General features: G+C 41.9%; 1 protein-coding gene across 1 annotated transcript; it reads right to left on the bottom strand.

Moving 5' to 3' along the window:
- Positions 1-45,582: 45,582 nt before the first annotated feature.
- INHBA (inhibin subunit beta A) lies at positions 45,583-57,470 on the bottom strand. Its single transcript, XM_079931896.1, has 2 exons — positions 56,762-57,470; positions 45,583-47,639 (listed from the first exon to the last, which is right to left on the bottom strand). The coding sequence occupies exons 1-2, from the start codon at positions 57,147-57,149 to the stop codon at positions 46,750-46,752; spliced, it is 1,278 nt and encodes a 425-aa protein (XP_079788022.1). The 5' UTR covers positions 57,150-57,470; the 3' UTR covers positions 45,583-46,749.
- Positions 57,471-72,089: the final 14,619 nt, after the last annotated feature.

Below are 72,089 nucleotides of genomic sequence, written 5' to 3'. Positions count from 1 at the left end.
GAGTTTATCTGTTACAACCTGTAGACTTAAAAAATACTTAAAGAAGAATCTTTGCACAAAATGTAACGTCATGTATCTCAAGGTGGTTAATAGTAATCAGTCTTGTTGCCTAACACCCTGGGTAAGGCTGGGTAATATTAAGACATTAATTTTAATGTAATTGAAATAATATTAAAGTTAAGAGCAATATTCCTCTGGTGGAGGCAACTGATGACAATATTTATGTTAGGTAATTCACAAAGCCACAACCTATAGATTAAACTATCATTTTAGACAAATTGATGTTGCATATTAAGTGGAAAATGAAATAATACAATACTGCTGCTCATTAGAAATCATGTGTGTATACAGTGGGTTAAAAGTTGAAATAAAGAATGAAATTTTAGGACTTCCCTGGTGGCGCAGTGGTTAAGAATCCTCCTGCCAATGAAGGGGACACGGGTTCGAGCCCTGGTCCGGGAAGATCCCACATGCCGCAGAGCAACTAAGCCCGTGTGCCACAACTACTGAGCTTGTGCTCTAGAGCCTGTGAGTCACAACTACTGAGGTCCGCGTGCCTAGAGCCCGTGCTCCACAACAAGAAAAGCCACCGCAATGAGAAGCCCGCGCACCACAACGAAGAGCAGCCCCTGCTCTTCGCAACTAGAGAAAGCCGGTGCCCAGCAACAAAGTCCCAACGCAGCCAACAATAAATAAATTAATTTTTAAAAAAATTATTTTAAAAAAATGAAATTTTAGCTTTTCCCATGACCATGCCTGGCTAGATATATATTTGTACTCAACCAAGTTCCTGGATGCTGTTTTTTGTTTTCTTTTTCTTTTGTCATGGAAGGAACATTGTCAATTACAACTGACATTTTTTGTAGCCTTGGAGTATCATGCCTATTGAACCAAACCGCACACCCAGTGCCATGCTACTGGGGACAGCCAGGCAATAGGAAAAGTCGATGCTCATATGGCTGGACACATAATCAGTCACTTTTTAATTTATCCTAGGAGCACACTATTTATGTAACGTTGAGTGACCCTTTTTCAGGCTCTTAGCCACCCTTTGAACCTTTGCCCATGTATATTATCAACCTTTGGTTGATATGCTGAAATATTTGGATGCAGAGTTTATAGCAGAGACTAAAGCTGGGGGTGTCAAAACACGACAAGAAAGGCTTTTTCTTGTTTGATTTCTGGCAGGGATCAGAGTGGAAGTGATGGAAGGCTTGGGAAAGAGCCCAATCCTGTCAGTGATTCTAGCCAACTTGGCCGACTCCATAGGTTTAGAGGGTTCATATGAGCTTTGTGTCCATAAACCTTTGAATACTTGCAGAGGAACTAATCTTACTGTCTGAACTTTTCTGAGGTTCAACACATCTAACTGCTCTGGAGCCAAACTCCTAGCTCCAATCAGACTCTCTACCACCACCCTCACCCCCCTTCCCCCCACAAAGGCACTGAACTCTAATCAACTGTGCCAAACCTAAACTCACATAAAACGGCAAGAAAGTTGACCGAGTATAAGTCTGGACCTCACCTGCATGGCGATTGTTAATTACCTGCTCTGCTTTGCCGCATACGTACCTTAAAAAATATCTGGCGGCATTGTCTGTTTTTGTTTTGTCTTCATGTTTTTACAGGTAGTAGAGCTAGGCAAACTAAAAATGGCCTCTATGCCACATATCCTTTAAATACAGAAATTTCTACTCTTCCCCTAGAAGATTTAGGCTGATTTTTATTATTATTTCTAGCAGATGAGGTTATCAATTCATATTTTATAAGTGAAGTACATGGGTATAAAATTACTTGTGATCGACATACACCCTACATAGGAAAATAACTTGTGATCTACACATACTCCACATACTCAAAAATTTCATGATTCAATTTTTGATAACTGTATTATAATTTGTCCTAGGCGAACGCTTAGTAAAAACAAGGTTTTCCAAAGAAACCATGCTATCTGGCAGCGTGTCGTGCTGAGAAAAGAAGGAGATGGTCTCGGAAGGAAGATGAGCTTTTTTTTTCTAAATTTACTGTTTTACATTACGCGGATCTCAGATATTGATCTTAGGGCTTTGCAGAGGTCTGTGCAAGTCTCCACTTAGATCTAAGTTATCTCCAATGCACACATTTCCTTGAGAGCGTTCTTATTGAAACCACATTTCCATCTTTTACGTCCCTGGCATTACTGTGCCCACGAAGCTGGCTCAGGATCAGAAATATGTCTCACACATTCCTGCCACATTTCCTGAGTGAATTCAGGGTTCCAGTTGCAGCTGCAGTTCCTCTAAATTGCAGACACATTCAAGAAAGACCATGTCCGATGGTCGGAGAATAACCACCAATAATGTCCTCTTATCCTGGCAGGTACTTCCTTAAGGCATGTCTTATATGCCCAATACTGCCGAAGAGTCCTCTGGATTTGTGTATCTTCCAGCTTTGGTCAGCAGGGTGGTTGGCCTTCATTTCCTAACACATCCCAAATGTAGAAGTAGGTCACCGGAAGTGGCCCCTCCTGGCTAAAAGCACAAAGCATTTACTAGAGAAGAAAAGTAGGCAGGGTAGGCAGATTACTGGTGCTTCCTCATCTCCCATATCCAGGATCTCTGGCCAATGTCTAGCACTGAACATCAATCATATTTCAAACACAGTATCAATAATGTGAAGAGTTTATTGGAACTTCCAGCAGATAGGTAATAAGCTTCAAATACTTAAGACAAACCGAGCCAAAGAATAAGATAAACACTGTATTTATTTCTGCAAAGCTAGTTTTTTGGTTTTTTTTTTTAACCACTCTATCACTGATTCAACAAGAGGAAGCCTCCATTTTACTCCAATCATTTAGCATTAGTGTTTGTTTCCTTCTGTTTCTGCTGTGAGATAGCTTTCTAATGTGCTTATGGATTTCAACCATATTTGGGACCACATCCATGGAGCTCACACACTTTAATTTTAATTTGAAATTAGATTTACCATATGAAACAAAATTGCCAAAATAATTTTTTAAATCAGAAGAACTTCTGTACTTTTGAATGAATTTTAGTGGACTCCAGACACAGATAATTATTAGAAGGTATTTACAGCCTTTTCATAAAACTTTACATCTCTAGGGTTCCAAGAGTCACTTATAGTTACATAGTGTCTTGTGAACATTCTTATTCTGGCCACTGCACAAATAAAAGAAATAAACACACTGCCTTATAGAAGATAACACTTTAAAATTCATACTTAACTAGATAAACTCAGAATATTTACTAAAAAAAAAAAAAAGTAAAAAAAACACTGACTCATCCAAAACTTAGGAAACCTAAATTTCATTTCTATTGGTCTTTGATTTCACTGAACTGACCAATCTCAAGAGAATCGACACGTCTACATTTTATTGTGGGAAGAAGGTAATACAGAGTCTTTGCAGATTAAAGGCTTCTAGACCCAAAGGAATTCATTTCTAACGGTGCCATTTCTGAAACTGGGGCTGGCAGCTGGTACATCAGCCCAGTGGAAAGGTCAGCCATGTGTGTTCCTTGGCAGAGAGAACCATGGCTTTTCCCCTGCCCCCAGCCCATTCCATGGAACCAGCGCCAGCTCCTAGGAGCATACCAGACAATTAGTGAACAATTTCTCCATTATTCTTTCAGGAGGCACTAGCCACCAACCTAAGAAGTTTGGAGAGGAATTTTCCTTGGATATATTTTAGATCTTCCAGACTTAAATGTAGATAGACAAGAGGGTCCCAATTCATCTAGAGCATGTGTATCAAACCACAGAAGAGCATCAGTGTTGCATTCTTTTCCTACAGGCGAATGCAGGTTGGGAAGAGAGAGTCATGTGGGCAGAGACCATCTTGCCTGAGGGAGGCCTGAGGACTGACTGCCTTCCCTACTGCTGGTACTTACTCAGCAGATAACCAACTCAGGTTCTGTGATGAAGAAAAAGAATCACTACGGGGGTTTTAATCTATGGATTTGCCCAGGTGAAATGAAGAAGATAAGGCTCTCCAGAAGGAAAACGACACTGAGGTTCTCTGCAAGTAGCAAGGGTGTGTTTACCCCATCTGTACAGACTATAACGCAGGGCTCAGCTTCCAGCCAGAGCCTGGTAGGGAATCTGGCTCAACACACATGTTCATTCAATCAGACTGAGCGTTATGCATTTAGGCGTATATAGTAGAATATGCTAATGAAACCTTCCTAGACTCCCTGCTCTCAAGAAACAAGCTGTCTGTGGAGACATCATGGGCAAACTTCTATGATCTACCATTTGTAATTTCACTTCCTGTTTAAAGTAAATAGTGACTGAGAGCAAAAGAGGTCATGCAAGCTACCTGTTAATATTTTACATTTATTTGGGCTGAGATTTCTCAACCACTCCTCAGCTTATTTTATTTTGTAAGAATTTTGCTTTTGAAAGCATTAAGTAGTTAGTAATAACTAATTGGTTCTGCATCAGATTCTACATCAACCACTGGAGAAAGAGAGAGAGACAGAGATCTTTAGAAAACTCATATGAAACAGAGAGCGATCTGCTCAATCAAAATTCTATTCCCGCAGAACACTCTATGACATAAATCACAGCAAGATCCTTTTTGATCCACCTCCTAGGGAAATGGAAATAAAAACAAAAATAAACAAATGGGACCTAATGAAACTTCAAAGCTTTAGCACAGCAAAGGAAACCATAAACAAGACCAAAAGACAACCCTCAGAATGGGAGAAAATATTTGCAAATGAAGCAACTGACAAAGGATTAATTTCCAAAATTTACAAGCAGCTCATGCAGCTCAATAACAAAAAAACAAACAACCCAATCCAAAAATGGGCAGAAGACCTAAATAGACATTTCTCCAAAGAAGATATACAGACTGCCAACAAACACATGAAAGAATGCTCAACGTCATTAATCATTAGAGAAATGCAAATCAAAACTACAATGAGATATCATCTCACACCAGTCAGAATGGCCATCATCAAAAAATCTAGAAACAATAAATGCTGGAGAGGGTGTGGAGAAAAGGGAACACTCTTGCACTGCTGGTGGGAATGTGAATTGGTACAGCCACTATGGAGAACAGTATGGAGGTTCCTTAAAAAACTACAAATAGAACTACCATATGACCCAGCAATCCCACTACTGGGCATATACCCTGAGAAAACCATAATTCAAAAAGAGTCCTGTACCAAAATGTTCATTGCAGCTCTATTCATAATAGCTCGGAGATGGAAACAACCTAAGTGTCCATCATCGGATGAATCGATAAAGAAGACGTGGCACATATATACAATGGACTATTACTCAGCCATAAAAAGAAACAAAATTGAGCTATTTGTAATGAGATGGATAGACCTAGAGTCTGTCATACAGAGTGAAGTAAGTCAGAAAGAGAAAGACAAATACCGTATGCTAACACATATATATGGAATTTAAGAAAAAAAAATGTCATGAAGAACCTAGGGGTAAGACAGAAATAAAGACACAGCCTTACTAGAGAACGGACTTGAGGATATGGGGAGGGGGAAGGGTGAACTGTGACAAAGCGAGAGAGAGGCATGGACATATATACACTAACAAACGTAAGGCAGATAGCTAGTGGGAAGCAGCCGCATAGCACAGGGAGATCAGCTCGGTGCTTTGTGACTGCCTGGAGGGGTGGGATAGGGAGGGTGGGAGGGAGGGAGACGCAAGAGGGAAGAGATATGGGAACATATGTATATGTATAACTGATTCACTTTGTTATAAAGCAGAAACTAACATACCATTGTAAAGCAATTATACCCCAATAAAGATGTTAAAAAAAATTCTATTCCCACAATGAATGTCCTCCCCACCATGATGTTATGGACAAGTCGGGGCACACAGATGTGTAGACAATTCTTTTTTGGGCTCACCCCCTACGTGGACAATCTTGATGTCCACTTTATCAAAGGTCAGCTTTCATTTAGCCAGTCTGGTGGGCCAGGCAGGTGGACTTGCCATTTCAGAATGGAGGAGTGCATGGGGACTACCCTGCTTGAGAGAGAGAGGCCCCCTCCTTAGAAAAGGGGTCCAGGCGGCCAAGAGGAGGTTGAACCCAAGAGTCCAAGCAGGGAAACAAAGGGTTTTAATTCCAGTAAGACAGAGACGGAAGACGATCTTTCATGAATGAGCTAGGATATCTTCATGGTCAAGACAACGGAAAATTGGTTTTACAGTGGGAAAAAAATGAGATGAAGAGGTGATAATAGGTTATGGAGCAAGCTCTCTGATGACGTAAATTGTGGGTGGGTAGACAGCAGAAACATGTAACTATTTCTCCCAAGGGTGAGACTGAGCTAACCTTAATAGTAGACTCATTAAGATTACGTAATTTAGGGAAAAATGACACACTAAACCTGTAAAATACAGTGAAGAAAAAAAAAAAAGGAAGGAAAGAAGGGAAAGAAAGAGTGACAGCAGAACAGAAGAAAAATATGATATGAAATCATTTCCTGGGCCTAAAGCAGCGTTTCCCTGATCGTCATGGTAGATGAGTGATTTTTTTAAACAATGTTTCAAACAATTGTTTCCGTAGTCTTAAAATTCTTCCTCAGGGGACCCCAAGGGAGGTGGAGCTGGGGTAGAGGATAAGAGGAATGAGTTTCCAGGTCCAGGGCTCCACTACCTCTCAAAAAACAGTTCCCACTGGAAATATAAATGGTTCCCATAAAATATTTGGCTTCTGGGGCATGAAATAGTTTGAAAACAACCTTCTAAATGGTCATAACTTATGGTGGCCATTTAACCTTATCCTTGAGATAACAGCCATGATGGGGCTTCCTTGGCATTCCTTCAGGTCAAGTGAAAAAAAAAATTGGAAGGCTTAATTCACCTATCAATTTCTCTCTCATCCCCCATAACACCCAGTTACAAGAGTGTATTAACCCAGGCAACCAGCATGGTGTCAATTTCCTTGCCTCTCTTGGAGTGGCATAACTGTCAGTGGAAATAAGTTTAGTTATTTTAGTAACTTTGCAGGGAAAAGTATAAGAACCAATGAATCCAAACCACTGGAGTTCTACCCCTGCCTTAGTCTTCAACTTGCTTTATTAAGAGATGGTCTGTGGGTTGTTTTTATATGTCTGGTTCCTGAAAGAACCCCGCCACCATCACCAAATTCCCGTCTTTGCGTTCTCTTTGGAAGCTGTGCCCAGCCCCATAAAGCAACCACTTGTTGTCTAAATTCTAAACAAACGGAAAAATGGTCGGCAGCTTTCTATTGCACTTACATGGGAAATTTCAGGCAATGCCACAAGGGCTTAGTTACTAAGTGAGATTTAAATGAAAACATTTTTCATTGTAACTCAGACCTAAATCAGTGCAACTGAACACAGTCAAAAATATTGGTCAGAATTAATTCACATGGATGGGAGGGGGGTACTCCAAATCTCATTTCTTGAACTAGATAGGTTTCTAGTCCCTTGTAGAACATCCCTAATCCACTATGTTTAAGTGTCATTGAGACATCTCAAAATCCTACCCGTTCTGCCATTTCTAATTCTTAATAGATTTATAAGTTGTTTCTGCACTATAATTAGAGTATTATACTTCTAAATCAAAAACAGGCATCAATTTTCCTGTCCTTGTACCAGAATGTCTACCTATAACAGAATTGCTTAGAAACTCCTAGATCTTTGCTAATCACATTAGTGAATTCTTCCTTGGTACCCTATCTTATTATGGCAACAACATGTGCTTCAAATTTTGGCCACTCAAAAGTTATTTCTTACAGAAGAAGGAGTGCATTGCACATGGCTAAATGATGAGCGTATGTTAGCACACAGACACACACATGAACATACTTCGAGTCAATGTCTGTTATGGGGACCATAACCCATCTGGCCAATGAAAGTTACAGATTTGCATTTGAGGGCTGCCTGTACTAATTCACATAATTAATAAAGCTTATTCAAAATGGCAATCTCATATTGTTATATTTACTTACAGTATCTCTATCTTAACTAATAGATTCATTTGCTGTTCCTCATTTCAAGCTGTGGCTTTCTGTTCCTTGGAAGTTTTCAGTCTGAATCAATTTCAGTTTATGGTCACCATGCCTTTGTATTCTATAGCCATCATGTGCCCAGTTACAATCCTTCTTTGAAGTACTGAAGGCATCCAACCAGAAAATATTTACTTTCAAAGCAGTTTCACATGCCCGTGGACACCTGCTAAATCTGACCACCTGTTGTACAATGTTGAAATTTCAAGTGTTTTCTGCTCTTATAAAATAGGAAATGTAAAAAGGGGAGTCTACTCAGGAGTTGGTATCACTCTTAAGTGAACTATTTAGCACACTACATGCCGTTGGTCTATAATTTTACAATGAAAGGATATTTGTGTTTGGCCTAAGATGGTTTAAATACTTAGTGAAGAACAGACTCATACCACAACTGCTCGTCCTGGAACCCAATGAAGTCTGTTTCTTGATGAAATTCACATTGGCAACATCACTTTTGATAACCAACAACCACTGTGGTAACAAAAACCTCTGAGTAGAGAACAGTCCCCCATGACCAAGTGTAGTGAGTTGAATTGTGGCCTTTGAAGAGATATGTCCATGTCCTAATCCCTGAAATGTATGAACGTGACCTTATTTGGAAAAAGGATCTTTGTAAATCTAATTAATGACCTTGAGATGAGTTCATCCTGGATTATTAGGGTGGGTCCTAAGTCCAGTGACAAGTGCTCTTTTAAGAGAAAGGCAGAGGGAGAGCTAAGATAGATGACACAGACACAGAGCAAAAGGCCATGGGAAGATGGGGTCAAAGATTGGAATCATGCACCACAAACTAAGAAATGCCTGAAGCCACCAGAAGCTGCCAGAGACTGGAAGCATTCTACTCTTGAGTGTTCAGAGGGAGCGAAGCCCTGTTGACACCTTGATTTGGGACATCTGGTCTCCAGAACTGTGACAGAATACATTTCTCTTAAGTCACCAAGTTTGTGATAAATTGTTACAGCAGCCCTAGGAAACGAATATACTGTGATTTGCTATCCCTCTGAAACAGCAGATAAAAATATAGGATCATTTAAGTGTCCATAAATGTTACCTTTCATTTTAGGAGGGAAAAAGCAAAGCCTGGGTAGAGGTGTGAGGCTGGAAAGAGGAGAATTTTGTTGAATGATATAGAATTGATGGTATGATAAGCTGTCCCATTTCAAAATCAAAATGACATATTGACACCTGGAGAGGAAAGATAACTGACGTGGAAGGAAGTTTAACATAATAAGTTAGACATATTCAATCATCAGGTCAGAATAATTTTTAATAGATTTTGGGTTGCAATTTAAAAAAGAAAAAAAGCACTGCAAAGAGAAAAATCTTATAAAAATCTCCAGATATAAGACTGAATAAATAGCACACCTCCAAGAAAGTATGAGAAGGAGCTGAGGGTCTCCCAGTGTGTCTTGATTTTGTCCCCAGACAGGGTTTCCTTAGATGGACATACACTTTCCCTGTCACTTGATCCCTTTTGCCTCTCCTCACAGACTGCACTTTGTGTCGTCTACCAAAGTTGGCACAATACTCCAAAGCTCACCATGTATTTTATTGTTTGTATTGTTCCCGTTAATTTTTAGAAATACTGGGATCTTTAATTCAAGTCGTTTTATTTGGGGTTGCGTACTGTTATTTCTCACTAGTTGTGAAATAGGTCAGGTGTCTCCTTGACTGTACTAGTCTGTGAGAATTCACCACTCGAGGTATAAAAGCACCAGCTTCCCTTCAAAAGGACTGTGGGATTTCCAGGCTCTACCTGGGGCTTCCCTCTCCAAGAATGAGCTGTGGTTCCATCCTGCTGCCATTTTCATCTTGAGGAGACATCTTGCTTCAAATCAATGGTCTAGTCTTCTCATGAGAAGGTCATGGCAGGGTACCTCTTGTTGCCTGGAGCCTGGATTCCTTCAAGACGGTGTTATTATTTTCTGTGTGGTTTTGTCTAAAGTTTGAGCACAGGCTCTGCCTCAATTTCCCAGAGTAATATGAAGACTGGGCTCCAGCCTCTCAGAGACTGCTGGAATTTGGGGAATAACTGAAAGGAAGAAAGACTCAGCAAACAACTTATGACTATGACCAGGGGCTCCTGGAACAATAAGGGAGACATCACTGCCTCACTTGCAGGTTTCCATCATCTTGAAGAGGCTAGTTGCCTCCCCCCCAAGAATTTCTCTTGAACTCTGGTCTCAAAAACCAGGCTCCAAAGAATTAGGAAGGGACTTCCCTGGTGGCGCAGTGGTTGAGAATCTGCCTGCTAATGCAGGGGACACGGGTTCGAGCCCTGGTCTGGGAGGATCCCACATGCCGCGGAGCAACTAGGCCCGTGAGCCACAACTACTGAGCCTGTGCTCCACAAAAAGAGAGGCCGTGATAGTGAGAGGCCCGCGCACCGCGATGAAGAGTGGCCCCCTTTTGCCACAGCTAGAGAAAGCCCTCGCATAGAAACGAAGACCTAACACAACAAAAATAAATAAATTTAAAAACTCCTACCCCCAACATCGTCTAAAAAAAAAAAAAAAGAATTAGGAATACCTCAATCAAGTCCTCCTAGTCTTCTCTGCCCCAGCCTCTTGAGAAAGATAGCAAAAAATACATCGAAAGAAAAACAAAATTTAGTTCAAGTTAATTCTGTGGCAACTCCTCCCTCTTTCCAGGTTATCAGGCCAGAAGTCTGGAGTCTTCTCTCAACTATCCCTTTCTCTCAGAACCCATGTCCAATGCATCCATAAATCTTGTTAGTTCTACTTTCAGTATCTATCCAGAATCTGGACTCTTCTCACAAGCTCCACCATTCTCACTTGCTCCAAACACCCATTATCTTTTTCCTGGGTTAATGAAGGAGGCTCCTACCTCACCACCATTTTTATACCTTGCTTCTTCCATCCCTAACAGCATATTCTCCACTCAATAGTTTAAAGGGACTCTGTTACCATTTAGGTCTGCTCAGAACCCTCCAAGCCTCTTCCAGTAACCAGTCTTAGAGCTTGTGCCCTGGTCCCCACATGTTCAAGCTCCCCTCCACCCGCAAGTTCTGGTTGACAGCTATTTTCAGGGGCCCAAAAAAGGTAACCACACAGAGCCTCTCCTCTCCCCTCCCCTCCCCCACCCCCATAATCACTGTAATCTGAGTACCCTGAACAGGAATCCTCTGACCAAATAGCCCCAGACTACTACTCTGTCTATCATCTCTAGGATAAAGTATGCAGGACCCACGCACACCTCTAAGCTTGAGGGATGGCCAAGAGGTGGGGTCAAGGGTGTGACTGTGGACTTTCATTTGTCCTCTTTCCCTAGCCCCAGAACTGTGAGAGGCTGGCCTGCTCTTCTCATGTCACTCAGAGAAAAGCCAAAATCTTTTGTAGTCCTCCAAGGTTATACAACACCTGCCTCCCCTGCTACCTCTCCAACTTCATCTGGTCCACGCCCTTGAGTGGTTCCTGGGACACTTAGAGGGGTTTGTCTTTCTGGGCCTTTGCACTGGTGATTCCCTGTGCCTGGAATTCTCCTCCCTCCATCTCTTTTCCTGGATTACTTTTCTTCATAGCACAGATCACCTTATCATATTCCACATTATATACTACCATAATATTTTATATAACTGTATATACAGATTATGCTAATGTATAATTTTTTAAAAGGTAAAATCATAATTCTCGTACAAATATAAAATGAAAACACATCAAAGATTTTATTTAGTTCTAGTGAATGAATCAGTAAGATTTTAAAACTGGTTCACTGAGAATTCATCTTGCAGATTTATATCCTTTACTTACCAAAATTCATTTGCATTGCCATGCACAGGAAACATTTTCATTGCTACAGGTAGGCAACTTATAATTGTATCCGTTTCTACAACTTAAATTCTATCCCTACAGCGTTGTAAGATAGTCTAGTCTATCAAAGACAATCAAGGTGCACACCTTATAGGTTCATATCATCCCGAGGATCTCCTAGACAAGATTTTCCACTGAAAGGACACTCAGTGATCTCTTTTGCCCATTTTCAACTCTTGAAGATATTCAATCCTGCCAATAACTATATACTCATATTCTAGCTTAATATACTGACTAGTAAATACTATGTCTTCATATATGACTATTTCCCATGGTAGAGTATAATTTCCTTGAGGGCAAAGATTTTTAGACTTTCTTTCATGGCTGTATCTCTTGTGTCTAGAATAGCAGTGAATATATAGTAAGCATTTAATGAATTTTTTTGAGTGAGTGAATACACAACTCCACCAGTATATGTAATAACTATATAGGCATAGAGGAGTCTAAACCTACATAGAGAAAAATAATGGTTATCCCATAAAAGTAGTATTATTTATGAGGATATCATTCACATGACTCCTGCTCTCAGTTTAAATTGTTAAGTAGAATGCTTAACTGCCGATCTTCAACCTTCTTCAAGGCCACAGTCAATCCCCCATATTACCCTAGTGCTGTTTAAAAAACAAACTATACACCCAAAAGGTAAATTTAAATTTTTACTGATTGGAAGCAAGAACTGCTGGCTTGTTTTCTTTCCCATCTTCAAAATTCTTGGGATCTAGAAGTCTAGGGTGCCTTCTACATATGCGGTTTTTTTATAAACTTCAGTGGATATTTAGGAACATGAAATATTTTCCATGAAAGTACTTTTTATTTTGATTTTCAGCTATCCCCATCTTACTAAATTGTTGGCTATTCCAGAGATAGGACACATTTTTTCCCCTCTAATAGAGTATGAAAAAATAACCATTGTAGTTCTCAACACATTTGATTTCTTACCAGAAGGCCTCTTTAGTTCAGCTCCTTGGATTTCAGGTCAGACTTTCAGTGGATCTGTTTTTCCCATTCTTGGGTTGTCTCTAGGACAGCCTAGCCGTCTTTACAGATCTCATTAATAAGATTGTTTTAAAAAGAAAGCAACAAACTAACTAAGCCCTCTTCCAAAAGCTCGTCAATGCTCTAAAAACCTCAAAAATGTTAAAGACATTCTTATAAGGAATGGTCACAGCAAATTTTTCACTCAGCTAAGTGGCTTGTGCATTCATTGAATGCTAGACGCAAACAGGTCAGTCTAGATAAAATCCTACTTCATAAGGAGGAAACCCATGCTTCCTAAGATTCCACCAAAACTGAGATTCTGTATATTGATTTCAGCCCAAGAAGGATGTACTGAAGACAATGTGTGGGAGGAAAGGAAATAAACAAACAATGTTTATTGAGTGTTTATTATGCCCCTGACAGTGAGCTAGCAATTTTCAAACACTATTTCCTTTAATTTTCTCGATATTCCTGGGAAGTAGTTATCATCTCCTCAATCTACCACCATCTTTATATACTAGGAAATTGAGGCTCATGAGGTCGATGACCAGACCAAGGTCACAGAGCTGGGGAGTGACAAAGGCAGAATTCAGAACTACATGTCATGTGCTCCCAAGTCCCTTTTTTTTTCCTCACTATGGCAGGAAAGCTACAGCCCCAGTTATGTAACTCCTGCTTTAATCTGTGCATTTGTAAATTGGTAATGATGCTTAAAGTACAGCAGGAAGGAGAATGGCAGAAAAAACAGCTTTTAATCATATTCATACTTCATATCTACGTTTTCAAGGATTTTACGGTGATCCACTGTAGATGCCCAGAAATGGTACCCAGTGAACTTCCAGATGAGGGCTATGAAGGGTTCATGGGTGCCACAGTCAAAAGTTTCTTTCCTGGGAATTGCTTAATTCCTCTTGTTCAATTGAAAAGGGCTTTGCTAATAGAATTTGCGATTCTATAGAACTTAACCACTATATATACAGTATAAGGAAGGTTCTTGACTTGGCTATAAACAAAATAGCAGTATGGATTTGGGCATCTCTTTTCTGTATATATAGTATTTTGCTTCAGTCACAGGGGACTGATCGTAATACTTTTACCTGGCCTCACCGGGCAGTTGAAAGGATACAGTGAGATGGGAGATGAGAAAATGTTTTCAAAAACCTGGTAATAAATTTACTGAGTAACATCATAGTAGGAAGTGATAGAACACAAAAATCAGTGTTTTGAACTTGTCCTTCTCTTCAGTGGACGAGCTTGGTCAGTTAGTCCCCTATCTCTCTTGCTGTTCCCACCTGCAATAACAACAGTCATCATAAGTGTGCAGAGAGCCTCCTCAACTACTCCTCACAAAACCAGGGAACCTGACATCATTCCCACGTTCTAGGTGAGAGAACTAAAGGCCAGAAATCTCACATAAATGGTTCAAGATCACGTAGGTGAGACTCAATCTTGTATCACCTAGCTCTAAACTATATGCTTGTTTTCCACACCATAACATTGGAGATGATAGTGGTTTATTCCACACAGCTATGAGCAGAAATCCTCATTTAAGTGATAGGGTTTAGGCAGTGCCTCAGACTGGGAGATCACCCTCCACCACGGCCGGGCCTCGGCGCTGGAGACCTTGAAGGTCTCAGAAAAAGAATTCCTTTCTTTTGGAACAGACAGCACATCATTAAACCTCTCAGCTACTTTAGCTATTCTTTAGCTGCTTCGTTTAAATGGTTTGTCTAATTAGTTGGTTGCTTCCTACTGTCTCAAAGGAAAGAAAATGAGACATTTAGTTTTTAATCAGTACGAAGTTCAGAAAGGCCAGAATTTTAAATAAGTTCTGAACTTCACCCAACCCCTTTTGTTAAACAAGAGCCTACGTTCGCTCCTAAAGCTTATTATTTCATGGTTGCGATAGATGAATTTACAGGAAGTTCAGTGGAGAAAGAAGACTCTACATTAGACACTTAGCTGGGAATCACTTAGCACAGACTTTGACGAAAGTCTGAAAATTTGGTTTGGATGAAATCAGCCTCAAGTTCTTCTTTCCTTTATTTTAACAAATGAATCTCATGACCTGACAAGGCAAGAATGTCCTAGTCATAATGGATATGATGAAGTGTGATAAGACAAAAGAAAAGATACTATGAATTGAGAGAAAATGTTTTCCGTTCATAAAAATATAGTAAAAACAAAGGGAAATGAATGAAAAACAGCGCGGCCATTTGAAAATCTGGTTTTGTCTATAATGCCTGTGTGCATAGATCCATATTTTAAAATAAACCTGAATATTTACCCAAGCCTAAATTTAGGTCCTCTATTATTTGTTCTGCCTGTCTTTATCATGATTCAAGCTTCATATTTCATTGTGTGAAAGAAGTATGTGGCAGGCTAATGGTCTAAATACCTAAGTCTCATTTTATAAATATTTATTGCCAACTGATGTGTTCCTATCTTTGAAGTCTTTTGCATGGCTCACTGTAAGCCTATACTTTCCTCCTCTTCTTGTGAAGAATAACTACACAGCACTCTTGTTTACATGAGGATCGCTTCAACACAGAGTTGATTTTTTTTATCCACATCTTCTCACATCACTCATCTTTGCTTTGTTATATTTTCTTCCCCCTTTCACCTCACATTTCATGTAGCAAAGGCCAGAAGTAATAAACCAAACAACATGATCTGTGCTGCTGTTGAATTAAAGCAGTGGTACAGGCTAAGCTGATCATTCATAACCTGCCTGGAGTTGCTGCAGGGGACCTACCAGGTCCAGGGGAGAGAAATAAACAAAACCCAGAGAAGAAACTCAGAATAAAAGAAGCGAGCGTGGCGGATCCTGAACATCAAACCAAAACCGCTGGACATGATTCAATAGAGAGTCATTGGAGGTCTTGAAGCAAGAGAATCAAGTTAAGAAACAGAGCTTCAGGAAAATTAACCTACCTGCATTGTACGTGAAGGATTGCCATAGACTGGAGGAGAGACCAGTTAGGAGGCAACTGCAATAATATAGATGAGATGGGATGTAGAACTGGACATAAACATAGTTCCACTAAAATTGAGGCGTTAGATGATGACAGTGGAAACATATAGGAAGGTGCCGATGGGAGAGGTATCGGCACCATAGAATTGACAAAATTTGGAAATATTGGATACAGGGCAAACTTGAGTAGAAAATGCAGTAAAATTTTTAACTATAGGGAATAGGAAAATGAGGGAGGCATTAATTAAAATTGAACAAGGAAGAGAAGCATGATTAGAACAGAAGATGATGTGAATTGATCATTTTTGGACATTATAAATTTTAAGTTTTACTGGAGCCTGAAAAAAGAGACATCCACAGAAGTAATGGGTGAGAGAGGCAGGCGTGAGCTAAATATCTGGTTGGATAAGACATGGCAGATGAGGAAAAGAAAGGCATGTAGGAGTGATTTCTGGTTTCTGGCTTGGATGGCCACATGGTGATAATAACCAGGATGAGTTATTGAGAAGAAGCGTTGAGCAACCACGGGGGAGCCCATATATTCATGTTGAATTTAGGTTTCTCACGGGATATACAGGTGAAAGCATTCAGAAAGGTGAACTCACCTGCCTGGAGCTCAGTGGATGGGTCTAGTTGAGCAATCTAGATTTGGGAATAGCAACAAGAATTTAAAACACTGTTAAGGGGAGCAGAGTTCCTCTTCTGGGAAGACGAAGTAGACATACCTTTCCTTATTCCTACACTAAGTAGAGCTAAAAACCCTGTACATTATTTATAAAACAAACTTAGGAAAATTCTTAGAGGTAGAAAGAAGAAGGCAGATCTATCAGGACCTTAGAATGAGAGGAGCAGTATGTTGGGAAGTTTCCAGGGTTTTCTTTGTTCTCATACATCTCAGACTTGGGGCTGAAGAAGTTGGCCACCTGGAAACAACAACAGACACAGACAAAAGAGCGCAACAAAGCCTGCTCTTTCCAATCAAAGGAGCAGGAAAGGGGAAGCCTATCAAGTCAGAAAATTTTAGACAATGACTGGCCTACTGCATCTAGTAAAGTACCACAGAAAAAACTGTAGCCCCTCCCCAACTCACGCTAGCTAAAGCCAAGTGGAGAGCCTAGACTTTTACTTTCATGAAGTTGTAACAAGGTGCCTCAATACCTTTGACAGGGTGGGATCAGAGAAGGCCAAGTAGGGAGCTAGGGCTTTCATCCCCACCAACCAACAGCGAGCTCCATCCAGTCCTATTGTATCAGTGGACACCACATGGGTATCCTGGACATCCAACCCCACTGGGCAGTAATGAGGCACCCCTCCTCTTCCCTGATATAGGGTGGTGTCATAGGAAGCCTAGTAGAGAGTGAGGACTGTCACTGTCACCCAACAGTAATAAGGCCACCATGCAGTGGAGTCTTAGTGGAGACTACATGCAGAGATAGAGCTGTCACCCCACCCAGGAATAACAAGGATTTTCCACCTTGGGTATCAGGCTGACTGGAGAACCTGGACTCACACATCCACCTGGCAGTAACAAGGTAGCTCCCCTTCCTCTCCTGCAGAATGAGTGTCAGTGGAGGCCAGCAAAAGCAGAAGGTTTAATAACCAGAGTCTTATAAGACAATATAAAAATGTCCACATTTCAACTGAAAGCCACTCATCAAACCAAGAACCAGGAAAAGCTCAAACTCAATGAAAAAAAGGCAATCAATATATGCCAACATCAGGATGGCAGACATGTTAGAATTATCTAACAAAGATTTTAAAGAAGCTATGTCAGATAAGCATCTGACAAAATTCGATACTCATTCAGGATAAAAACTCTCTGAAAAAATAGAAGCAGGGGGGAACTTTCTTAACTTGATGAAGCATATGAAAAAAAAACCCCTATAGTTAACATTATAATTTTAATGGTGAGTGAATGCTTTCCCCTAAGATCAGTAACAAGATACAAATGTTTGCTTCTATTTGACTCTAACTCAACTAGCTTACTCTTGCCAGTGCAATAAGGAAAAAAAAGGAAATAAAAGCATACATATCATAAAGGAAGGGGGGAAAACTGTCTTTACTTACACATTACATGCCTGTATATGTAGAAAATCCCAAGGAATCTACCAAAATATTCTTAGAACTAAAATGTATGCTCATCAACATCACAGGATACAAGATAAATATTCAAAAATCAATTGTGTTTCTATGTAGTAGCAATAAATGTGTGGACAATGAAATTAAAAATACAAAACCATTTACAGTCACTCAAAAAATAAAATCTTAGATAAAATCTAACAAAACCTGCACAGGACTTGTATACTGAAAGAAATCAAAGAAGATCTAATGAATGGAGAAACATATTGTGTTCATGGACTGGAAGATTCAACAGAGTAAAGATGCCAATTGTCCACAAATTGATATACAAGCTTAATGCTATACTTAAAAAATCCAAATAAAATTTTTTGTGGATATAAATAAGATTATTCTAAAACTTATATGAGAGGCAAAGAAACTAGAATTGCTAAATCAGTTTTAAAAAAGAATAAAGTGGGAGGACTCAGTCAATTCAATTTTAAGATATACTGTGTAACTACAGTAAAGAAGACTGGGAGGTATTTGCAGAAGGAAAGACACATAGACCAATGGAACTTAACAAAGAACCCAGAACAGACCCACAAAAATATGCCCAACTGATTTTTGACAAAGATGCAAAAGTAATTCAATGGAGGATAGTTAACCTTTTCAACAAATGGTGCTGGGACACGAACACAGGCACTACTCAACCTAAGTATTGTGTGTTATACAATAATTAATTTCAAATGGATAGTGAACTTAAGTGTACAATGCAAAATTAGAAAATTTTTAGAAAAAAATATAAGAGGAAGTCTTCAGGATCTAGGGCTAAAAAATTCTTAGACTTGACACTAAAACCATGATCCATAAAAGGAAAATTTGATATCTTGGGCTTTATCAAAATTAAAAGCTTTTGTTTTGTGAAAGAACCCATTAAGAGGATGAAAAGACAAGCTACAAAGTGGGAGAAAATATCTGCAAACCATGTGTCTGGCAAAGGGCCCTCAAAACTCAAAAGTGAAAAAGCTAATACAATCAAAAGACATGAAGAGACATTTCATCAAAGCAGGTATATCCATAGCAAATAAGCACACTGAAAGGTACTCAACATCATTAGCTATCAAGAAAAAGCAAATTAAAACTACAATGAGATACCACTACCAATCTATCAGAATGGCTAAAATAAAAAAATGACAACACCAAATGCTAGCGGGGATGCAGGGAACCTGGATCACCCATATACTTCTGGTAGAAATGCAAAATGGTACAGTTTGGCAATTTCTTATAAACTTAAACAAGCAAATACCATATGACCCACAATTGCTCTCTTGGGCATTTATTTCAGGGAAATGAAGGTTTATCTAACTACAAAATGAACATTTATTGCAACTTTATTCCTAATAGCCAAAATCTAGCAACAATTCAGATGTGCTTCACTGGGTGAATGACTAAACAAATTGTGGTACATTTATGCAATGAAATAGTCCTCAGCAATAAAAAAAGGATGAACTACTGATACCCAGGAGAACCTGAATGAAACTTGAGAGAATAATACTGAGTGAACAAAAGCCAACCTCAAAGGGTTGCATCCTGTGTGATTCCATTCTTATAACATTCTTGAAATGACAAAACTACAGAAATGGAGAATGGGCTAATGGTTGCCAGAGGTTAAGGGACAGGAATGGAAGGGAAGTGGGTGGCACTATAAAAGAGCAACAGAAGGGATCTTTTTGTGAGACAATTGTTCTGTATCTTGACTGTATCCATGTCCATATCCTGATTGTGCTATTGTCCAGAGTTGTGCATACCCTTGGGAGAACATGGGTAAAAGGTACATGAGATCTCTGTACGATTTCTTAAAACAGCATGTGAATCTATGAATATCTCAAATTTAAAACTTTAATTTAAAAAATACTGTGCAGGTCAAGAAAAATGTTGTATTACCTGGACATGATCTACATGGTGATGGTTTACAAGTCTCCGGTAAGGAGCATAAAACAGAAGGCAAACATGGCCAATTGAGAAGAACCATTATTCAAGGGGCTATTGGAAGAGGAGGATCTTATGTTCATAATATTAATTATTATTATAATAATAAGGTCATGTATGATCAAACCCAAAGATGACTGAGCAAGGATTTTTCTTTAGTGCGTAGAACCAAGAAATAGCTAAAGAAAGAAAGAGACTCTTAGAAAGTAGAACTTAAGCTTATTTTGGAAGTAGAAAATGGATAATAGCTTACATTCAACAATACCCCTTAAATGCCCCCAAATTGCCAACTTGTATAGATTTTAACAAACTTGAGGAGGGGCTAAGTTTCCAGTCTGGTCAATTCAGTGATGACTGAGGAAGCTAAAAATGAGGTCAGACCATAAGAAAATAAGCCATCAATAATCCCCACCCCAAGCAGTAACCACAACTACTTGAGGATGGACTTCAAGTCAATCTTGTTTTGATCACAAGAGTCACGGGGGGAAAAAAAGAGTCTGGGAAGTCCAATTTGAAATTTGGGTTAAAATTTCAAACAGGCTGAAATCTTTCATTTAAAAAGCTATCTCTCATTTTCTGCTCCTCTCTTAGGGCTGTCTGGTGGCTTTCCTCCCCTTTACAGTTAAGCTCATTAAAACAATACTTTCACTGTATTCATGTCTTCATTTTCCATTGCCTTCTTAAGTCAGAATAATCTGATTTCTGCTTCCATTACTCCAATGAAATGGCTCTCCCCGAAGTTACAGATGACCTCCCTGTTGCTAAATCCAACAGGTATTTTTCAGTCAGTATCTTCCTGGGTCTTTTTATTATTGGGGCATTTGTCCCTTTTGAGCACTCCTTTCTTCTACGCATGATTTCTCCACCATTCTTTCCTAGCACTATTCCTGCTTCTACAGCCACGTCTTTAGACCCTTCATGTCCTCTCCTTTTCTGCTCACTCCTTGAATTTTGATGCCCTGTAGGTTCCTGTCTCTCAGTCTGTCCTTGGAATTGTGTTCAAAGCCTTGATTTAATTACTCCCACATCTACACTGAACCAAGATCTCTTTCTCTTGTGATCAGACATACGTACCCAACCATATTGGACAGATTCATAAAATGTGCTATTCGTTCATTCATTCATTCATTCAAGCGTTTATTGGGCTTTTTGTGTCAGACACTCTTCGATGTTAGGGCCAGGTGGACAGAGCTCCTGTCATCAGGAAGCTCATACTCTGGAGTGGATACAGCATTTATTGCATGTCATTTCTGCTTCTCAGTTGGGCTTATGAAAATCTTTGCACTCTCTCTTCTTCTTCAATATCTCATCGAAGTGTCTCTCTGTTACCTATCCTGCCAGGTCCTCCCAGAGAGGACCATCCCCACCAGGTACAGCTGTCTTCCCCTGTGGGCTGTGTTCTAACCCTTAGGACACCAGAGTGAACTGTGGTTGCTGACCAAGTACAGGGGAGGAAAAAATGGACCTCTCCCAGATTCTGTACCACTGACATCAGACGCCTCTACCTCAAGTCTTATCCCATTCAGCTCATCCAATAGTTTAAGCACACAACTTATTTTTTTTTTTACCATATTTAGGTATATGTTCCTTAAAACCAAAATAAAACAGCCAGTCTCCTGAGACTCAGCTCACAACACCAAGTATAATTATTCAGCAGCTCCTCGTGGGCTTTTCACGTTGCCTCATCCTTCTGATTCTTTCAGCCTTTCCTCTGATCTCTCCCTGTTGGGAGCCCTGCTCATTTGCTCCACTCACCCCATTTCCACCTCCCAGCTAAGATGAGCTCTTCCGTCTTCCTATCAACACTGGTCATGTATTTCTGGCTCAATTTTGACAACTTTCCTAGCCCTAACTACCTCACTGCAAACCTGGCCACCACCCACACTCTGGGTTCAAATCCACAGGAAGGAATCCACTCTGGTTGATCTTTCTCCTAGTGATGTACATCAAGAACTTGTCCATCGACTGAGGAATAGATAAAGAAGATGTGGTACATATACACAATGGAATATTACTCAGCCATAAAAAAGAACCAAATAATGCCATTTACAGCAACATGGATGGACCTAGAGATGATCATACTAAGTGAAGCAAGTCAAACAGAGAAAGACAAATATCATATGATATCACTCATATGTGGAATCTATCTTAAAAAATGAACTTATTTACAAACCGGAAACAGATTTACAGATATCAGAAACAAACTTACGGTTACCAAAGAGGAAACGTGGAAGGGAGGGATCAATCAGGAGCTTGGGATTAACATACAGACACTACAATATATAAGACAGACAACCAACAAGGACCTACTGTATAGCACAGGGAACACTACTCAATATTCTGTGATAAACTATATGAGAAAAAAATCTGAAAAAGAATGAATATATGTATATGTATAATTGAATCACTTTGCTGTACACCTGAAACTAACACAACATTGTAAATCAACTCTACTCCAATAAATTTTTTTAAAGAAGATCTTTATCCATGTTGCTAATCAGAACCACTCCCCCAGAACAGCACATCTAGCTTCTCTCTCCTTGCAACTGTTCACCTACCCCCCATCATTCCACCCCCTGCTTCTTTATTCGAAAGCTTTCTAACATGGCGTTTCCTCCATTCTCTTCACTCTGAGTTGACATGTACCATATTTCTTTTCTTTTCTCTCTTTCTTCTTATGAGTATGTAACCACAGAATTTTCCCTGTCCTTTAGTACTCTGCTCCTATGTTCTCATGCATCCCCTTGACCCAACTGGAGGTCCCTTCTTTGCAGGAGTCACTGGAGGAGAATTATAGGGATACCTGTAATCCACACAAATGTATAACCAAAAAAAAAAGAAAAATGTACCCAAATTTCTCATGGGCATTAGTTGACACTAGTGTACAGCGGACAGGCAACGGGTTGAGGATGCAGATAGAACTGTTCTGAAATCCTATTTCTGCCACATAAAAGCTGAATGACTTGGATAAGTTTAATAAATATATCAGTAATATTAATGATAAAGTCAGCTATGATTGAGGGTCTATTTCTTGTTTTGAACTTTGTATATTTTATATCTAAACTCCACAATGACTCAAGAGGAAGGTATGATTATCTAAACGTATAAAAAAGGAATGAGACTTAAAGAGGTTGGCAGCAGGCTTTGGTTCCTCACCACCCGTGCCTCTCCATGGGGCTTCTCTTGACATGGCAGCTGGCTTCCCCCAAAGTGTGTGATCTGAGACAGACAGAAAGGAAGAGGGAGACGGAGACAGAGAGATAGAAGCCAAAGGCCCTTTTATAACTGATCCCCAAAGTGACACACCATCACCTCTGCAGTATCCTACTGATCACACAGATCAACCCTGGTACAGTGTGGCATGTGGGAGGGGATTACACAAGCGTGAGAATACCAAGACGCAAGGTTCACTGGGGGTGATGTTGGAAGTTGGCTGCCACATCAACAATATCAGGATGGGTAGATGTTCCTGGTTAATATTTTTATATTCATAAGAGTAAACTTTGCATGCCATTAAAAAATCAGAATAAGTGTATAACGCAAACATCACTTCCCTGTAGGTAGCCTCCTCCTCTCCAACTGTTACAATTCTGCTGTCCAAAGATACATGCTTTTCAACATTGTGAGCTTTTTTTGAGTAGTTATTCTAAGGTGATACACACATACATTTATATGATTTGTGATCACCTCTAGAGATTGTCTTGCTACTTTGGGTGAGGACGCAGCGTTCTTACCCCCGTAACCCAACAGCCGCCCTCCTGCCCCACCGTGCACATACGCATACCTCCACAATTTCATCTCTCCAATAGACCGTAAAAGCCTTCTTGCCTGATGTGGAGTTGGTTGGTTAACAGAAGAAGCTGGTTAAAGAGAGTAATTACACAAAAGGATATGTACCTTTAACATTTGGTTTTAACTTAAAGTACGTCATTGTACCTGAATTCCCCAAGCTTTTGACACACAGCCAAGGTCTTCTTTTTTGCGAGTGGATCTACTGATCGGAGGTTGCCACCATTTTCTTGTATGAATTGCATTTATAATGCATCTTTTACCATTTCCAGTTTGGGAGTCTTTAAAGTAGAATAAGAACTTAACTTAAAGGTCCCTGCACAATTTTATGACTGTAGAATCTTTTCATAGTTTGTCATTTTTCTTCATTCTTCTGCAGCTGTCTCTCCCCTGGCTAATTTAGCCACAACATGTTTTTAGTGATTTTCCTTTAACTGTATAGAAGATTTCAAGTTTTTATGTAATACAATCACAACTACAACTGGCATAAACAGATTTGGGAACAAACACAAGTTTGTAAGCATACAACTCAACCAGTGAGAGCAAATATTGCACAGGTAATGTACAGAGTGACCCACGAGCTGTAAGTACTCAATATTCTGAGGATATCAGACAATGTATTTTATGCAAGAAATTGGGATCATCTTTCAATCCCAGAGTCAGTTAAGTGGAATCCATTAAAAGATTTTCTGTGTTATTTCTTCTCGTAGAAAGAGTAAAGTAGGGACTTCCCTGGTGGTGCAGTGGTTAAGAATTTGCCTGCCAACGCGGACAGGAGTCCGATCCCTGGTCTGGGAAGATGCTACATGCCGTGGAGCAACTAAGCCCATGCACCACAACTACTGAGCCCAAACACCTACAGCTCTTGCTCTGCAACAAGAGAAGCCACCGCAATTAGAAGCCCACGCACCTCAATGAAGAGTAGCCCCCGCTCGCTGTAACTAGAGAAAGCCCGCGTGCAGCAACAAAGACCCAATGCAGCCATAAATAAATAAATAAATAAATATTTTTAAAAAAGAGTAAAGTTGGGAAAGGAAGGCCATCTGCCCCAAGAACTTAAGTCGTTAACATCACAGCAACTGAAGAGACAAAATATTCAGAAGAGCAGCCATAAAATTCCAAAAGAACCGTGAACCAGTTAAAGAGCAAACCAGCTCTGCCCACCTAAATAGTAGTTGATGAGATTATTACTGAATAATAATCTCTGCCTCTTCATCTAAAAAAAAAAAAGGCTAAATTATGATCAGTGTAGTCTATTTCAGAATATGGAGAGCGGGGACACGGTATAAAGATTTCCATCCAGAACATGGAAATAAAAGTTTGGTACCTGTGACGTGTGAGTCTCTACCATTCACCTTAGGAACCCCACATACGCAGCAGCAATGCAATTTAGGGAACTGATCCATTCTCGGAAAGTTGGTTCTGATTTGTCTTAGTCAATCAGTCTCCTGTCCTTGTGATTGGCCTGTGCCCACTTGGGCCAGAAAGTCACCAAGAAAGATTTACTCACCCTAACTTCTCTGAAATTTCTTCATTGCTTTTAAAACAAAGCCATGGGAAGCATTCTATGCTGAACGCAAATGAAGATGAATAAATAATGCCCAGGTTTTTCCTAAGGGCTTTGTTGAGACCATGAACCTGATGACAAAGTCAAAATACCGATGAGGGAAGTGATTAGAGAATTATAAAGAAATCGAGCCATGATCACCCTATGCCAGAAAACTTGGTTCCAAGTTACATGAGCAACAAATGTCCTTATTATTTAAACTTGTTTGGTCACATGTCTACTCCTTATATCCAAACCTGCCCTATTTTCTTTTTCAGTATTTAAAAGACTCTTCTTCAATTATGAAAAAGAATTCTCTATAGGAGGCACTTCAGTTTCTATCAATTCAACAAAACTAGGTATTACTTTAATTCATATATTAAACTAATAGAATTTGTTACCTCAAGAGGTAGACTAAGCTGAAAAAGATAGTTATAACAGGATTATTAAAGAAAGCCCTTTGGGTCAAAAACAATAACCCTCTATGTTTGACATCATAGCAGGCAACAACATCAACTCTCAAAATATCCTGTGGGGAAACTGTCAGAACTCAAGTTCTAGAACGCATGGGCCAAGGGTCTAACTGAAGGACATGTTTCTGCTCACTCTTGGAGGGTGGAACCATAAAAACATAATTAGATATTTCTAGCTGGGGTCAATGGTAAACTCACCACGCCAGACACTGAGCTCTACCAACCAGATGTCTTTCCAGTGGAAAAATATCTACCTAATATTACTTTTATCCTAAAGTAAAGGGGAGAAAGGAACATGGTTATTGAAGTTAAATAATTTGCCCAGCGTCACAGTACCACTAAATAGCTGACCTAAAATTTCTGTTACCTAACCTAGAAGTTATTCTATTCACCACTATGTTATATGTTTAATTGAATTCATTTCTTTAACTCAAAAGCTAAAAAAAGAAAGAAAAAAAAAACTTGGAAGCCAAGTATTACAGGCCATGCATAACTATAATGATTAGAAATATCTTCCAACACTTTCCTTTACTGACAGTTAACTCAGCTTCCTTTGTACCCTCTCAATGGGCCAAAGGGGTCCTTCTGCCTTTTCAAATAAAAGAGCTTTCTGTTGTGGGTTTCTGGAAAGTGGTACAATAAATGCGTTTGCAGTCACTTTACCTTGGAGTGAGATGGTAAATGTATAGCACATCAGTCCAAAGAGCTTCTGAGGCTGATTCCACTATATTATGGAGAAACAGCTTTTCAAGTTTAGAAAAAAACTACTATCAAAAATCCAGCTTGATGAAGGTCACTATCATTCTTTAAAAACTATATTCAAATAGATTGTGCTTTTTCATCCACTCATCTCACAGTGGTGTGCTGAGTGGTTTAGTTATGACATCAAGTTATTGAATGAAAAAAAATAAAGGTTAAAAAAAAATGGATGCCTTGGGAAGCAGGCTGGAATTGCTGGGGAAGATGGCGGAAGCGTAAGACGCGGAGATCACCTTCCTCCCCACAGATACACCAGAAATACATCTGCACGTGGAACAACTCCTATAGAACACCCACTGGACGCTGGCAGAAGACCTCAGACCTCCGAAAAGGCAAGAAACCCCCCACATACCTGGGTAGAGCAAAAGAAAAAAGAATAAACAGAGACAAAAGGATAGGGACGGGACCTGCACCAGTGGGAGGGAGCTGTGAAGGAGGAAAAGTTTCCACACACTAGGAAGCCCCTTCGCGGGCGGAGACTGCGGGTGGCGGAGGGGGGAGCTTCGGAGCCGCGGGGGAGAGCACAGCAACAGGGGTGCGGAGGGCAAAGCGGAGAGATTTCCACACAGAGGATCGGTGCCGACCGGCACTCACCAGCCCGAGAGGCTTGTCTGCTCCCCCGCTGGGGCGGGCGGGGCTGGGAGCTGAGGCTTGGGCTTCAGTCGGAGCGCAGGGAGAGGACTGGGGTTGGCGGTGTGAGCACAGCCTGCAGGGGGTTAGTGCACCACGGCTGGCCGGGAGGGAGTCCGGGGAAAAGTCTGGACCTGCCGAAGAGGCAAGAGACTTTTTCTTACCTCTTTGTTTCCTGGTGCGCGAGGACAGCGGATTAAGAGCGCTGCTTAAAGGAGCTCCAGAGACGGGCGCGAGCCGCGGCTAACAGCGCGGACCCCGGAGACGGGCATGAGACGCTAAGGCTGCTGCTGCCGCCACCAAGAAGCCTGTGTGCGAGCACAGGTCACTATCCACACCCCGCTTCCGGGGAGCCTGTGCAGCCCGCCACTGCCAGGATCACGGGATCCAGGGACAACTTCCCCGGAAGAACACACGGCGCGCCTCAGGCTCGTGCAACGTCACGCACGTCACGCAACGTCTCTGCCGCCGCAGGCCCGCCCCGCACGCCGTGCCCCTCCCTCCCCACGGCCTGAGTGAGCCAGAGCCCCTAATCAGCAGCTCCTTTAACCCCGCCCTGTCTGAGCGAACAACAGACGCCGTCTGGCGACCTACACGCAGAGGCGGGGCCAAATCCAAAGCTGAGCCCCGGCAGCTGTGAGAACAAAGAAGAGAAAGGGAAATCTCTCCCAGCTGCCTCAGAAGCAGCGGATTAAAGCTCCACAATCAACTTGAGGTACCTGCATGTGTGGAATACCTGAATAGACTACGAATCATCCCAAATTGAGGAGGTGGACTTTGAGAGCAAGATTTATGATTTTTTTCCCCTTTTCCTCTTTTTGTGAGTGTGTATGTGTATGCTTCTGTGTGAGATTTTGTCTGTATAGCTTTGCTTCCACCATTTGTCCTAGGGTTCTATCCGTCCGTTTTTGTTTTTTTAAAAATTATTTTTTCTTAATAATTAATTTTAATTATTTTATTTTACTTATCTTCGTTCTTTCTTTTTTTCCTTCCTTCCTTCCTTCCTTCCTTCCTTCCTTCCTTCTTTTAATTCATTCTACTTTTTCTCCCTTTTATTCTGAGCCGTGTGGATGAAAGGCTCTTGGTGCTGCAGCCAGGAGTCAGTGCTGTGCCTCTGAGGTGGGAGAGCCAACTTCAGGACACTGGTCCACAAGAGACCTCCCAGCTCCACATAATATCAAACGGCGAAAATCTCCCAGAGATCTCCATCTCAACACCAGCACCCAGCTTCACTCAACGACCAGCAAGCTACAGTGCTGGACACCCTATGCCAAACAACTAGCAAGACAGGAACACAACCCCACCCATTAGCAGAGAGGCTGCCTAAAATCATAATAAGTCCACAGACACCTCAAAACACACCACCAGACGTGGACCTGCCCACCAGAAAGACAAGATCCAGCCTCATCCACCAGAACACAGGCACTGGTCCCCTCCACCAGGAAGCCTACACAACCCACTGAACAAACCTTAGCCACTGGGGACAGACACCAAAATCAACGGGAACTACGAACCTGCAGCCTGCAAAGAGGAGACCCCAAACACAGTAAGATAAGCAAAATGAGAAGACAGAAAAACACACAGCAGATGAAGGAGCAAGATAAAAACCCACCAGAACTAACAAATGAAGAGGAAAGTCTACCTGAAAAAGAATTCAGAATTATGATAGTAAAGATGATCCAGAATCTTGGAAATAGAATAGAAAAAATGCAAGAAACATTTAACAAGGACCTAGAAGAACTAAAGATGAAACAAACAACGATGAACAACACAATAAATGATATTAAAAATACTCTAGATAGGATCAATAGCAGAATAACTGAGGCAGAAGAACGGATAAGTGACCTCGAAGGTAAAATAGTGGAAATAACTACTGCAGAGCAGAATAAAGAAAAAAGAATGAAAAGAACTGAGGACAGTCTCAGAGACCTCTGGGACAACATTAAACGCACCAACATTCGAATTATAGGGGTTCCAGAAGAAGAAGAGAAAAAGAAAGGGACTGAGAAAATATTTGAAGAGATTATAGTTGAAAACTTCCCTAATATGGGAAAGGAAATAGTTAATCAAGTCCAGGAAGCACAGAGAGTGCCATACAGGATAAATCCAAGGAGAAATACGCCAAGACACATATTAATCAAACTGTCAAGAATTACATACAAAGAAAACATATTAAAAGCAGCAAGGGAAAAATAACACACAAGGGATTCCCCATAAGGTTAACAGCTGATCTTTCAGTAGAAACTCTGCAAGCCAGAAGAGACTGGCAGGACATATTTAAAGTGATGAAGGAGAAAAACCTGCAACCAAGATTACTCTACCCAGCAAGGATCTCATTCAGATTTGATGGAGAAATTAAAACCTTTACAGACAAGCAAAAGCTGAGAGAGTTCAGCACCACCAAACCAGCTTTACAACAACTACTAAAGGAACTTCTCTAGACAAGAAACACAAGAGAAGGAAAAGACCTACAATAACGAACCCAAAACAATTAAGAAAATGGGAATAGGGACATACGTATCGATAATTACCTTACATGTAAATGGACTAAATGCTCCCACCAAAAGACACAGATTGGCTGAATGGATACAAAAACAAGACCCATATATTTGCTGTCTACAAGAGACCCACTTCAGACCTAGAGACACATACAGACTGAAAGTAAGGGGATGGAAAAAGATATTTCATGCAAATGGAAACCAAAAGAAAGCTGGGGTAGCAATTCTCATATCAGACAAAATAGACTTTCAAATAAAGACTTTAAAACAAAGAAGAACACTACATAATGATCAAGGGATCGATCCAAGAAGAAGATATAGCAATTGTAAATATTTATGCACCCAACATAGGAGCACCTCAATACATAAGGCAAATACTAACAGCCATAAAAGGGGAAATCGACAGTAACACATTCATAGTAGGGGACTTTAACACCCCACTTTCACCAATGGACAGATCATCCAAAATGAAAATAAATAAGGAAACACAAGCTCTAAATGATACATTAAACAAGATGGACTTAATTGATATTTTTAGGACATTCCATTCAAAAACAACAGAATACACATTCTTCTCAAGTGCTCATGGAACATTCTCCAGGATCGATCATATCTTGGGTCACAAATCAAGCCTTGGTAAATTTAAGAAAATTGAAATTGTATCAAGTATCTTTTCCGACCACAACGCTATGAGACTAGATATCAATTTCAGGAAAAGATCTGTAAAAAATACAAACACATGGAGGCTAAACAATACACTACTTAATAACGAAGCGATCACTGAAGAAATCAAAGAGGAAATTTAAAAATACCTAGAAACAAATGACAATGAGACAAGACGACCCAAAAGCTCTGGGATGCAGCAAATGCAGTTCTAAGAGGGAAGTTTATAGCAATACAATCCTACCTTAAGAAAAAGGAAACATCTCGAATAAACAACCTAACCTTGCACCTAAAGCAATTAGAGAAAGAAGAACAAAAAAAACCCCAAATTTAGCAGAAGGAAAGAAATCATAAACATCAGATCAGAAATAAATGAAAAAGAAATGAAGGAAACGATAGCAAAGATCAATAAAAGTAAAAGCTGGTTCTTTGAGAAGATAAACAAAATTGATAAACCATTAGCCAGACTCATCAAGAAAAAAGGGAGAAGACTCACAACAATAAAATTAGGAATGAGAAAGGAGAAGTAACAACTGACACTGCAGAAATACAAAAGATCATGAGAGATTACTACAAGCAACTCTATGCCAATAAAATGGACAACCTGGAAGAAATGGACAAATTCTTAGAAATGTACAACCTGCCAAGACTGAATCAGGAAGAAATAGAAAATATGATCAGACCAATCACAAGCATTGAAATTGAAACCGTGATTAAAAATCTTCCAACAAACAAAAGCCCAGGACCAGATGGCTTCACAGGCGAATTCTATAAAACATTTAGAGAAGAGCTAACACCTATCCTTCTCAAACTCTTCCAGAATATAGCAGAGGGAGGAACACTCCCAAACTCATTCTACAAGTCCACCATCACCCTGATACCAAAACCAGACAAGGATGTCACAAAGAAAGAAAGCTACAGGCCAATATCACTGATGAACATAGATGCAAATATCCTCAACAAAATACTAGCAAACAGAATCCAACAGCACATTAAATGGATCATACATCATGATCAAGTGGGGTTTATTCCAGAAATGCAAGGATTCTTCAATATATGCAAATCAATCAACGTGATACACCATATTAACAAATTGAAGGAGAAAAACCATATGATCATCTCAATAGATGCAGAGAAAGCTTTCAACAAAATTCAACACCGTTTATGATAAAAACCCTGCAGAAAGTAGGCATAGAGGGAACTTTCCTCAACATAATAAAGGCCATATATGACAAACCCACAGCCGACATCATCCTCAATGGTGAAAAACTGAAAGCATTTCCACTAAGATCAGGAACAAGACAAGGTTGCCCACTCTCACCACTGTTATTCAACATAGTTTTGGAAGTTTTAGCCACAGCAGTCAGAGAAGAAAAGGAAATAAAAGGAATCCAAATCGGAAAAGAAGAAGTAAAGCTGTCACTGTTTGCAGATGACATGCTACTATACATAGAGAATCCTAAAGATGCTACCAGAAAACTACTAGAGCTAATCAATGAATTTGGTAAAGTAGCAGGATACAAAATTAATGCACAGAAATCTCTGGCATTCCTATACACTAATGATGAAAAATCTGAAAGTGAAATCAAGAAAACACTCCCATTTACCATTGCAACAAAAAGAATAAAATATCTAGGAATAAACCTACCTAAGGAGACAAAAGACCTGTATGCAGAAAATTATAAGACACTGATGAAAGAAATTAAAGATGATACAAATAGATGGAGACATATACCATGTTCTTGGATTGGAAGAATCAACATTGTGAAAATGACTCTACTACCGAAAGCAATCTATAGATTCAATGCAATCCCTATCAAACTACCACTGGCATTTTTCACAGAACTAGAACAAAAAATTTTGCAATTTGTATGGAAACACAAAAGACCCCGAATAGCCAAAGCAATCTTGAGAACGAAAGAAGGAACTGGAGGAATCAGGCTCCCAGACTTCAGACTATACTACAAAGCTACAGTTATCAAAACGGTATGGTACTGGCACAAAAACAGAAAGATAGATCAATGGAACAGGATAGAAAGCCCAGAGATAAACCCACGCACATATGGTCAACTTATCTTTGACAAAGGAGGCAGAAATGTACCGTGGAGAAAGGACAGCCTATTCAATAAGTGGTGCTGGGAAAACTGGACAGCTACATGTAAAAGTATGAAGTTAGATCACTCCCTAACACCATACACAAAAATAAGCTCAAAATGGATTAAAGACCTAAATGTAAGGCCAGAAACTATCAAACTCTTAGAGGAAAACATAGGCAGAACACTCTATGACATAAATCACAGCAAGATTCTTTCTGACCCACCTCCTAGAGTAATGGAAATAAAAACAAGAGTAAACAAATGGGACCTAATGAAACTTAAAAGCTTTTGCGCAGCAAAGGAAACCATAAAGAAGACCAAAAGACAACCCTCAGAATGGGAGAAAATATTTGCAAATGAAGCAACTGACAAAGGATTGATCTCCAAAATTTATAAGCAGCTCATGCAGCTTAATAACAAAAAAACAAACAACCCAATCCAAAAATGGGCAGAAGACCTAAATAGACATTTCGCCAAAGAAGATATACAGAGTGCCAACAAACACATGAAAGAATGCTCAACATCACTAATCATGAGAGAAATGCAAATCAAAACTACAATGAGATATCATCTCACACCAGTCAGAATGGCCATCATCAAAAAATCTAGAAACAATAAATGCTGGAGAGGGTGTGGAGAAAAGGGAACCCTCTTACACTGTTGGTGGGAATGTAAATTGATACAGCCACTGTGGAGAACAGTATGGAGGTTCCTTAAAAAGCTACAAATAGAACTACCATATGACCCAGCAATCCCACTATTGGGCATATACCCTGAGAAAACCATAATTCAAAAAGAGTCATGTACCAAAATGTTCATTGCAGCTCTATTTACAATAGCCCAGAGATGGAAACAACCTAAGTGTCCATCATCGGATGAATGGATAAAGAAGATGTGGCACATATATACAATGGAATATTACTCAGCCATAAAAAGAGACGAAATTGAGCTATTTGTAATGAGGTGGATAGACCTAGAGTCTGTCATACAGAGTGAAGTAAGTCAGAAAGAGAGAGACAAATACCGTATGCTAACACATATATATGGAATTTAAGAAAAAAAAATGTCATGAAAAACCTAGGGGTGAAACAGGAATAAAGACACAGACTTACTAGAGAATGGACTTGAGGCTATGGGGAGGGGGAAGTGTAAACGGTGACAAAGCGATAAAGAGGCATGGACATATATACACTACCAAACGTAAGGTAGATAGCTAGTGGGAAGCAGCCGCATAGCACAGGGAGATCAGCTCGGTGCTTTGTGACCGCCTGGAGGGGTGGGATAGGGAGGGTGGGAGGGAGGGAGACGCAAGCGGGAAGAGATATGGGAATATATGTATATATATAACTGATTCATTTTGTTGTGAAGCTGAAACTAACATACCATTGTAAAGCAATTATACTCCAATAAAGATGTTAAAAAAAAAAAAAAAAAAAAAAAAAAAAAAAAAGATGATACAAATAGATGGAGAGATATACCATGTTTTTGGATTGAAAGAATCAACATTGTGACAATAACTCTACTACCCAAAGCAATCTACAGATTCAATGCAATCCCTATCAAACTACCACTGGCATTTTTTACAGAATTGGAACAAAAAATTTCATAATTTGTATGGAAACACAAAAGGCCCCGAATAGCTAAAGCAATCTTGAGAATGAAAAACGGAGCTGGAGGAATCAGGCTCCCTGACTTCGGCCTATACTACAAAGCTACAGTAATCAAGACAGTATGGTACTGGCAAAAAAACAGAAAGATAAATCAATGGAACAGGATAGAAAGCCCAGAGGTAAACCCACGCACATATGGTCACCTTATCTTTGATAAAGGAGGCAGGAAAGTATAGTGGATACAATAAGTATCAATAAGTGGTGCTGGGAAAACTGGACAGGTACATGTAAAAGTATGAGATTAGATCACTCCCTAACACCATACATAAAAATAAGCTCAAAATGGATTAAAGACCTAAATGTAAGGCCAGAAACTATCAATCTCTTGGAGGAAAACAGGCAGAACACTCTATGACATAAATCACAGCAAGATCCTTTTTGACCCACCTCCTAGGGAAATGGAAATAAAAACAAAAATAAACAAATGGGACCTAATAAAACTTCAAAGCTTTTGCACAGCAAAGGAAACCATAAACAAGACCAAAAGACAACCCTCAGAATGGGAGAAAATATTTGCAAATGAAGCAACTGACAAAGGATTAATCTCTAAAATTTACAAGCAGCTCATGCAGCTCAATAACAAAAAACAAACAACCCTATCCAAACAACCCAATCCTTAGGGCAGAAGACCTAAATAGACATTTCTCCAAAGAAGATATACAGTCTTCCAACAAACACATGAAAGAATGCTCAACATCATTAGTCATTAGAGAAATGCAAATCAAAACTACAACGAGATTTCATCTCACACCAGTCAGAATGGCCATCATCAAAAATTCCACAAACAATAAATGCTGGAGAGGGTGTGGAGAAAAGGAAACCCTTTTGCACTGTTGGTGGGAATGTAAATTGATACAGCCACTGTGGAGAACAGTATGGAGGTTCCTTAAAAAACTACAAATAGAACTACCATATGACCCAGCAATCCCACTACTGGGCATATACCCTGAGAAAACCATAATTCAAAAAGAGTCCTGTGCCAAAATGTTCATTGCAGCTCTATTTACAGTAGCCCGGAGATGGAAACAACCTAAGTGTCCATCATCGGATGAATGGATAAGAAGATGTGGCACATATATACAATGGAATATTACTCAGCCATAAAAAGAAACGAAATTGAGCTATTTGTAATGAGGTGGATAGACCTAGAGTCTGTCATACAGAGTGAAGTAAGTCAGAAAGAGAAAGACAAATACCGTATGCTAACACATATATATGGAATTTAAGGAAAAAAAAAATGTCATGAAAAACCTAGGGGTAAGACAGGAATAAAGACACAGACCGGGGCTTCCCTGGTGGCGCAGTGGTTGAGAGTCCGCCTGCCGATGCAGGGGACACGGGTTCGTGCCCCGGTCCGGGAGGATCCCACATGCCGCGGAGCGGCTGGGCCTGTGAGCGATGGCCTCTGAGCCTGCGTGTCCGGAGCCTGTGCTCCGCAATGAAAGAGGCCACAACAGTGAGAGGCCCGCGTACTGCAAAAAAAAAAAAAAAAAAAAAAAAAAAGACACAGACCTACTAGAGAATGGACTTCAGGATATTGGGAGGGGGAAGGGTAAGCTGTGACAAAGCAAGAGAGAGGCATGGACATATATACACTACCAAACGTAAGGTAGATTGCTAGTGGGAAGCAGCCGCATAGCACAGGGAGATCAGCTCGGTGCTTTGTGACTGCCTGGAGGGCTGGGATAGGGAGGGTGGGAGGGAGGGAGATGCAAGAGGGAAGCGATATGGGGACATATGTATATGTATAACTGATTCACTTTGTTATAAAGCAGAAACTAACACACCATTGAAAAGCAATTATACTCCAATAAAGATGTAAAGAAAAAAAATGGATGCCTTGGGAGATTGTATTTATTGACCAAAGAAAATGGAAAGAGCACTTTGACATAAGCTCACTCTTATAGCACCTCAGGAACATAAGCAGAATAGGTATCATCAGCTCCCACATACAGAAGAATAAATCTAGAATGCGAACATCTGGTCACATCACCAAGTCCAAGGACCGCCTGGACCAAATACATTTAGTGTTCACTTCCTGATCCACTGATCTTCCATTTCTCCATGCGTACACAATTTCTAGCAAGGTGAATGCAGTGTGCAACTAGGTTGATTTTTTTCAGATATGAATTTATATGATTATTACAATTGCCTTCGTATTAAATCTGAAGGGAAAACAAGGAGGTAGGAATATATCACTAAGCCCTATATATAGAGTTTAAAACCTTATCCATCTCTAATTAGATAACAACTACTAATAATCTATTGAAGAAAGTGTCTACTTCCTCAGTCATTACACCATGGGCTCACATTTCCTACCCACATTTCTGGAAAAGACTGTTGGAACAGAGAAAAAAACCCAGACTGGGCAGGTATAATTTTTAGCCACACCACCTACTACTTGCTCCCAGAGAGGAATTCAGGGTTACCAATACAGTATGGCAGGTCCCAACTTTTCTATCTTGGCTACCTCCATTCACTTGGAAAAACACCAAAACCAAAACCAAACCAATAAAACTTCATCCTCACTGAGCCCTTCCCCTTTATTGACTTGTTGAATAATTTAAAAAGTGGAAAGCAACAAGCTACTACTCCAGAACTTTTATAAAATAGATTCCTGGTCCTATTCCAGACCCACGGTCTCAAAAATCTCAGTGAGTGGAACATGGAAATATGTATTTTTAAGAAGGTTTCCAGGAGATTGTGTACATTAAATTTGTAGAATTTCTGGCCTTGGGGATGAAGTCCCATTTGAAACTTTCTCTGCCTAAATGTTTTACTCTTAATGACCTTACCTTGGCTTTCAGAAAAAGCCAGAAGAATACTCGAAAGAAATAAAGAATGATTAAAAATAACACAGAAGCAAAAACTTACACTCTCTTTATAGTGAAAGAGAAAAGAGGTAGAAATCCAGTGATGTGCAGAGTGAAACACAGTCCAGAAATATATAAATGCATTCAAGAAACAGCCAGATAGGCTAAAAAGAACATTAAGTTGTACATAAATACATCTGCCGTGTAGCCAAACTTCATCTCTTTGCTTTGACCTCTTCTTTCAAAGCAACATGAGTAATTCTGAAGCAACTCTTCTAGCCAATTTGGTTGAGTGTTTTTGACAATTATTTTTTCCACAAGAAGTAATTAAGCCAAATGTTTCACTGTTGTTCCTGTTACAACAAAAGCACTGAATGGGACATCAAAAACAGAATGACAATCAATTTAAAAGTATATCTCATAATTAGGTATGTCCTTGGGGGTAATATCTGTTACAAAGGGGGAAGCAGGGCCTTTGGCCAAAAGATATGTGTCTAACCCAGATCTGGACAGTTTGGATGTTAGAATCTTGAGGCTGAAATGCACTTGGGGAGATTCTAACTCAGTTCTTTTTATAGACAGGGACAATTTGAAACCCAAAGATGTGAATGGGACTGAACAAGACAGAGTTATTTCATGACAAAGGCTGTCTAAAGCTTGGATTTCCTGACTCATGCTCCAGCATTTTATTTCTCCTCACTAAAATGTCTCTGCTCCGCAGGTTACCAACTGAAGTAGTTGGTTGTATCAGCTCTAAATACACAATCCACAGGCAGAAGTAGAATAAGGCAGTTGTGTGTAATCAGCAGAATCATAGGGTAAGAGCAACCACGCTCTTGGTGGAAAGGCAATAGAGCATATGGCTGAGGGTGCAATGGTGGGTTCGAGGCTTCCTGGGGTTGAAACCCTACTTCTTGTCACATGCTAGGTGTTTCACCTTGAATGGGTTATTTGACTATTCTGTGCCACAGTTTTCTCACCTGCCAAATGGTGGCTATGGTCCATCTTTGAAAAGGAAGTCCCACCTCCTAGAGTTCTTATAAGGAGTTGCTTTTAAAGACTTTCATTAATAAGACAAATACCTTTGTGATTTGTTTGAATTTGTGTTCAAACATATTTCCTGAGGACCTACCACACTTTTCTGTGTCACCATATATAAGGCCAATGTAAACCCAGTTGCGTCCACCCTTACAAATCTGTAGAAGCAGAGATGGTAGCATTGAATAAAACAGGCTGAATTTCATCAGCTCTTGCCCCACCTTTTCAAAGATGGAACTGAGTCAAGTCCATAGCCCATCCCTAAATGTTATCCAGTTCTGCCTAGGAAACTTCAGGTGTTTCACATGTGCCCATAAACCACCCAGTCAGCTTCAGTTCCTACAAGGTCTCTCTCAGGTTCTTCCATACCTCCAGTGGGGAGCCATCATAATGCCACTGCTTCCAGAGGCCACCTTGACAATGCCAAAATCTGGTGAAGGTCCTATCTCTCACGGCTCCCAAAGCTGTTGGACTATTTTCTATGCATCACCCATCGTGCTATTTTCAATGCATAATTTGGGAATATGGTCCTCTTTTCCATAGAGTATCACAGTTTGTTTCTTGGGTACCAAAGGAATAGCCCCTTTACATGGAGTCATTGATGTAAAGGCTTCTTCCTTTTCTGCCTGCAGCCTCTTCTCTCCACTGGTATAGACCCAAGTCCTGGAAGTCTGACAGGTGGAGGGTGCAGCTTTTCCCCACCTTACTTTCCCCTGGGCACCTACTCCTCCTTCAGGAAAACACAAAAAAACCCTCAAGCACTCTGATTCCTAGGGGTCAGCACATGTACTGATCAGATCCCTTCCTGATGAAGCTAAGTCACAGTTGACCTCATCCTTACCAGCCCTGGGTTTCATCTCCTTTCCGCACCCACCACACACCATTTTTCGATCATCTGAAAGGTGTTTTTTAAAGGGATTTCCATAGAATGTACTTCCAGGGCTTAATCCATGTTCTCTCAGTTCTGGGATGACTACTTTGAACGTCAATTTTCCAAATGATGGATAGATCGAATCAGGAGCATAATTGGGTACTTGTTCCTTATAAAATGGGTTCACATTACATTTCCTGTCTTGTGAAGTGGTTAAAGCCCAAAGATAAAAGCTGCTCACCTTCACCCTATGATGCCTGGTTGCAGGAGTGATCTGGAGGGGCCCCAGATACAGGCGTTAGAGCAAGCTCTCTTGGGAGAAGGAAGCCATGCTTATCCTGATTCTCTGTACCCTGTTGACACTTGGCTTGCTGGGACATTGGTGGGGCCATCGAGCATTTGCTTTCGAGGAGTCACAGGGCCATCCTACCTACTGGGCAACATTTAACTTGGAGAAAACTCTTTTGAGTCCTCTGCCCAGACTGCTTTTGTAAAGCAGCTAAATGAATGATTAAATCAACCAAATTAGCTAGAATCTTCAATGTAATTCAAATCTTATCCCAAGTCCAAAAGGAAGAGGCTGTGTTTCCTTGCTCCATGTTTTTAATCTGAGGCCATTAGTAGTAACTTCCTGGCAACATGGGCCTGTCCATGATCTTATGGAGACTGGCGATTTAGTTAGTTGATTTCATAAGGGTTAGTTGGTTTCAGGATTGTGAACCCCCATAATAATCTGGCATAAAAATAGCTACTACATGTATTATTGCGATACCATTTCAAGCCATTTCATCGAGTTGGCAATTTGATCGTGTTTGGGATATGATTACTCCGATGGAAAATTAGTTTTATCTTCTAAAATAGCCTACTTAATGACAATTTTACTTAGAGTCTTTGAAGGATTAAAAAAAAAATTGACCATGAAACACAAACATTTGTTATTGAGATCAATGGTGAGAAGCCTCCCTGGTTCCATTTAGAAGGGTTTGATGATTGTCTTCAAAGTGCTTGGCAACTCTAGGACAATAAACACTTTGAAGCCCAATGCTTTGTCATTCCCCTGCCTCAGGCCTGCCCTTTCTGGCATAGATTAGCAGGGTTTGCTATTTCTTTCTTTCTCTCTTTCACAATGGAAGAGTTTCCCCATAATGAATGTTTTTCTCCCATGTGAGTACCAAGCTTTTCAAACAGCTTAAGCTATGGTCCTGAACTGTGTGGACAACTTCATTGATGAAAGGCGTACTCCCTGGGATCTTTGTTGCCACATTATTGTATTTGTCTTAAAACACTGTGTCCTCCACATGACAATGATGCGGGTACCACCACCACCATGACAGTCAGAATGACAGTAGCAAATTAACTCTTGCCCTGGGTGGCTCTTTCGATGCTCTTTTCTAACAGTGATTAGACCTTCTCTCAACACTTCCTCTAACTGCTTCCTGAGCAGAAATCAGTTTCTTAAAAAGATGATCCTTCATCGTTTTTATTCAATCAGTTGGCCTAATATTTCGCAAAACTGTTTTCAGATTTTATCTGCCAAGTCTTCTGCAAGAAAAGTACTTCTCTGGTATCCCTCTAGTGAATTGAAGGCGTGGTAGGATTCATAGGATGACAGGCTCTTCTCAAAAGTGGACACTGTCAAGTGGGGCAATCGTCTATATCTAAGAAGTCTTGAAACAGCTCTGTGAGACTTGCTTGTGGATAAACAATTTGTCTTCCTTATTTTTTCTTACTGTAGGCACTGGTGACATGACAATTAAAGAAACCCTGAAAGGGAGTTATGGAGAATTTCTATAGATCCTGCCTTTTCATGGACCAAAGAGAAGAAAACATCGGATCATAGAAGAAACACCAAAATTCTTTTAAGGGAGCAGACACTTGATTTGATGCAGGAAGGAATTACTGCACTGCTCTCTTCCCTTTTGTTTGAACACATCCTCAGACAACTGTTTTCTGAGAAAGGATCAAACCTCTAAATGAAATGGATTTAGATGTTTCCTTTAAATGATGACAAATTCTCTCTCTCTCTCTCTCTCTCTGCCCCATAGATATGTATATATACATCACATATGTTAGATGTGTAATGTGTGTATTACATGTACATATATGTGTTTTTACACATACACGTATTTATGTATTTTTCTATAACTGACTTGTTTTCTTTTAGTTATTTTTTCTTACTTATAACATCTGTATAAATTTCATAATAATGTTACTCCTTTGTAATTCAGTGGGATTTTTACTTAGTCCCTAATTTACATTCATCATTAAACTTGACAGGAAATGAAGGCTAATGCATGTGCTAATGTGTGCACATACACACAATTACACACACACACAGATCACTGAGCCCGTAAAGTAAAATACTTCAGACGAAAGGTTTCCTCTAGCAAAATATAAGCAGAGAAAAGACAAATTAATAAATATAAAGCAAAGCTATAACAATTCTCTTTTTCTAATTTTAAAAAATTGTAACTTTCCTACCTAAAACAGATAAGAAGGGTTTGGTATGAATTTACATAAACTGGGCATTTCACTTGGAGATAAGTAAACTGTCTGGTGAGTATAAATAAAGTACCTGTGTTAAAAAGTTAGAAGTGTGTTCCACACTCAACCCTCACCTCCACCACCACCTTCTTTTCCTTGGAACTAACAAAGAAAATGGAAGTATGGAACGGCAAAAAAAAAAAAAAAAGAAATTAACTTGAGACTTGAATACAGACCTGGCTTGGAATCCTAGTTCCAATTAATGTTACCTAACCATGCCTCAGATTCATCTGTAAAAGCAGGGCTGTCAATATCTACTGTTCTGGTTGGCTGAAACGACAATGTGGGAACAGCAAATAAGATGATGAATGGAGACATGCTTGTTCATACGGGCATTTATGGAAATTAGTTTCTCCATATAACCCCTGGGATGGGCACAGATAATAAAGAAAATCCTGTAGAAGAAAAGGGTGTACAAGCAATTCATTCTGGACTGTACTTGTGTGATTCCAAATTGGTCTGGTTGGTCCCAGTACTTTTCTTTCCTATGTATGTAGTTCTTGAGCCCTGGTTGTTCCATGCAATTCCAGTTTTTTATCCAGAAAGAAAAGAAGGAAGAAAAAAGAGAGGGAAGGAAGAAGGAAGGATGAAGGGAAGGAGGAAAGTGGGAGGGAGGGAGGGAAAGAGAGAATGTCTCTTTATTTCATGTTACTTGCCACTACAAGAATTTTCCCATTGAGAAATGGGAAATTTAAAAAAATGAATCGAATATAAATATTGCTGGTCCAAGTACCTGCAGCCCATTACAAACCTCTGCCACAGCAATACATATTCTTTTTCTATATGCGCTCTCCCAATTTAGCTTTTGTTCTCTCTCTCCCATTCGATCTATTTTTCTCATACTCTTCCAGATAATTACAGTAGAAATGAAATCATCACCCAGCAAACGACGTAGCAATATGTGTGCGAGGTTGATCTTGGGAAACCAATAAGACAAAAAAATAAAAATAATAAATCCCAAACAGGTCTTTTTATTTAACATAAGGCCAAAGAAGCTATCAGGCGTTGCTGAATACTGTCCACTAACTGTACAAAATATTAACTGCATGCCTCGCAAACACCAAAATATCCGCTGGAATGCCATAGAAATAAATAACTTCTGCTATAAACACATGAAAACATATCAAACTGTTATCTCTTTAAACATATTGTAAATAAAAAAATTACCAGTACTTCTACACAATAAATATTAAGAAACCATTGACATAGTTGAAATGCACTCATATAAATTAACAACTTTAATTACATTAGCCAAACAGACATTGGTTAAAGAACTGCATGTGGTATGCCAAAAAAAAAAAAAAAAACCAAAGAAAAAAAAACCAAAATAAAAATCAAAATAAAACAAACAAACAAACAGACAACATAAACCACAGAACATAAAAGGTTTTAAAACGAAACAGGCTTCAGATTATCTTGGCTTTCATAATTATATTTTTCTTTTAAAGAAAAATATCAACCCATTGTCAATGCACTGTTTTTCAAAGCATTTAAATAGAGGGTAAACCCCATCGGAAATTAATACAGAAGAAATGATTCACTTTATGCATAAAAAATAAATAATAATGTAGCTGAGACATGTGGTTTGCTTCTGCTCTTGAAGACGTGAACAGCTTCTAAGCATTCATTTTTCTCTGACCCATACAACAGCTTCTCAGTGATAAAGGGTTTAATTTAAACACACACAGTGTCCACCCCCAAGACTTCCGCCCACTTCTACAAGTTCCATTTATTGTGTAGGTTTTCAGGGTGACTAAGTTTTCTCTACCTTGAAAAGGGAAGTCGCCAAAAGGCCCACAGGAAATCATTTTATCAAGTGAACATGATAATTTGAATCTAAGCTTAATACCTTCTCTGATTTTTAGAGTCATCTTGATGTCCAATCCCACGAGGGTGACCAAAACTTCACTTGCTCTATCTAAGAGGAGAAGGCAGGTACTCTCCTTAAAATCAGAGTGTGGAATCAATCTTAAATAAGTATGAAATTGGTTGACCTTCAGGGACAAGAAAATCCCAACTCAGTGTGCCAGAATTCACCTTACTTTTTGGAAAAGAAAAGAAAAGAAAATGTTAATCCAATCTACAACATATTTATCATTCTTAAAAAAATATTTGAAAAAAAAATATTTGGTAATAAAGGCTTTTCAGAGCTTTGAAGATTGGTGTGGGTAGATTTTTAAAAGCCTAGAGATGGCCCTACAGAAACAGTAGAGAGATGCAAATATCAGAGGAAGCCACACTTGTTTTAGGAAAACAGACAAGGAAGACCCAATCTGGTAGAATTTAAAAGCTTTTTCTTTTGACCTCATGCTATTCCATGAAAAGTGTGGCTGTTCGCAGAGCTGCATAACTTCCAAGATTATTAAAGATAGTAGCAATTTATCATTTTATTTCAAGGCCGTATACACTTAATAAAATGTTTTGGTTAAAGTTCAAAGATGTGTAATTTAATGTAAATGAAATCTTCCCATTAAAATATTGTCGTATGGAATATCATTTAGCTCTGCTTCTAATTACTGTGGCCACTCATCAAACCCCATCGTACATTCAATACGTCCAGGACTTAAAGGCTTTAGTAGATGGCATACGTATTTGAGATGAATGGAAGCCACAAAGGGGGATCAGCTGTTTTTTTAACCTCTTTTTGCTTTGGCCATTGCCTGGGCCAGCTCTGTTATCACACAGTGAACTACGACTGGGTTTCCCAGGCTATTTACAGGTTTCCATTAGTTCCAGTGCCAAAAAAAGAGGCAGTTCAAAAAGCCCTCCAACCTCTAGACTTTAGTAAATACAGCCAGGTAACGACATTAAATCTGCCTCCATGCAGCCTAGTGTGATAGACTGATCTGGTCTATTTCTCAAGAAGAGCTAAACCACCTTGAGTAATATTTGGTTTCTCACTGCTATTTTATTTTCCTACTATTAATATTTTTTAAAAATCTATGAACTGACATAGGGCTGAAAGCTTCAATATTTTGCAAAATGCTAATAATGTAATTTTCTGAATTAGACTTTGTTTTTCCAATTTTTGCAAACTTCAAACAAGTCAGTACAAATAAGGTTCTGTATTTTAAAAAGCACATAAATGAACAACTTCTGATCTAGGCAAGCTAAATACTGTAGAATAAATTAGTAACAATTTAGCTTTAAGCATGTACTTTGATATTTATAAAACACAGTGGTTTTTGTTTTTTGGGTTTTTTCCTTCTTGCATCCGAATCAACGCATACCCATCTATACATCAAGAGTTTGGGCTGTAAATTAAAATCTTCACAATTTTTACTACTGCCCCCCCCCATCCCTGCTCTCCATTCTTTTCCTTACTCCTACTGTCTTAAACACTTTCCCCCAAATTATTTATCATTTTACTAGTGACAACATGATTATTGAGCCCAGCTGTGCAGGTAGTATTTCTCACAACCAGGCCTTAATCATAAAAAAAAATTAAAAAAAACCCCAAACACAGCCACCCCTTTTATCCTGGCCTAAAGGTTAATTTCTGTCCGAAAAGCTTCTGATTTAAGATTGATTCCAACAGATAATACATATGTTATCCAAAAATAATCAGCCTAGATTGAACATGAGTTTCCTGTTTTGTTTTCCCAGCAGGGAGTAAATAACTTGTAGAATGGGGGTGAAGGACAAGAGAGAGGAGGGAACTGGATCCCTGTACATTGAAAGAGGGTCTTGTTGAATATTCGCTGGAATTCCGAGGCTTTTTCCCATCCAAATTTCTGAAATGTGCCCGCCTAGTTCAGAGTAAAAGCAAAAACGATAGCCTATCCTTCTTAAAAATACTGTGTTTTGCACACAAACATTCATTGCTTTAAGAACATTAAAAAATGACAGCCTGAAGTGCTTAAAATGTGTATGGACACGATGCGCCACATGTGTACATACACACAGACATGCATGTGCCCGAGCACTGTATATATACACATACAAGCATGGAGCGTCCCATGAATCTGATTGAACTTGATAGCCAACAGTGTACAACTACTGTACATCCAGTATGAAATGTCCTGCTTCATGGATGTAAAAGGAGTCAAAAAACCAAACTTCTCAGGTCTTTCAAGCCTGAACACAATCCACCTTACTCAACCTTGGATCCCAACCCCTGACTCATCGACGGTGAATGATACCAACCACAGACAGACTGTTTAAAGGCTCACACAAATGTCTTTGGTGTATGTGTCTATTTTTTAAGGTACAAAATAATAATAATAATTAGAATTATAATAATAAAAATAGCTATTTTGTGTGCTGTAGCAGTTCTTTTATAGCTCACATTAAGTGCAGCTCAGAACCCGCCCCGCCCCACCCAAAGAAAATACTTGTTAAATAAGGATTAGACAGGTCGAACACCATTGTAGTGCAAATAGTAAACGATTAAAAAAAAAACACAACATTTACAAAATATAGAAATGTTTGGATCCAACAGATGGACAAACATATTCCTTTCAAGTATCTCTCCTTGAAGAAAATAAAAATTAATCAGGTTACTTCCAATACAAAAAAGTCTCTCTTTTTTGTTCTCTCTCAGGTAAACAGTTTCAAACCTATTAGGTTGCATAGTTCTAAGATCATAAGCACCTTAACGAAATGTAACTTGGTTTTCTTTTCTCCTTGATCTTTCATGCTTCCCATTCTTGTTCTCAATGTTTTTCTCATGTTGGTTTTTGTTTTGTTGTGGAAGTGGTGCAGAAAAAGGTGTGACCACCTGCACACTAGTGTTCTTTTACCAGAATGTGTGTGTGTGCGTGTGGTGTGGAAATGCCTCTGTGTGTGTGGTGTCTGTATGGTGTGTGTGTCTGTGTCCGTGTGTGGGGTGTGTGTGCATGTCTTTGTGCAGCGTGTGTGTGTGCTGTGTGATGTATGTGTCCGTGTGTGTGTCCGTGTGTGTGTCCGTGTGTGTGGTGGGCTGTGTGCATGTCTTTGTGCAGCGTGTGTGTGTGCTGTATGTGTCTGTGTGTTGGTCCGTGTGTGTGGTGGGCTGTGTGCGTTTGTGTGTGGTTGTGTCTTTGTGTGTGTGCATGGGCTGATATACACAGAGAGAGGGTCACACAGACATACCTTACGACCTGGGTTACTGGGTGGGAAAGTGCCTATAACTGGCCCTTTCAAACTCATGGCTTTCTAGATGCTACTTGGGTTGTGTCAGCCCACATTACTGCAGACCGGACAAGTTGACTTCGAGGCTCATACCGAAAGGGAACCGAAAAGGAGAGGACAATATTCCCATTTGAGCAACTGCTGTCACCCCTTGAATGCTGGAGGGAGAAGTGAAGGGCACCCCATTTTCCCTCTCCCCCCAAATTCCCACCTCCTTCACTGTTTCATCTCTGAGCCCTGGCTAAGGAATTTCCCCACATCTTCCTTCATCTGCTTCAGGTTTTGTTTTTAGTTTATTTTTTAAAAAATTTCTATTCTTCTGGTTGTTTCAGTCGGAAACCTTAAACATGTCTTCATGTCACCACTGTCTTCTCTGGACCGTCTTGCTCCCATTCCCCCCTGGGCTGAGTGCTCTATGAGCACCCACACTCCTCCACAATCATGTTCTGGATGTCCTTTTTGATGATGTTCTGCCCATCATCATAGTACAACATGGACATGGGTCTCAGCTTGGTGGGCACACAGCACGACTTGAGGTTGGCAAAGGGGCTGTGACCCCGCATGCGGTAGTGGTTGATGACCGTCGAGTGAAAGGACAGGGATGAGCCCGACGTTCCTGCTATGTGGCTGGGGCACTCACCCTCGCAGTAGTTGGCGTGATAGCCAGAGGGAGCGATGATCCAGTCATTCCAGCCAATGTCCTTGAAACTAACAAAGAACTGTTTCTTACAGCAGATGTTGACCTTGCCGTCACACTCCAAGCCCCGCCGCCGGCGCCGGTGAGGGTGGTCTTCAGACTGGCGGGCCTGCAGCATGAGGAAAGGTCTGTGCGACTGTTCCTTCTCCTCGTCCCCTCCCGCCCCTCCTTCTCCGTCCCTTTTCTTCCCTTCCCCCTCCTCTTCTCTCTTCTTCTTCTTGCCCAGCAGCACCAGGCTGGCGCCGGTCTCGTGGCATTGATCACAGGCAATCCGAATGTCCAGGGAGCTCTTGCCCTGGTCCAGCAACCGCTGGATGCAGCTGGAGACGGGGAAGATGTGCCAGGTGCTCTTCCGAGCATCCACCACCTTCTCTGATATCAACACTTCATTCCTCTCCCCCATTAAGCCCACTTCCTCGGCCTCCTCCCCTGCGTCCCAGCCGCCCTGCGGGTGCTTCTGCTGTTGAAAAAGATGGATGGTGACTTTGGTCCGGGTCCTGTTGGCCTTGGGGACTTTCAGGAAGAGCCAGATTTCTGCACGCTCCACCACGGACAGGTCACTGCCTTCTTTGGAAATCTCAAAGTGCAGCGTCTTCCTGGCTGTGCCTGAGGACGAAACAGCCCAAGAGAGAGCAGGGATACTGTTAGTTCTGGGGTTCACGGCCACTCCCTAATTTCAGGCAAGCATGGGGGCCTCTGTTACAGACCCTCTCCAACCGGGCTCCTGAAATGAAGGCCCACAGATCTTAAGGACGGTTTTGACATTTTTAAATGGTTGAAGAAAACTAGGATGCTGTGACATGTGAAAATTATATGAAATTTAAATTTCAGTGCCCATAAAGTTTTACTGGCCCACAGCTAGGCTCATTTCTTTATAGGTTGTCTACAGCTGCTTTTGCACTAGAACTTGGATTTGAGGAGCCATGACAGACAGCGTCCGTCTGGCCCACGAAGCTTAAGTGATTTACTCTCTGGCCCTTTCCAGAGAAAGTTTGTCAACACTTGCTCTAGAAAGAAAAGAGTCTGGATCTGAGTGTGTCTGGGACACTGGGTCTGTTAACTAACTAACTTAACCTCTGTTTCATCTTTTATAAAATGGGAATGACATAGTGACATTTGACCCATTATCCCATAGGTTTGGAAGGACCCAATGGGATAACATAGATGAAGACACACTATAAACTCTAGCAAGCTGTGGAAATACTATTTTCCCCAACACAAATATGCACACACACCCCGCTGTGTAAGTCTGCATGGCGTGTACCCACAGAGCTAGCCTACTCTTCCTCCTTGGCCACAACCCAGCCTTTTCTTTTATGTGCAAGCAGCCAGGCCGGCATGGAGTCAGGGCCCCTCTCCCATCATTTCTCCATTAAACAGGTAAAGGGATCTTTCCCACAGGCGTATCTGTTTGCATCACTTGTTCCTTCCAATCCTTTACTGAGTTCTTTTTGCCCTCAGTATAAAACAGAAACTGCACAGAACTCTGGGCTCTGCCTGAGCTACTCCCGCCTTCCAGTTCACTGTCTCCCACTGCCCCAACCTCATGGTACAGCCACGCAGCAAGAGCATCTCATACAATCTCACACCTCCAGGCAGTGACACTTGCTGTTCTTTCTGCCGAGAAGACTCCTGCCCCCAAAACGCCATCCTTAGTGGCTGCCCCTTAATAAGGTTTCAGTTTTCAGACGGGATGACCCTCTTCCTAAGCCACCTCTGCCATCTCCACCCGCACCCTCCTGCCCGTCTAGCTTAGGACGCCCCAGGTCTGAGGTCCTGTCTGTGTCATTCACTGTCATAGCCCAGAATTTAGCAGAAAGTAGGCAATTACTTGCTTCCTCATTAACACATGGAGGCGCCCTTAGCATTGAGTTAGATGAAGGGATCCATCTCCTACCCCCGACATCCCCCAGACCACTGCCGGCATGTACCTGCTTCCCACTCTTCCGAGTCCAAATCTGACAACCATCTGAAAGGTCATCATAGAACTCACAACTCCCTGGGGAGTGGGGTGGGGTGGGAGGCTCCCTGCCTGGATTTCTATAGCTAACGGAAATCCAGCCATACTTATCACTCGCAGCCCTGAGATGTTTACAGTACTATAAATCTTAGGCCCGGTTTCAAGTTCTCTGCGGCGGAAAGCAGGCTCTTCTCTGCATGGCGAGCTGTAGATGCTGTTCTTAATTTAACACACTCTGCACAGTGTGATTGTGCTAGTGGTAAATTCACGGAGGCCGGGGCCGAGAACGTTTGCCTAGGAAAGGTGCTCCTCCTGCATCTCTGTATAAACTTGGGAGGAACACTGGCCCTGATGGCGGTGGTGGTGAGGGGCAGACCTCGCATCTCTGGCGGGAGTTGAAATGAATCATGAAGTTAGGTTTATGATTAGATCACCAGAGCGGGGAGCAGTCAGAGGAGGAAACTGTCTTTTTTTAGGAAGCATGATGACTTTTTTTTCCAAAATGGGAATCCAGTACTCCCCTTTGCTTAAAAACGGCGGGGTGGTGGGGGGTTGGGGGGAGGGGGATGGTCGTTATTGTTTGTCTTCTAAGAGAGCAAAAGAGGAGAGTCCAGGAGACCGAGCTTCATCATTTCAATCTAAAAAGAGGGTCGGCTGTAGACTTAACGTGGTAGGGTCCTGCCGAGACCGGAGGAAAAAGATGCCGGAAGCTGCCCTAGGCTCTGCGAACCGGCCCGGAGGAGAGTGTGGTCCCCTCCAGCTCCTGCACATCCGCCCTGCTCCACGGAGGGTGTTAACAAGCTCCCCGCTGTTCTCCCTTCTGCTTCCGCCCCCGGCCGGCTTCTGAAACCCTAAACCGCACAGGGTGCCACTCCAAAGACAAAGAGGTAGTAGCTGCAAAATTAGAGAAGCCAGAGGCCACGAGGTTCTGTTTTGTTTTTCTAGGAAAGAGTGTGAAACGGGAGAGTCTGTCCGTCCCCAGGCTGGGAGAGCCCTCTGGGTTTGACGTAACTCATTCCCACAGGCTCTGCTCTGCTGTAACCCATGTTTGCCAGCGGGGCGCTGAGGGTGAAGGGAGATGGTCCCCGGGTAAAGAGAGGGTCCAGGCGGCAGGGTGGACCCACCCACACTGGACTTTCCTGGAATAAAATCCAGAGAAGTCTACACATGCTGGGAGGAGGTGGTGAGATGCTCAGTGGCCGACCTGTACAAGCGACAGCGCGTGCAAATTGCCTTTGGAGGGTCAGCGAGGCCGAGGCCCCTTGCTTCCAGGAACAGCCTACAGGGCGGCCCCTCATTTCACAAGAGCTGGTTTCTAATGCAAGATATGCCTCCGCCCCTTCTTCGCAGGCAGCCTTACTTGGAAGCAAATGATTTAGTGTTCCTGAGAGAGGATTGTACAAAGAGAGTACTCATTAGAGGGGGCTCAATCTGTCAGGTGCTGTTATATTGGGATCAGAGAGTCATCATAAAATGACTTTCATCCTGGTCCTGGCTGGTAATTAACTGCATGGCATCGCCTGCGTACTGGGAAGAGGCACCGTGCTGAAATATGCATGGGTTTAATGATCTGAGCAGAGAGACTCGGTTCCCTGTACTTGCCTCCACTGCCTGCGTACGGATCTCTCCCCCATATTTCTGACATTTGGATTTTCCCCCTACTAATTGACATGCCTGTCGCCTCCTTCTCCTGGTGTCCATTTCTGGAACTGCTATTTGTATATTGCATGAGGTTTTATCAGGGAAAAAAATAAAACTGAGATCCAATTTCACGAAAATGCTGTTGCCATAATGCTCAGGAGAACGGGGGGAAGAGAGAGATGCAAGGCTTCCTAATGTCTACCTTAATGCAGGTACATTTTCAAAGTTCTATTGTATTCTGACTTATTAAGCAGTGCATATTTTTTTTCTTTTACATCTAGCTTTCATTGCAGAAGGGGGTTGGGAGAATGAGACAGCTAGACGCTGGATGGAATTCATATATACCAGGGCTGTAGGTCTCCGAAAGATATTACAACCCTCAAATTTCTTAGGCATGAAAAATATAAGTAGTCACTTGATTATATTTGCTTTATCTGTGTTTTACCTGAGACAGATGGCTATACTGCAGTGATGTTTTCAGGCTGCTCCAAGCCTCAAATCTCTACGCACAGCAACTCGAAAAATGGAAGGAGGTTGCCTAAGGCTGAGGTGTTTAGGATCAATTGCTAGTCAGTTTCAGGTTGGACTTAAATATCTCCTGCTATAAAATCTCAGAATGGAAGTCTTCCCATAGTGCTTTGTGGTACAGCATCAGTGTATACAGGTGTGCACTGGGTTCCTACACTGTTACCTACCTATCTAGGTATCGCTGGAGGCTTTGCTAACCTTTCATTACCTGCTCTCTGATAATATTCTTTTCATCCTCTGTGCTATTTTTTCTCTCCCGAGCTTGTGAGCAAGGCTTGTATCACAGCCTGCTCCGCCTGAGTAATTCACTAAGAAAGTCCCACGCAAACGCATGTGGGTGATAATATTTCATCACTTAAACCTCTCTTGAGCTCGGTGGACACATACCCAAGGGAGAGAAAAAAAGGGCCTAAAAATGGGTAGGAGGGATGACTACTGCACCTCATAGGGAACACCTCAGAAATGTTGCCGGACGGGAGGAAAGACTTTGGAAGGCTGGAAGGGAAAACACCTGAAAGCACGTTTTCCTTTGCTTTTGTGCTTTCAGAATTTTTCAAGTGTTTTTAAGAACTCACTCACTGAACCGGCATGCCAAGGGTTAAGCGGCCAAGCTCCTGGCTGTTCCCCTCCACCCACATCAGGATACAAAATGCTGCACATCCTTCCCACAGCCCCCCTCCAGCATCTCAGGTTCACGGGCGCCTGAACAACTCCAGTGAAACAAGCAATAGTAACAAGCAGTGTTTCATTTTTGATATGGTTTTTTCCTCACCGGGGTCCTGCTCAAAGTATGCTGCCCTTCTCCATGTGGGTAATGATTCAATCCCTAATGTTAATGTAAAGAACCTTGTTGTTTATGGAGAAGTTAAAGTCACCATGGCGGGTGGAGGGAAGCCTCGGCGTAAAACGCGGCTATGACTTTAATTTTCCGTCCTTCACCAAGGTTTCCCTGTGCCTAGACGTGGTATAGTCATTGGTGGGAGAATACAGAGCTAGCATGTGTGTTCCCTGAAGCACTAATTTTGCATTTGGACTGTTTCCAGGGGTTTCTGCAAAAAGCAGCCAGTGAGGCCTTAAAGGTTATGCCTCCTTTAACCTACAGGAGAGGGTCTTGCCTGTAGCAGAACTACAAGTTTGGTTATAAATTAGCTTTTGATTTTTTTTAGCCTGAATATCTTTTCTTAGGATGTGCTATTGAATTGTAAGTGCTCAGCCACATTCCTGCATCTTTCATTTAAAGGGCGATGCAAAAGTTTAAATATTTAGAGAGAAAGGGATTTTAGTTTCCTAAAAGAAGTAGAAAAAATGCTGAAGGTTCAACCCACAGTCTTTCAGAGACTTCTTTCAAAGTTCCTGAGAACTCTTACACTATGGATTTTGGAGCTAGGAATCAGTTGGGTAGGAAGCATTCTGAACTACAGCTAAGAGATCGTGCCTGAGTATATTTTAGCAGAAGAGGGGGCAAGACGAATACGTGTTTTCAGGAAGAGTCCTGGGAAGGTACGATTCCTGGCTCACCAAATATGAAAACTGCATTTCTACCCTGACGCTCTACCCACACCCCGACTCCAAGGCACCTCCTCCACCGGCCCAAACCACTAACACATCTCTTTTCCCATCTTTTCCCAACCATTTCTCTCTAACACTCCCGGTTCGGAAACAAACACATACTCCAAAGTCATAAGCTCTGTTCCCACAAGGTGTTAAATAAATAGACTTTCTCCTCCCTGTTCGAAGTCACTTGTCATTTGTCGCTGTTGAAAGCCGTTGATAAGACAGGACAACTAGGCAACCACATCAGGGGAGATGGAAGAGGTTTTTTTGTAAAAGCCCAGGCGGCCGTATTAGGGAGAGATGTGTGAGCAAAGCAGTATTGCTGATGATTCATGGTCACATTTCTCCCCGCTCTGCTTTGTTTGCTTCTGAAATTTATCATTCCTCTGTCTTCCATAGAGCTCCGGAATGTTCACTTGTATCACTAGAATTCCCATTTCCTTTCCTTCTGTCTCATTTAAAATGTTACAGGTAGTAGTCATGTCCCTCCCAACCCATAAAATCCTAACTTTTCCTGCAGAATGATAAGCAGGAGGGGGTAGCTGATAATCACCAAGATTAGGGCGATTCAGGCTAGGGCTTCCAGTAGGTGAAATTGTGTTTCCCTAAAAGATTAACTGGTTAAGGAGCAAAAGTCTTTGGAATGCGCCCTCTTGTGGCCGATCATTTCCCATTATTCCGCGAAGAAAGCGTGTAACCCCTAAAGACACCCTCCAGTGAGGGCGAACTCCCAGGCAAGTTCAGAAGACTGGCGTGGGGTGATGGGAGTCAACTCCACCTTGAGACGGCTTTCTTGGGGTGGAGGAAAATAGTCCTCCCAGCAAGCTGCCTTCGACCCCTGTTGGGGAACATTTGTGTACATTTCTAACTCAAAGCTTCTGTACCTAGTATCTTCCAAGGGAGGAGGTTTATGTGTTGCTTTCAAACCCACATGGCTGGGCTATGTAAGCATTTTCTATTTCGTGGTGCTTGATTGGTCTTTCTTCGCCTATCCATTCTTCAACAAGTGCTATCAATTGCTAACTTCATTACCAGAATCAGAGTATAAATTTGGCCTCATAGGAGGACTCAAGGATACAAGGGTGGAGGGCTCAAGGGTGCTTTTGACCAGCGATTGTCACAAATGAAAAAAAAAAAGAGAGAAATTAGGATAGAGCAGTCAAGAAGACCAGTGGTTTTGACTTCGATGACAATTATGGTGAGAGTTGGCTTGGCCCTACCCATCTCTTCCTCCTTTCCTTTAAGGCGTTAAAGTAAACAACAGAGGATTATTCTGTTGCCAACCTTGCAAAGAATACAGTCACCTCAGTGAGCAGTCTGGGGTGACAGACTTGAAAATCATTTTTGTTTGTGGGAATACACGTCAGAGAGCCTGAGGGCAAGGCTTCGCTGCTTAGTCAATAACGACTCATATCAGCTTTACCAAGATGGGGTGCTTTCCACCTAAGCACAAGGGGACAGACTCAGTTCAACAAGTCCCTGGCCCTCGAGTTTTTGGAGTTCCTCAACTGCGGTGGCCATGTCTTGGCCTTATTCAACCATTCTGATGGGCAGAGGCCACAATTAAACAGGAATCCCCAAATGAGGAAACTTGAGCCTGAAGGTTGCATCTAGGGGTGAACATCTGTGACATGCATGCAGGTGACAGATGACTTACTGACTGGATTCTATGCTGTACAGAACAGTTTCTAAAGAAAAGAAAAATGAATGCCCTTTGCTACCCCCTCCCCCAGGACCTTGACGTTTGACGTCGTTTGAGCATTGCTAAGGTTGAATTGTTCCAAAAGTAACACGACATTTTCGTATATTCACTACAATCAACCTGAAGGTAAATCTCTTTCCTGGGTCAGCAAAAGAATAGCAAAATACTCACATGGTACTTACTCTATTTGGAGAGTAGATTGTCCACAGAGCAGTCGTTTTTGTGAAATCATACAAAATCGACTTAAAGTTGAGGCGTGAAACTTCTCAAACGAGAACAAGCAAGCGCGTCATAAACCTTTTCTAAGAATCCAGCGGCTCGCCCAAAGTCAACTCGTAAACTCAACCAGGAGGACTTTTGCATTACAGACCTTAAGCTTTAGTCAACATGTGAGTCAAATGGATCCACCTTTTCAAAAAGTAGCTCAATTTCTTTCAAACTGAACACCTACCGGAAAAGATCTTTTTAAAAATGACGAGATTTCATATAACTGAGAAAAAGATTGGCACTGAGACGAGGGCCATAAGTAAGAAAGAAGGTAAAAAGTCAAATTCTTTTACTGCAAAATCTCTCAATGCCAAGAGAGTGATTTGCTACACAAGTCAGAGAAGCCAGAAAGTGGGCATATTGCTAGCATCAGGCGTAGAGTTAAAAGTGGCCAAAGGCAGAGGTCTACCTAGTCATATGATGTGGGAAAAGCCAATTGAGGAAGAGCTGCAATTAAGGCCATTCTGTGTGGCAACTGGTATATAGAAACATATATAGGGTCCCTCTGTGGCAGAAGAAGCAGTCCCTAGACCACTGGAATCCCCATTCCCAGCTCAGGACCCCAGGAATGGTTGAGAAAAACTGGGTGGCAACTCAAAAACTCCAACCTGCCTTTTTTCACTCAATAAGCTTCACAAGATAAAGTCAAAAGTATCATGTCCTTTGCAGCTGCATCCAAAAAAAAAAAAAAAAAAGCTTTAAGCGAAGGAAGTCAGACGTTCTTGAAAAGAAAGAAGCTTCTGGTGAGACAGCTAAGCTGCCTGCAGGACACCAGGGCTTTTCCTACGGGAAGCCAGCAAGCCTGCAAGATATCTCCCCCAGAAGGATGCCCAGGTCTCTGATGGTTTTCTTGGAAATATAACATCTGAGTCAACAGGTTTTCAGGACTGGAAATTCTGAGTGTTGCCTTAATTGTTTATACTACTGCGGCAAACTTTTAAACAGCAATGCTGGGAGTCCCGGCACATACTTTACTGGCCATATGCTCCACCAAACAAAACAATGGCATTCCTTTCAAATGGATTTGGCAAGGAAGACAGTTCTTTAGCCTGGCATTACCATGAAAGTAACATGAAATTAACACATCTGTGTGACTGGGCTGCATGCAGGGGCTGGTAGGCTGGCAAAAGGATCTGGGTCACCTAACTGTAAAAATAACCTGGCCCCCAGGGTCTCCAGCCTGCCCTTTTGACAGGTAATTTTTTTCTTCAGCAACAGGTTAGCTCGGTCCTGAGCCAACGATGAGAATCTATGTATTAAAGTTCTTCCTCTTAAGGATTGAGGGAGCGCTCAGCGTAGTATCTGAGAGCACTTTGTCAAGGTTGCATTCCTTGGCCGAGAGCTCTTAGTAACTTTACAGAGAACAAAACTCTTTTTTTCTTTTTTTTTTTGGTTCAGAGAGCAAAAGTCAGTGCTCCGAAAGGGACTGCTGGTTCAATGTCATCTGTTCCCTAACCCCCCCAGCCCCCAAAGTTGCTTTTCGCTGCCTAGAATGTGATGCTGTGCTCTTACAGGCAGAATTTCTAAAGGTCAAAATGACTGTCACTAATATGCCCTGCTTCTCGGATGTGGCCCCTGATTGGATTTTTTTTTAAAGAAAAGGGGTTGTTTTTAAGACAATGACTTCATCTGTGCCATGCCGCCCCGATCCCGCGCTCGCCGCCCCTCCCCTCCCCCCAGTAAAAACTTGGGATGGGGTCCGGAAGCCTCCAGGCTCCCCCGACACCCCCTCCCCGCGGCCAGCACCCGAAAATGCCCCGGCTTTCCTCCGGGCTGCTCTGATCTGGTTTCCCCGGCAGGCCGAGGGAGCCTCTCTCAGAGCGGCTTCCTGCTGCAGATCCGGCCGAGAGCTTCCTCCCGGGCGACGGGCTGAGATACGCAAGTGTGACCTAGCCACCTCCTGCCGGGGCTCAGCCCAGGAGCCCGGCTCTGTGCGGTCCTCTCCCCCTCCCATGCCGTCCCCCAATAACTCCTGACCTTGCCCGGCAGGGTACCCCTGGAGGGCAAGAAGTTCCTCCCAGGACTGTCAGAGCAACGTGACCCCCCCCGCCCCATCCCCCCAGGGCCAGCACCCACCTGACTCCGCGAACGTGATGATCTCCGAGGTCTGCTCCATAAGTTCATTCATTTCTGCCCTTCTGCCGATGTCATCCTCTATCTCCACGTACCCGTTCTCCCCGACTTTGCCCACATGAAGCTTTCTGATCGCGTTCAGAAGCGCCGCCTTGGGTACCGGCTGGGTGACATCGGGTCTCTTCTTCAAGTGCAGCATGTTTAAAATGTGCTTCTTGACGGCCTCCACCATCTCCGGCTGAGAGTTGGGTACGTCCTTTGGGAGGGTGGCCAGCGCACAGGACGGGCAGTCGGGGGTTGCACTGTGCCCCTCGGATCCCGGGGTGGGGGAACTCCTCACTATAATCCAGCAACTCGCCAACAAAAATCCTCGTAGCCAAAGCAAGGGCATCCTGGCAGCAAAAGTTGTTGTGATTGCCCTTTTTAAAGGCTCTGCTTTTCCTCCCCCCCACTCACGCACAGGTTTTTTTTTTTTTTTTTTTTTTTTTCCTTTTTGGGTTTTTTTTTTTTCTTTCTCCTCTTCAGTCAATTCTCTGGAACAAGAACAAAAAGTTTTCTGTGAAGTTTTGTTTGCAGGTTCCCTCTCTGAATGCAGTCAGTGCTGTAGGTTTGTAGCTGTCAGGGAGGAGAGTTCTGACTGTCTCCCAGTAAAAGAGAAGGAGGGAGGGAGGGAGGGAGGGATGGAGGGAGGGAGGGAGAGACAGGGTTGGGGGGGGAGACAGACAGAGACAGAGAATGGATGGGAGGGAAAGAGAGACTGGGAAAGAGGAGAGAGGGGGAGAGAAGAGAGAGGGAGAGAAGGGGGAGAGGGAGAGGGAGAGAGGGAGGGAGGGAGGGAGGGAAGGAGGGAAAGAGAGAGAGAGAGGGAGAGAGAGAGAGGGAGAGGGAGAGAGAGGGAGTGATTGGCCCTAAGTGAGTGAGTGAATGAGAGAGGGAGGGAGTTTGTCTGTGAGTAAAGGCTGTGCTTAGGAAGGGGAGGGACAGCCCTTTCTGACAGGCTGCCTGCCTTCTACTCACTGCTCCCTCACACACACCTCTCTTCAAATATCACCGATCTCCTCTGGAGTTCTACTTTCCCTTCTGCAAGAAATTCTCCTGATTTGCTGCTCTTGCTGTTGCTTCTTTCCCCCTTTCTTTCTCTGCCCAGAGTCCCCTGGCTTCACCTTCTTCCTCTTTTGCAGGGGAAAGCAAAGCCCCAATCAATGGCCTGTCTCCATCGACAGGGAGGACCACACGGAAACAGCCTGCCCCCAGCACCCCTCCATCCTGCCCGGCCACAGCCTGGAAGGTGGGGCTCGGAAGGAGGGGTCACTGGGGGCAGCCTGATCGTGCTGACCAGAGGGAATCCCTGCAGACCCTCCTTTTCCCCCATTCATTCATATTTCAACGTTCAGGGCCATCAACACCGGCAGGCTATCAGAGGGGAGCGCAATAGAACTTTTGTTTGGGGTCATATAATACACTCTACTTTTCCCAACTGCAAAATGCAGCCGGGCATTGAAAGATCCACAGGCAGGCAGGCAGCATGGTACACGCTCTTGTCATGTGAAGCTCTGTCCCCTCTCTTTAGCCGCCGCCCCTCCTGCCCGGCACACACACACTCCCGGATGACAGCTCACCACCGCTGGCCCTGACTTCACAGACAAAATGCAAAATTCCGTTGGCCTTTCCCACATTATTTTATACAAGTAGTGCACTCCTGTGACTTGAATAACTGGTCCTAGGGGGAAAGAATCTCTAAAATATATTGGCAAATTATTTTCTCTGTCATGTGGTAGTTTGTTCAGCCTGCCCCCTACCCCCATCCCGGACCAGTCTGTTCACGGACTGGCCTCTCGATGGCTTCTTTTTCTCTCAAAGGAACAGCACAGATGAAATCATCATGGATTTCAGTGTTCACGGAAAAAGAAAAATGTGAATTTTTAAACAATGCCTCTCTGAGTTTTTTAAATTCTCTTCCCCCCTGCCCCCCCTCTTTTTTCATTTTCTGTCTTATTGCTTTTATCTTGCAGAAGTATCTTTAAGAGGTCCATCTGTTAAAGCTTCCCTTCCCTCTCGGTTTTTTTTTTTTTTCCCCACACATAAGCCCTCTCAGTTTCTGTAGATACAGTCAGCTTAGATCTGACACCTAGTGTGTTCACAGCATTAGAGTCAGGCAATGCACTTTGGGTGGGAAAAGTTAATAAACAGCATTACTTGCAAGCATAAGAGCTGAGGGTAAGGGGAGGAGGGCGAGGCCAGTGTGATACTAAGTTACAATTACAGTTTGCACAGGTAACAATGCTTTTCTGAATTGGATACCCTGCCCACCTTTGCTGAAGCATCTGCCTGCGAGACTTTCTCTGTTACCATCAATTACACTCTGCTATTATTGTTAAGATTTTGTTGACCTTCCCTAAAGAGTCTAATTTTTTTTTAATTGGGGGATGGTGAAAGAATGGGGAAGGAGGGGGAGCATTTGTGTTAATCGTCGCTTAATAAAATACCCTGGAAATAGAAGACTTATAATCTACCTACTTGGCGTCACATATGCAATACCCAAAGCATTTTGTAGCCCAGTTAAGTTTTACAAGAGAGGCTGAACTAGAACTCAAAGTTTCACGACTACCAACAACTTGAGAGTCCCAATAGCTGCATTTAGATAAGAGCAACTCATCCTTTGAACTCTCTCTGTATGTGAGTTTGTGTGTGTTCCCTGAATTGACTGTTTGTGAATGTCACTTAAAAATCAGCTTTCTCTTTGGCACAGGTCCTTGTAGAGAGGTGCTGAACTGGGTTGTAGAAACGCATAATCTATTTGCATGCTCTACTATTAAAAGCTCTACTAACTTGCTTGAATACGTAAAAAGGTACAGATCACAATCTGCATGGAAGGGCCAGTAAGTTGTAAATTCCTGCTCACCATTCTGACTATGAACGTGGAAAGAGCTCAGAAGTAAGAGTGAAAAAGCATTACCTTTCCGGTCCTCTCACCAGCAGACTCTCGTCTCATGTGGTAAGAGCTGTCCAAGTTCCTCTTCATGCTATTGGCACTGAGCAGTTTTATACTGTACTACTTACTTGTACAGTCACACACGGGTACCAGTCAACCAGAAGAGGGCTGGGGCTTTGTTTGGGATTGGTTAGAAGCAACATGACATCAGCAGATGACTGGTTTTTCCAGTGTGAGACATATTTCATAACTCATTATCTAATGGAAAGCCTTTCTTGGCTGCTGTGACACTACTGGGTGATCACTGAGGCAGTGAGAAACCTCTGACTGACTGGACTCCCTTTTAGAAAAATCCCGGAATCCAACAGCTCTAGCTCACTGAGGTTCCAACTTTCAACTTTTCTTTGACCAAACATGCACACACTTCTCATTATATTCAGGCTTAGTTTTATATCTTCACATAAAACATCTGTTACTTCATGAAGTTGCCTCTATTTACAAAGTATTTTATTGTTCCTAACAGGGAAGAAAAATTCACAGTGCTTTTCAGAGAGATTCTGAGTTTACTTTTTAAAATAACATAGTTCAGGAAGGGGGGAAAACATAGGAAAATATGTATACCTCTATGGGATGATCTCCCCTCCCCTGACTTACACTATTATTTTCCATCTTGAATAACTTAATTTAAAAAAATAAGATATTGTATTGAGAAAAAGAAAAGGAAAATATGTATACTTACAGGCTGATAATCTCCCCTCTGCTGACTTACACTATTATTTTCCATCTTGAAATTGAATGCCTGCTTTATAAATCATTTATCACCAAGAACTTTGGAAATAGTCATTCTCTGCTAGCGAACTTTAAGTGTATCCTTCCCAGTCTTTAGAATCCCAGTCTAACTAGCAAAAAAAAAAAAAAAAAAAGAAAAAGAAAAAGAAAAAACTACATCATTCTTCTTTACCAGAACGTCAAGTCCTATGATTTCTAAATTGTTACAAATATAACATGAGATTAATGAAAAGAAGTGAACGTTTCTTGAAACGGGAGTTAAGTTGGTCAGGGTGTTTAGGGGGAGGGAGAAGGCAGTGTTAGCAAGCCAGGGAAATAACACAGGAGAAAGGACTCCTCAGACAAGAACGCTGGGGAAGGGTTGTTTGAAGGAGTATAGCTGAAGCCTAAGCTGGGCACTCATGACAAGTTGAATAAAATGTGCAAAATTGGGAGCTAATGAAAGCCATATGACCAGATATGCTGTTTTGTATGCAGGATTTAACATGCATAAAATAAACTTTTCACTGTGCCCACAAGCAAAATATAGAGGCTCTGGCCTCCTGATGTGTAGTTTAAGCAGGTTCCTTTAGGACACCAGAAGTCTGTCTCAGGGGGTCTGTCCTGGCTAAACACAGAGAAAGTGTGGGTGCTGAGATGTGTATTGGGGTGGGGGGAGTGTTCTGAGAATTGCATATGCAGAAATGAACTAGGAAATAAAATCTTTAGGTTGTACAGGAACAGAGGGAATCTGAGAAGGAAAGATAGAAACTGGATCAGTGTTGGTTAACTCCAAAGCTGCCCATCAGTTTCAAACTGGACGGAGCCAGCCCTCTCTAAGAAAGGAACTTCCCCAGCCTTTTCGCATGAGCAGTCCAGGACAGCAGTGTCCGGCCGGGCATCTAAACGCACCCCTCCCCCCACCATGAACGTTGGTGTCCTGGAAATGCCACCATGTTTATGAGTTTGGGGGCACAAACCAACCCGGATGAGACCCTGATTCCACTGCTTACTAACCAGATAACATCGGGCCTCAGTGTCTTCATCTATAAAGTGGGATCCACAATACTCCACTGCAGGGTCAAGCACGGTGCTCAGCAAATACTAGGTGATACGATTTCAGAGATGCCCCGGTGCCTCCCTCTGAACATCTGTGTCACAGGAATCTGCGGCACCCCGACCAGAGGAGACACCCTCTCTCGGGTGACTCAGATCGCGTTGGCCACGGATGCCACCGAAGGGCCCACCTGCCTAGGTCAGCCCACCAGCTGTGATGTCATTCTCCACCTGAATCCCCAGCCTCAGAGCTGAGCCACGCTGGAAATGCCTCCTCACTCAGTGGAAATGAGGTGGGAGTGGGAGGGGAAGTTGGCAGGTTAAAATAACTTCTGTCGACTATTCTGGATGGCGGAATGATCTTTTCCGTCCCGGACTCCAGGGCCCAGGGGCGGGGAGCTGGTTCGCCCAGCTCCTGATACGCATCTCCCGTTCCTTCCTCGGCTTGGTTTCTCTTTCACTTCCTGCCCCCCTCCCCCCGCGGCTCCCCGACCCCGGCCCTGCGGTCCCGCTGCTCGGCCTGCTACCGTACCTTGAGCAACACCTGCTGGCAGCTCCCGGGGATCACGCCGGATCGCGGCCGCTGCTCGGGCCCGGCTCGCGGGGCCGGAGTCCGGGCCAAGCAGTGCGCAAGCGGCCGCCTCTATTTTTACCCCGAGCACCAGCAAGGGCAACTTCTTTTAAGAGCAGCTCTTGATTTTTTCCCCCCTTTTGGCAGCTAGAGAATTCAGAGAGGGAGGGGGGAAAAAATCACTGATCAGTGAGGGCGGCTGGGAATCTCTGAACCCAGCCATCAGGGCTCAGGGTTGAAAGCACGGCCAATGTCAGGGACCGGGACCGGGACCTGCGGGCTGGCTCCGGGGCGGACCGACGCGCGCGGGGAGCGCTCCTGCCCCGCCGGCTCTGTCCCCTTTCCGATCGCGGAGCCGGGTCCTCCCTGCCAGTGCGCGAGCGCGGTGGCCCGCTGCCACCGCGCTTTTCACCTAGTGCAGGCGGCCTGATTTACTGGCGACTTCACAAAGCTCCCCGACTCCTCGCTGGAGCCTTTTGCAGGGCTCTGTTCTCGCCGGGAGGAGCGGCCCCTGGAGAACCCGGTAGAGCAGCTTGCTTCGAGGAGCCGGGAGGGAAACTGTGGTACCTTATTTTACTGTAATTGCAAAAGGCGCGATGTGCCAGAGATGTATATTTAGAAGTTGTATGTTTCTACTTTTATGTAAATGGAGCAATTAGGGCCTGTCTTGCTGCTGCGAAACTCCAGGGCTTGTGCCTTGCTGGGAAAGCTGGTGTTTTCAATCACAATTAGTGAGCTGGTCAAAAACCAAAGTTCCTTTAAGGATAAGGGCTCAGTGGTGTAAGCGGGGGAGAGACCAGCGTCCCGGTACCATCCTGGGGCCCGCGGTGACACACACCTTGGGGCACGGCTAACCTATAGTGGCGTTTACCCGTGGCAACAGCTGTCCCCGTACAAAGTTGGCATAGATCAAGGAGCGAGAATGTTCATTTTTTCTTCTCAAGCAAACCGTCTGTCCTTCGGCTTCCATCCATGCTATTAATTGGTCTCTTTACTCACTACTCCTGGAACAAGGAGACAAGCCTAGAAAAGGGGCCCATTTTTCACGGCTCCGTGGTTTTAGCTTTGCTGTTATTCTGTTTCAAAAAAAATAAATAAATAAAACACCAGGAGGCGTGAACGCCCCAAGCAGGTGACTGGGAAGTTGTCATCTGATTCAATTGAAATGGCACGAGGCTGCGGGGTTCAGAGCACTGACTAGGCTGCTGACGACTCAGGGTGTTTTAGTTCCTTCCTGTGAAAAATCTGTTCCCCCAAAAGCATGATTTCTGGTTCATCCCGTCTGGGAAACGGAACATAAAACGTGACTAGAGGGAGAAATCAAAAGGACTCGAGGTGTTCTCAGCAGCTGACGTGTTATTCTGGGCTCAAGGCAGGAAAACCTTGCCCCAATGGGGAGTGGACTCCCTCGAGAGGCAGCTCGGGATCCAGAAAACGTGGGCGGGATCCAGAGTGATATTTGCTGCAGCGAGATTTCTGGAGTCTCATCAAATGGTTTGGGTTGAATGCAAGATTGGCAACCCCTGCCTGTTTCCTGGACAGCTGGAGTCTGCCCATTGCCTGGGATCTAGGTTAGGTAGAGAGATTTGGGACAATGAAGGATGAGCATTTCACATTCCAAACTGAGTTAGGAAGCTGTTTGCTTTTATGTCAAATCAATGAATGAATACAGCTAAACAGAGAGAGAGAGGGAAACATTAAAATTCCTCCAAGGGATGGACTGAGAGATTGAGATGAGCAGATGCAGACTATTATATATAGGATGGATAAACAACAAGGTCCTACTGTATAGCACAGGGAACCATATACTTCAATATCCTACGATAAACTATAATGGAAAGAATACGAAAAAAGAATGTATATATACGTGTAACTGAATCACTGTGCTGTACGGCAGAAACTGTCAATCAACTATACCTCAGCAAAATAAAATTTTAAAAAACCCTCCAAAATTCATTAGAAGACAACAGGGTCAGAAATAGTTAATCCAGAACTCTTATTCCTAAGCCTCCCACTTCTCTGAGAACCACCAGAATATCCCACAAGGCTTTGTGCTATGCGCAACTGCTCTGTTTTAAGCGTATTTGGAAGTGCCTTATCTGAACCAAGGGAACCCAGAGGCTAGAACTAAAATGACTAAGGAAAGAAAAGCAAACCCAAAACCGAAACCAAAACCAGGGCTTCCCTGGTGGCGCAGTGGTTGAGAGTCCGCCTGCTGACGTAGGGGTTCGTGCCCCAGTCCGGGAAGATCCCACATGCCGCGGAGCGGCTGGGCCTGTGAGCCATGGCCGCTGAGCCTGCACGTGCGGAGCCTGTGCTCTGCAACGGGAGAGGCCACAACAGTGAGAGGCCCACGTACCGCAAAAAAAAAAAAAAACCAAAACCAAAAAAACCCAGTAAACAAACTGCTATCTCTCCATCTACAGCAGTGGTTCTCAACTGGGATGATTTTACTCCCCAGGAGACATCTGGCCATGTCTGAAGACATTTTTGCTTGGCCTAACTGTGAAGGGAGGTGCTACTGGCCTCTACTGGGTAGGAGCCAGGGATGCTGCTAAACGTCCTAACAAGGCACAAGACAGCCCTCACAAGAGAGAAATTACCGGCCCCAAGTGTTAATTGCTTTTGCAGTTGAGACACCCTTGTTTAGAGTTATCATTTAAAAGTTTCAAAGTTTCACCCACTTTCCTTCCCATCCATGACCCAAGGGGCCTTAGCAACCAGGCAAGAGACTAATAATTCAAGGGATTCTGCTTCCTCATGTGTCTGGTGCTTCCTGATGAATGGAGGCCCACACCACACAGCAGATACTGACACAGTGACGGTACCTCTCGGGCGTCCTCACCAACTTCCCAGTGTGGCCTCCATGTTTTCCCTGATGGCTTTGTGTTCTAGTCAGAAGCAGAATCTTGGTGACCAGCAACAAAATGAGATGAGCTGGCCCCCACCCAAGTCGTTAGGAGGCGACAGATCATGGAAAACAAAAAGTGAATGAGGAATGAGTTATTCATTTGAGCAATTCGGTATCAGAGAGATCCACGCACTAGTGAATTCCCTGAAGTTAAATTCACGAAAGCGAGATTACCGTGCCTTGCCCCCAGAGCAAACAAATATGATGTGGCTGGTTTTATTTGTTTAATACCTCAGGAGAATGACACACAATCAGTATCCACAGAGAGAAAAAAGAATGCTTTGCTAAATCTTAATGCATGTTCCAAGCAAGACTATATTCTCCAGACTTCCTTAGGAAGGCCACAGGCCTTCAGGGGTTACTCTCTTGTGAGAGTTGGGGGAAGTGTTGTGAAGGATCCCACATCAAGGAAAATCATCATCATCATCAACAAATGTTGGTGAAACCCACAAAAGGGGATTTGCCTGGATCTAACCAGCTTAGATGTGAAATGCTGTTGTCCGTACGATGAGGCCAACTTCCCAGGCTTATCGTTTAGTCCCTGAGTGACCTGCATCATCTAGAGAGGAGAGGGTCCGTCAGAGACTGTGCTGAGATGAACAAAGCACGAGGGGAATGTCTTAGACACTTGGAAGCCATCTCATCAACTCCAACACCTGAATCACTGTCTCCTCAGGTAAATGGTTATTTTAGAACCAAAGGCCAAATGCTTCAGAAAAGCCCGCATTTCTTCCCAAGAAGTAACCATTTAGTACTTGTGAAAAACTCAATCTAGAGAGAGAAACCTCTAGAGAAAAATAGATATTGAAAAAGAGGAGAAAAAAAACGAAACCCAACACTAATGCAAATGGAATAAACATGCCCTCAAAGGCCTTCCTGACCAACATATATTTCCAAATTGTTTATCAAAACTCAGTTCTAATCCAATCAGGAAACATCTGATTGATCATCCTATTGCCCCAGAAGACTACGAAAAGTACTTACAAGAGAACGGATAACAGATTGTCCTAATCGTGTTTCTCACCTGGATGCCCTTGGGTTAAAAGTTCCATGTTGCTGACTTGAGGACATATAGGCTTAGCCTATAGATGCCATCGGACTGTTGAAAGCAGAAATCTTGATCCTAATCCAGTGTCGTCTCTCCACAAAGATGCCCCACAACTTGCTCCCAAGTGGTAGCTTTGGAGGGAAGACACAGAAAAGGCTGGGGGCAGTCCTGTGTGTATTTCTTTTTATCAGTGAATTGCTGCCTCCCTCGTGTGCTAATAGAAAGAGTCCAAAGGTTCTGCCCCTCTATCAGAGCACCTCCAAGGCCCATCCAGGCCTGCAGGATGGGAGTGCCCTTGTTCTGGGCACGGTGTTCTTTCATAGACACTGGCAGTGTGCTCTGGCAGTGCCTTGGCTTGGTTAGTAAATATTTACAGGTGCCCCACTCTAATTTTAGGAAGGTCAAGTTTGCAAAGGTGCCTTGGCAGGCAGGACTTCTGTTAGTCTTTATCAGCTTGGAAAAGCAAACTATAATTAAGCACAGTGTTTGGAGAGTTTCACTGAAATCTCTGGAGTCTACAACTAGCCTTAAACTTTCAAAAATTAACTTACGGCCACTGTCCCTTTTTTTTTTTTTGATATTCATCGAGTTCCTCTTTAAAGGCGATATGGAATGATAGAGGAAGGAAGAGCCATTGTATGTGAAGGAAAAAGGCTTCAGAACACCTCTCTCCCAACAGGCCAGGGGTGATTTTGTGATCACTTAATGAATGGGAATTTATTAAAAGTACAATCCTGTACTTTTGCATCATTTGAGTATGAAATGAGAATAAATAAAACAGTGCTCCCTGTAGAAAAGAGTTCACCCAGTAAGTTCCCCAAATTTCAAGGAGCTTTTGTTTTATTAGATGCTGTTAGTTTCATGTTAGTCACAGGGAAAAAAAAAATGCCCACATGCACACGCACGACTAAATGTAGTCAGTTTGCTCAGCTGGTGCTGAAGTCACTACTGCCCACTAGGAGTGAGTTACTGTAATAATCCCCCTTTTATTAATCATAGGCTGGAGGAAGCAGAAAGTGGGTGACATCATTAGGCAAAGGGCCGGCTAACTCATGTTCCAATTTACTCAGCTTTATTATAACATCTCTCAAGTGTCATATGAAAGCGATTAGCATTTCACACTTTCCTCCTCTGAGCCGTCATCCCTAACCTTCAAATCCAAACTCCCATAGAAAAGCTAAGCTCTCAGATGGAGACACATAGAGGCCAGATCTCACCAAGGGTCCTTGTCCCAGGGAGGAAGTTCCTGCTCAGAACACCTCTTCCTGGTCTTAAGATGCAGATGAAGGTGGTCCCTAGAACCACAGCATCCCAATAACTCGTGGCTTACTCCAGCCTCTGACGGCAGAGGACAGCTCATCCTGAGGAGGACCAGAGGACCTGGGTGGATGCAGCTCCCCATGGCCTCATGGTAACCAAGGGCATAGGCTCTGCGCCCCAAGGATCTGAAATGTGAAAAGCACCATTGGAAGCCGTGCTCAAAGGTGGTGGTCAAGTGTGTGGGCCCCGCAGCTAGACAGACTGGGTTCAAATTCAGCGTTCGACACTTTTGAGCCGCGGGATGCTAGACAAATTACCTATCCCTAGCTCAGTTCCCAATGAATGCTGATAATACCAGTATCTCCTTCATAGGATTCTTGTGAGGAATCAATGAGTTAATGCCTGCAAGGCATGGAGAACGTGCCTGGCAGAGAGTAAGTGCTACTTAGTAGTGTTACTTCTCCTTTCTCTAAAAGGCTTTGCTGACTGAACTGACCTTTCTGGATCCTGCCGTTAGACCACTGGAAAGATGGGCAGATGTGCTATAAGAAGGTATTGGGCAGACTGGTCCTGGTGAGCCCCGACTGCACGTTTGGGCCATATCACTGGCTTGACCATTACTAGTCAGTCCGCCTCGTTTCCCCACGTCCTATTTGTCCAATAAGGAACTTCTGACAACTGAAAAAGACATGTGACTAAAGTCAAAAGGAGACATTGGTTTGAAGATGTTCAAGAGCTCAGACTCAAGATACTGTGGTTCCTTTAAAACGTTTTGAACAGACAAAATTGTCAAGCTGGGAAGTGGTACCCTCTCTCTCTGCATAAGTTAAAAAGGAACATCTCCATGATGTGTATGCATCAGAAAAAAAGACGTTTTTATCAGGGCCGAGTTATACTTCATCCTCTTAAACTTGGGCCCTCCCAGAAGCATTTTATAAATGTCTTCACTCCTCCCTGTACTTGCAGTCCCATCCTGAGGGTATTTTAAGGAGTCAAAATAAAGCTTACTTAGGTGTGTGTGACAGACAGAATGATAGACCAAAAGAGAAGGCTGGGGCTCTGTAATATTTAGATAGTGATGAAACTGACTCGATGAAGCAGAGTGCAGTAAGTACACTTTATTACTTGGGTTCACCTTTGCCCAGTGTTGAATTATAAGCACTCTAATAGGTGAGAGGTTTGGTTCCCAAAGATCATCAGCTGTTGCAGGAAGGAACTGCCAGACCATTTTCCATAAGTGAAATAGTCATACATTACACAGCAACTTTAGGATCTCCAAACTGGAAGCTTCCTTCCGACAGCAAAGGATGCCAGGATATCTGCTGCCCCCTAACTGATACCATGAAGAATAGCAGGTCCTTTTCAAGAAGCAAAGTTCAGGTACTGAGTTAAGTCTATTAGGTTGTAGGTGTGAATTTGGCCACTTCCACGAATCTGTTTGTGGCCGGGAAGGCAAAGCCAGGGAATAGAGTCACGCTTTGCCTCCATCTTCTCCTAGTGAGGAGGGGCTCCTGATTTCTAGCAGCTGCCGCGGTGGAACTAGGGCAAAGGGGTGACCAGCACAAGTCATCAACACTGGGGTTTGTTTGTAACAAACCAGAAGAAACTTTCATGGGGGCATTCACATCAACATCTCCTTCTTCTATTCAAATTTCTGGGAGACCCAGAAAAGGGATGTGACCTCCAGGGAAAGTGAGACTCCTCAAGTTAGAACCTGGAGCATCCTACCAGGTGATGCAGCTGTTATGCAAGTGGGAAGAGGCTGAGGCGCCCTCTTCTGGTGCATCAGGACAGAAAGAAAGCTCACGAAGGTACCAATAAGGGGAACCTAATAACCAAAATTGGTGCTTTTTAAATAGCATCGGTCCTGATTTTAAAAGTAACACAGATTCTTTGCATAAAATGTGGAAAAAATAGATGGATATAAGAGATGTAAATCACATATAATCATCCCTACCAGAAATAACCATTATTAAAATGTTGCTATATATACACACATACCTATATATCTATAGCTATATGATTACACATACTCATGTATATGTTTATATATGTATATATAATATATATAATATATAAACACAAGAGTATGCACATGAGTATGTGTAAGATAAAATTGATATCAGACTGTAAATATAATTTTGCACGATGGTGTTTTTCACTTGTTATTTTCAATGGTCCAATTAGTCCTTGAAAAATATTAATGGCTGGGGAGTAATCTAGCATAGAGATGTGGCTTTATTTTTAAACCAGTCTACTATTATTGTTCATTGAAGTCATTTACCAAATTTTGCAATTATAAATAGTATTACAGACATATTTTTACATTTTTGAATGCATCTCTGATTATTTCCTTCAGACAAATTCCTAGAAGTTGAGTTATTGGATCTAAGAGTACGGATGTATTTCAGATCGTCATATATATTGCCAAATTTCTCCGCGAAGGGTTTTACTTATTTACAACCAGTAGTGTAAGGGCATAGCTCTTGCCCCATGATCTAGCCTGAAGGTTATTGTAGTCTTTCCCCCAGCCCAGATATGGTGTATGGTTTGTTTTAACTTGAATTTTTAAAATTATTAGTTAAAATAAAACATTTTATTGTCTATTCTCACCGTTTTCTTTTGAGTAGCTGTTCATGTCCTTTGCTCATTGTTTATATTTTTTATCTATAAGAACTCATATATCAATAGTTTTATATTTTAAATAAAATTAATTGTATTAAATTTATATATATATGTATGTATTTAAAATATTTTTATTATTAATGAGAACTCAATATTAAGGACCCTAACCCATTGTCTTAAACCCATTGTTTTGATTTTTCCCTGTTTGTTCTTTGCTGTTTAATTTTTTTTATAGTGTTCTGACCAAAAAAGAATTCGCATTTTTAAATAGACTAATCTAGGAATCTTCTACTTTTTGGTGATGCTCCTTCTCCAACAGGAAATCAAATAGATATTTATCTATACTTTTCTCTAAATTTTGTTTTGCATTTTATTCTTTAATCCAGAATATCTGGAATATATTTTGGCATATATAGAAGGAAGAACTAGAACTTAAAATTTTTTTCCAAAGCTTTCACCAGTATCATTTATTCATTTGCCCTTCCGGGATGCCATTTTTATCACGTATTGAATGTGTACAGATATGAACATTATACTTTATTCCAGTGATCTGTTGCTGAGCTTTCTATCCATTCATATCTTTATCCAACTTAATGTTGTTCTTTTAACTTTATTTTTATTTTCATGCTGTATATTACATCCCCAGAACTTATTTATCCTATAACTAGAAGTTTGTGTCTTTTGACCCCCTTCACTCATTTCACCCATCCCCAACCCCATCTCTGGCAACCACCAATCTCTTCTCTGTATCTATGAGTTTGGGTGATTTTTTTAGATTTTACAGATAAGTGAGAGCATACAATATTTATCTTGCGCTGACTTATTTCATTTAGCATATTGTCCTCAAGGTCATCCATGTGTTGCAAATGGCAGAATTTCCTTTTTTTACGGCAAAATAATTTTACATTGTTTATATATACCACATTTGCTTTACCCATTCATCTGTTAGTAGACACTTAAGTTGTTTCCTTGTCTTGGCTATTGTGAATAATGCTTCACTGAACATAGGGTGCATGTATCTTTTTGAGATAGTGATTTTCTTTCCTTTGTATATATAAATTCCAGAAGTGGAATTCCTGGATCGTATGGTAATTTTATTTTTAATTATTTGAGGAACCTCCATACTGTATTCCGTAGTGGCTGTACATTCCCACCAACAGTGCACAAGGGTTCCCTTTTCTCCACGTCCTCATCAACGCTTGTTACGTCTTGTTTTTTCGTTTTTGTTTTTGATAACAGACTCTAACAGGTGTGAGGTAATATCTCATTGTGGCTTTGATTTTCATTTCCCTGATGATTAGTGATGTTGAGTACCTTTTCATGAACCTGTTGGCCATTTGTATGTCTTCTTTGGAAAAATATCTATTCAGTTCTTCTGCCCATGTTAAATCAGATTTTTATTGTTGTCATTGAATTGTATGGGTTCTTTAAATATTTTGGATATTGACCCTTTATCAGATATATAATTTGCAAATATTTTCTCCCATGTTATAGGTTGCTTTTTCATTTTGTTGACTGCTTCCTTTGCTGTGCAGAAGCTTTTTAGTTTGATGTAGTCCTACTTGTTTATTTTTACTTATGTTGTTTTTACTTTTGGTGTCATACCAAGAAATCATTGCCAGGAATGATGTCAAGGAGTTTACCACCTATGTTTTCTTCTCAGAGTTTTATGGTTTCAAGTCTTATGTTCAAGTCTTTAACCCATTTTGGATTTATTTTTGTATATAGTGTAAGATAGGGGTCTGGTTTCATTCTTTTGCATGTGACTGTCCAGTTTTCCCAACATGATTTATTGAAGAAACTGTCCTTGCCCTATTGTATATTTTTGGCTCCTTTGTTGTAAATTAATTGACCATATATGTGTGGGTTTATTTCTGGGCTCTCTATTCTGTTCCGTTGATCTATGTGTTTGTTTTTATGCCAATACCATACTGTTATGATTACTATAGCTTTGCAATATAGCTTGATATCAGGAAGTGGGATGCCTCCACCTTTGTTCTTCTTTCAAGAGTGTGTGTATTTTTGGTTATCAAAATACTCATAGCTTTGGGACTTTGAAATGGTAAATATTCATGATGTGTGAAAAAGCATGATACATAACTGTATGATCTTAATTACATAAAAATGAATGCTTAGTTGTGTTTAAATACACAAACGAGA

This window comes from Stenella coeruleoalba (genome assembly GCF_951394435.1).
Source record: "Stenella coeruleoalba genome assembly, chromosome: 9".
NCBI classification, from domain to species: domain Eukaryota; kingdom Metazoa; phylum Chordata; class Mammalia; order Artiodactyla; family Delphinidae; genus Stenella; species Stenella coeruleoalba.
The sequence above is the reverse complement of the archived record's forward strand: the minus strand, read 5'-3'. Positions and strand labels throughout refer to the sequence as shown.

What these genes read in the sequence shown, in the direction of transcription:
- INHBA (XM_079931896.1), bottom strand. Translation starts at nt 57,149, where the DNA reads ATGCCCTTGCTTTGGCTACGAGGATTTTTGTTGGCGAGTTGCTGGATT. An exon ending in CATCACGTTCGCGGAGTCAG is followed by an intron (nt 47,640 to 56,761) that starts GTGGGTGCTGGC and finishes TTTCGTCCTCAG; the next exon opens with GCACAGCCAGGAAGACGCTG.